Below are 72,089 nucleotides of genomic sequence, written 5' to 3' on the forward strand. Positions count from 1 at the left end.
TACATCATCCAGCAACAGAGTTATAATGATGCATTGCTTATTCTATATACCCTGAGTAGATACAAGTGATAGTAACATGTACAGAATTCTAAAACACTGAAGTCCTTAATACTTGAAGAAAACAAACATTTATTAAAAAAAGAAAAACAAACCACAAAACAAACACCTGCACACCACTTCTAGCAAACAGATGAAGTCAGATAAAAAATATTTTTACACTTGTATTATTTTTCTAGTTAGAGAGGAACATGTATTTTTGTTTATTTGTTTGAATGAACAAATTTAGAACCACCACCTTGATCCAAGAGCTGGTATTTGTTTTCCCTTAGAACAATGCTGCCATTGCAATATTGTTATTTTCTTCTAACTTTCTTTGAAAAATATAATGCAAATTAAATAGGATTTTTCTACTTTTTGAAAGCTTCCTGGTTTTCTTTCCTGAACTGGTCAGCTACAGAAGAATCCTCATTTGTTTGGTTTCCTACATAAAACAGGTAGAAATTATCTTACCTCAGCTCTTTCTAATCTCTGAGAAAGCACAATAGACTTCACAAATTGAGAAGCAGAAAAAGTAACTTTTCTCTGTACACTTGCAGCACAAGATAGCAGCTGAAAATTACCTTCTTAAGTATTGTGCAAGCAAGTACTTAAAAATGCCTGATTATGTCCGATAAAGAAATATCATTTAAATTTTTTTTGTGAATACATTTACATCTTAAGGTTCTCTTAACCTGTTCAGCAAATTCCAAGATCTTTATCCTTTGAAGGAATCTACTGAGGATATACTGTGAGTTCGGAGTCCCTTTGAAGGTGACTGGAGGTTTGACGACTTAATGTAATCACGCAGTTGCTGTCACAGGAGATTAGGTCCTTTCATCCTGACTGTAAATATCCATATGTTGAACTTACTCATACAAAATGAACTTTCAGAATATGTATTTAAATTCTGAGTTTTCAAACTGATGTTATTTGCAAGTCTTCTGTATGTGGCCTTTAATGGCCAACTAGATGGATCTCTCGAAAGCCTATTTCAGAAGTGCAAACAAAAATTATCAGAAGAAAACCCCTTACTCAGCACCTGGCCTGAAGAAGCACAGTAATGCAGATGTATCTGAAACCCAAGAAAAGACTAAGAGGCAATCTCTAGGGTTCTGTGCTTATGAAATGTTGGAAGGTTTTTGTTACTGTTATATGAACTTCTGTGTATCTGCTCTATGCAAATAGACTGAGGTTGGTGGATGTTTGTCATGGTTTAACCCACCCAGCTGCTCACTTGCTTCCCCCCGGTGGGATGGGGGAGAGAATCAGAAAAGTAAAAGTGAGAAAACTCATGGGTTGAGATAAAAACAATTTAATAATTGAAATAAAATAAAGTAAAATAATAATAGTAGTAGTAATAATAATATACAAAGCAAGTGATGCACGATGCATTTGCTCACCACCTGCCAACCTATGCCCAGCCAGTCCCTGAGCAGCAGCCCCTGTCCCCCTGTCAGTTCCTCCCAGCTTATATACTGAGCATGATGTCATAGGATACGGACTAGCCCTTTGGCCAGTCTGGGTCAGCTGTCCTGCCTGTGCCCCCTCCCAGCTTCTTGTGCACCTGGAAGAGCATTGGAAGCTAAGTCCTTGACCAGTGTAAGCACTACTTAACAACAACTGAAACATCAGTATGTTGTCAACATTATTCTCATCCTAAATCCAAAACACTGCACTATGCCAGCTACTAGGAAGAAAATTAACTCTATCCCATTCGAAACCAGGACAATGTTCTTAAATGCTGCTACTTATACCACAATTTCATTTGCAGTATTGGTGATTGAGCAGTATTGATTATTGTGATGGTATGACTAACTTAGGTAAAAATTACTTCACAGACCTGGATACAGAACTTCACAAGTAAAAACCGTCTCAATTTACATACTTCACAAATGGAGGCAGGAATTCTGAAACAACCTATTATTTCAACTGTTATTTTTGTTAACTGCCTTTACTTCCTTCTCATTTAATAATTGAGATGTATGAACTTAAGGTGCAACATATATTCATTTGATATATGACTAGTAATGCTTTATCTGACACAGGAAGTATACTAGAAGACAGACAGTAATAAGTCATTGTTTTAATATAATACATCCTAATTTTGCCGTCAGAATCCAAATACAATTATTTGAAATAAGAGGTAATGGTAGCTGTCTCTTAAATGCTTTCTACTCCTACCATCACTTCATGAGTGTTACGATATAAAATTAAGCACAAAGGAACTAATGAAAAATCTTCAATAGTGAGTGAAATATTAATGCTAGCATTATTCTTTGTACTCTAAAGTTGCATGTTTTAATTCACAATAGAGAGAAAGAGTTGATACTCCATTAATGACTTTTTTTTTCAAGGAATTTGATACAATGCTTCTATGGAAATTTCCCAAACAAAAATCATAGGAAGGAAGTTTTATCTAAAGAAGTACAGAGCTACAGTGTTCCTTTGATAGACTTAAAATGTCAAAGAAGTATTTTTGTGCATTTTGAAGTTTTTCCAGTACCAGTGTTGATTAGCTGTAATGACTGTGTCTTGGGAAGAACCGAATGCTTTCACATTCAGATTCACTAGATTTATAAATAATGTTTGGTATTACCAAAGCAGTTCTTACCATAAAAATGCATATAAGAAATCAGGACATATTAGTTTAAACAGAATTTAAGAATTAGTTATACTGAAAAGAAACAGGGCCTGTAGACCTATTTTATGCAAATATGGATGAATATATTTATTTATATTGTCCTGGTTTCAGCTGGGATAGAGTTAATGTTCTTCCTAATAGCTGGTATGGTGCTGTGGTTTGGATTTAGGATGAGAATAATGTTGATAAAAAACTGATGTTTTGGTTGTTGCGAAGTAGTGCTTACACTGGTCAAGGCCTTTTCAGCTGCCCATGCTCTGCCAGGTGCACAAGAAGCTGGGAGGGGGCACAGGCAGGACAGCTGACCCAGACTGGCCAAAGGGCTAGTCCATATCCTATGACGTCATGCTCAGTATATAAGCTGGGAGGAACTGACTGGGGGACAGGGGCTGCTGCTCAGGGACTGGCTGGGCATCGGTCAGTGGGTGGTGACCAATTACATTGTTCATTGCTTGCTTTCTATATTATTATTATTGCTACTACTACTACTTTATTTCCATTATTAAATTGTCTTTATCTCAACCCACAAGTTTTCTCACTTTTACTTTTTCAATTCTCTCCCCCATCCCGCTAGGCGGGAGTGAGCGAGTGGCTGTGTGGTGCTTAATTGCTTGCTGGGGTTAAACCACAACATATGCTCAGGTTAATAACTCAAGTTAAGTGGACTTCAAACTTCTTCAACAGTTTACAGAACTGAAGTCTGAATGTTTTGATCAATATGACTAAGAAATAGCAAAAGCAATTAAAATAATTTGAAGCATGGTGACAGCAAAAGAGGGGGTTTGCTGCTTCAATTTGAAAGCAATTCCAATTTCTCCACTTGGAGGAAAAAGAAAAGGAATGTGCAGTGAATATCCGATCTGTGCAAAACAGATTTTACATACAGAGAAGCAAAGGGGAAGGAGCGATGTCTTCAGAGATCAATTTTTATTTGTCTTGTGAATACTGAAATGAAAGTTTACTTATTTGGGTCGAATGTTTTGTTTACAAACATCTAGTCCCCACGTAGCACAAACTAATCTGTTTCAAATAAACTTTAGAACTTTGTCTGATTCTTTCCCCAGTCACCATTTAGGAAACCTCATTTTATAAGAAAAGAGTAAAAGACAGTAACTGCGTAAAGTGGTTACTGAGCACTATCTAAATTTAGTTCCCTTATCAATTATGCCCTCCAAGAAATAAGCACAAAATTGTTACTTTCAAATCATACTCTGTTCTTGGCCTGTTATCTTCATTGCCATCCTAAAAAGATGAGTTCCCTTGCTGTAGTCTCATTTCAGAATGAAAAAGTAGGTAGGACTTCTGGCTAAAGTGACAGAATTGAATTAGGTTGATATTTAGAACATGTAAAAAGGAAAACTATTTTCTCCTCTTTTGGTGATACTACAGAAAGTGGTCTTCAAAATGCTGAGGTGATCTGGCTGATAATGTTAAACATCCTATTAAACGAGACTAATTATTTCTTGCTTAGACAAAAGAAGACCAATAAAATGGGGTGCCGCTTCTGTCAGTTTGCTTACTCCCAAACACTGTGTGTTTTCCTTTTGTGAATAGGCAGAGTATATTAGTAGAGTATATTTAGTTGATGATCTGTTCTTTTACTTGTTGAGATATGACAGGCAGAATTTAAGTATCTCAGGAACAACCTGAAATCTTAGCAGTGCAGTGGTAAACTTAGTTTTTTACCTCAATACAGAGATCAAACTGGAGTACCTCTTCCTTCTAAACATGAAGGAGAGACCTGGGTGGGCTAAGCTGTCTGACTGATGTGTTGGGGATCTGGGGAGTGCAGCAGCAGAGACCAGCAGCCACCTCCACTGCCATCAGTAACCACCCAGCATGACACATCCTGCACATTGCGGGATAACTGGGGGATCAGGCTTAGCCAGCATGGGTTCATGAAAGGGAGATCCTGTTTCACTAACCTGATCTCCTTCTATGATGAGGTGACCCGCTTAGTGGATGAGAGGAAGGCTGTGGATGTTGTCTACTTGGACTTTAGTAAGGCCTTTGACATCATTTCCCCCACAGTATTCTGGAGAAACTGGCTGCTCATGGCTTGGATGGGTGTACTCTTTGCTGGGTTAAAAAGTGGCTGGACGGCCGAGCCCAGAGAGTGGGGGTGAATGGAGTCAAATCCAGTTGGCAGCCGGTCACGAGTGGTGTTCCCTAGGGCTCAGTATTGGAGCCGGTCCTGTTCAATATCCTCATTGATGATCTGGATGAGGGGATCGAGTGTGCCCTCAGTAAGTTTGCAGATGACACCAAGTTGGGTGGAAGTGTTGATCTGCTGGAGGGTAGGAAGGCCCTACAGAGGGATCTGGACAGGCTGGGTTGCTGGGCTGAGGCCAACTGTATGAGGTTCAACAAGGCTCAGTGCCGGGTCCTGCATTTGGGTCGCAAGAACCCCATGCAACGCTACAGGCTTGGGGAAGAGTGGCTGGAGTGCTGGGGGTGTTGTTTGACAGCTGGCTGAACATGAGCCAGCAGTGTGCTCAGGTGGCCAAGAGGGCCAGTGGCATCTTGGTTTGTATCAGGAATAGAGTGGCCAGCAGGACCAGGGCGGTGATAGTGCCCCTGTACTCAGCACTGGTGAGGCCGCACCTCGACTACTGTGTTCAGTTTTGGGCCCCTCACTACAAGAAAGATATTGAGGTGCTGGAGAGTGTCCAAAGAAAGGCAAGGAAGCTGGTGAAGGGTCTAGAGAACAAGTCCTATGAGGAGCAGCTGAGGGAGCTGGGGTTGTTTAGTGTGGAGAAGAGGAGGCTGAGGGGAGACCTTACTGCTCTCTCCAGCTACCTGAAAGGAGGTTTTAGCGAGGTGGGTGTTGGTCTCTTCTCCCTAGTAACAAGCGATAGGATGGGAGGAAACAGCGTCAAGCTACGCCAGGGGAGGTTTAGGTTAGATATTAGGAAAAACGTCTTCACCAAGAGGGTAGTCAGGCATTGGACCAGGCTGCCCAGAGAAGTGGTTGAGTCTCCATCCCTGGAGGTATTTAAAAGACGGGTAGACGTGGTGTTTGAGGACATGGTTTAGTGGTGGACTTGGCAGTGCTAGTTTAACAGTTGGACTCGGTGATCTTAAGGGTCTTTTCCAACCTTATTCATTCTATGATTTCTTACAGGCACTTGGAAGGGTGTTTTTTTGCCTGAAGTGAACCAAGTGCTCTTAAAACTCTTATCTGGGGAAAAAAAAAAAAGACTAACCTTGGTTGGTGGGAGGCAAAGGAAGGTCTGGGAACAGCTGTTTCTGAAAAGGGCTATTATTTTGTGACCTACTTTTCCATCTACTTTTGTCCAGTGCTCTTTTATCTTGTATTCTTTTATCATAGAAAAGATCATCCAAATGTTGTAGTAAGTAGTCTAATCAGACTGAAAATATTATTACTCAAAATTCAAGACATACCTGGTGAGAAACCTCCAGGCTATGTGTGTCTGACTGGCCAAAATCTTTGGATTGTTTTACACATATATAAACGTATGTATGTATGCACATATAAAAACAACAACAACAAAAAGGTACCAGCAGCATCGTAAACAAAGACAAAGAAAAAGCCCTGGTAGCAAAAAGGTGAGGTGAGATTTCATAAGCTTTCTTCTGTCAGACAAGTGAAGTCTGGTTTAATCCAAGCTCTAGGATTAAGCTATTCTTGCCTCAAATGCTAGAGTGTGATTGTACTTGGGTTGGGTGAGAGAATTTTGACGTTCTTGTAATTCTTTGACATATGACATAGTCTAGTAAAACTGGTCATCATGCCAAAGATGATTATGTCCTACAGCATGAACACCAGAATGAGTTTATTAACATTGTCAGAAAGACAAAGATGCTGACTTAAGAACATTTAACTGTTCAGAAGGTAGTGTTTTTCAGCAGCTGAGGGAAATATATATTTGAACACTTGCAGCTAGTGTGGTGATAGCAGAGGGCTTGCTACTTGTGAATACTTAAGGATTCATTTAGACCACCAGCCTTGCATGGCACATTTCAACCCCAAGCAATTTGTACTTGCAATGAGAGCCTTCATGCTGCACAAAAGAAATCCAGTCGCAAATATGATAAAGCAGATGGACTGTTTGTTTTTGTTTTTTTTTTTTTCCTTGATACAACTTAAGTGCTGTACTTAAATTCCCTGTTTATTGAAGATTAATTATGTTTGATAGCTACTAAAATGAAACAGTGTAAGCATTAATCAAAAACTTGTAATTAAAAAATGTTAACTTCCTTGATTCCTATATGTAATTGTCGCATAATTAATTGTCTGAAGTACTGGAGGACAAGTTGTTTTAATTTCTAAGTTTAAAAGAGGGGCAGTGGCATGGATTTCTTAGATTTGGAGCACAAGAAACCAATAACTTTGCTCAATACTCTGTATGTATTGGTCATGTGGATGGTGTGATAGTGGTCATGCAATTGTACAGTCTCAGCCTCTCTTTGTCCTCTTCTTCCTTCAGTTGTGGAGGAATTTTCATCAAAACAAGATCTCTTATTTGGTTCAATGACCTTCTTTCAAAGCTATAAAACACCCTAAACCCATGGTGTCCATCAGAAGTCTATTTAGCAATGGTAAATAGGTGCAACATTTATAGGTAATGACTGAGTTGAACTCAACTATTCCTGAATGTTTGGTGTCACAGTTCAATTGAGCCATTCCTTGATTTTCTGTTGACTTGAAAGAAGAAGTAGAAGTAAGCGTTTAATCCTCCAAACCTTCTCGAGAAGGGAATTTTACCTTAGTTTTGATCCAGGTAACTTCTTGGGCCAGAGGACATTCTGGGCTGGCTGTTGGTGTGAATGCAGTTGCCTCAAGACAGCTATCTCTAGTCTAAGAGATCTCTAGTCTGTTGCCTCGACACTTCCTGCTAAAGAGGGAGTTTTTGTAGACAATGTCCACGACTCCGTATTTGCCTTTATCAAGTGCAGCATTTTGGACTGTAAGCTCCCAAGGTAAAAAAAGATTAATGTATTTGTGTATGCTTATATATATATATATTTATATATGAGTATTTACACATAATTCAATGTATATACATATACATTTATGCATATATATGCATATATGTGTATATATACACACATTATACATATATATACATATGTAGCCTAATAAAATATACATACATATATTCTTACGTATATGATGGTATATCAATGTATATATACATATGTATGATTAGTTATACAAATGTTTTGGTAACAAATCAGATCCATCTGGGAGAGGAATAGTTATATATTCTATTTATGAACTAGAGTTGTGGGAGAGCTATGTGAAAATATAAATACAAAACATGAATAGCAACCGATGGTTTCCAAACAAATATATAGCACAGTTACAAGGGTTGGGGCTTTTTTTAATACAAAAGGACTTTAATGGCAAAGTAACTTTTTCCATCCAGGTGCACTGACTGCAAAAGTGAAACTACATTCTAGGGCAGCTCAGGTTAGGACTGTTGCTGAAATATCTTCAAGATATTTGTCTCATCCTTTCAGAAAGATCTCAATAATTGTCATGTTAACATGACATGTACTCACTTGACTGATGATTCTTATATTACTCTTCAAAGCTTGACTGACTAATATGCTGCCCTAGATTTTTGCCATTGCTTGGGGCAGGCATCAGGCTGTGACAGGTCCCAGGGCTGTCTGGGCTCCCCTTGGCCTGAGCAGGGCTGAGCTGGGTTTACCAGGCACCCCATGGCCAAGTGCCCATTGCCCGGCCTGTCTGAGCTCCAGCTCTGTGAGTGCTGCTGGGGAAGGGGCTGACAGCCCCAGGCAGTCCCTGCTGGACAAACAGCCCCTGGAGGTACAGGGGGGTTGTGGGGCAGCTTTCAACCCTTCCTTGGGAGTCCAGGGGGAAGGGAGCAGGCTGGAATATATGAAATGAAAAGAAACTGCATGAAAAGAAAGTCAAAGCAATTCCAGGGCTGAGGAGTATATCCCCACTAAGACTTGGGGACACCAACACCATGACACCCTCCCCACTACACTCTTCCTTACGAAGACTAAAATGTCAGCCTTAGGACCCAGATGGATATTAGGAGGGTGAGCGTAACACCAGAGAAAAGGGTATTAGTAAGTTTTCTACTGTAATAATATTAAAGATTACTTCATTAGTTAAGGTTTTCTGGTTTGGATGGTATTATTGTAACTGACATAATGATAATTGCCTTTTTTATTTTAAATAGGGTATTAAGATTTTAAAGAGGCTACCAAGATATTTATGGTTTCAAAAGTAAAGTTGTTTTTCTTTTTCCCATAACAGGATCTTGATGTAACTGGGGGGTAAGATCAATTCATGGAAGGTAAGATGTTGCCTTGTTAAAATCCTGAGCTGGACATGAACCCATCTTCCCTAACTTGTTGCTGGACTCTGGTGGTGAGATGTCACAGACTTCTTCCATCTGCACCTATATTCTGCTTAAATCTCTTAAGCTTTTCTCTGAAAAAGAACTTGCATGGAGATGGGAGGGTGTCTCTCTTTGTTTGCCCATGCACTGTAAACACGTGACTTGATTTAGAAAAAATTGCTTTAGCAACATCTGCAGAGGCTATACATGTGTAACTCCTGCCACTGACAACAGTGAGAAGAAGTTTTTATTAATGCTAGTTTAGGGTGAGAGGCTGTGATAAAATGAAAAGGAATCCTTTGGCTCAGGGTCCTATCTCATTGCACTTGGGAGCTGATTTTCAATTGGGAGATAGCTGTCTAAGCAGCTATGTGTGCAATTAATTGGTTGCTGAACCCTGAGATGCTTTCTTCCTGTGCTGTTGTGTTTCCACACACTTTAGTTTTTAGAGGGGAGGGCAAGGGAAGAGGAAGTAAGGGTGTATGCCTGTACACTGAAATGTGGTGGAAAAGCAGAGAATCGGGGCTTCTGTTTTCATCTAAGTGTTTTCATTAGAGTTGCAGTAACAAGAAGAGGATGTTGTGGTAGTGAGAATCCCAGCTGTTCGGTGCATTTTCCTTAAACCGCATCTTTGAATCACTTTGTATCTTTTTCTTGCACATCCAAGCTAGTATAATAACCTTCTTTTTTTTTTTTTTTTTTTCCCCTTATAAATACCTAGTCTCTTAAGCAATGATTTTAGTAAATATCACTTCTAAAGGAATTTATTCAAGGTAACTGGCCAAACTCCTTTAAGAAGTAAAATTCATAGCTATATTAAGTTGATCCTTTTGTAATGCTTTTGAAAATAATCCGATTTAAGATAACTTTACAGTGTTTTATTTTTAAATTATTAAAAAAATAAGATTTTTTTGAAAAGCCACATTTTTGCATGTAAAATTTGCAATTCAAAACCGTTAAGTGAGCTAATTCAGAAGGTCTAACCGATCATATTTTGATTTCCCAAGATTATATTTTATAAAACAGTAATTGGTAGGCACAATGAAGTATAATATTGGCCACATGATATGTGCAGTAAAGTAGTCAGTACACAGAGGTTGGTGATCTTTGATTTAACTGCTTTTTTCTTTCTCCTCTCATCCCACTTCAGGGAGGTAACTTACAGAAGTGTCATGGAAAAAAGATAATCTTTTTCATTGCAAGTTGTTGGGAACTAGAAATTAGATATAAATACACCACACATGAAAGGAAATCCTCTGGAAATACGAGGTTTCGATTTTTCTTGAATTTTTTGAACCCAACAAAAATTATTTACTTTACATTCAAACTGTAATGGATATGGAGCATTATAGTTTGTGTGAAAGGTTTTGCCAAAATGTTCTTTGGAATTATAAAATGAAATTATTTTTATTAATTTTGGTAGTTATTTTGGCAGTGCATCAGACTTTCCAGTTGGTAATTTCCTGATTGGGGGCTACAGATTTTTATGGACAGAAAATTGTCACTTTTTAAGGAAAGATTGAAGCTTGAATATAGTTTTTCATTTTTTGTGTCATTCATCTAAGGAAGGTTGGATAGTAGAGTGTGTGTGTGGATGTTCAAACACAAAAAGAATGCCTAATCTGGAAACTTCAGAATGGCAACATGTTGAGAGGAGGACTTCATTGTGAAATTAGTGCTTTATTCAATTTCACAAAGACTGTAATGTTTCACTTAACTTGACATTTATTAACACACAGCCACGACAAATGCACTGTGATGATGGATACATGGTTTTTAGGAAGGACAAGCAAGAAAGGTCAGGAAGGAAGCTGCACTGTGTGTGAGAGAACAGCAGGAATGCATGGAGCTCTCCCAGGGATGGATAATGAGCCAACAGAGAGCAGATGGGTCAGTAGGCTTGGTATGCCTCATATGCTGACTTTTTTCTTCTGTAAGGCAGAAAACATCAACTTTGCAATAATCACTACTGGATAGCTGTAAAAACCTAGCTTGAAATAGCATGATTTTTCACAAAATATTTATTTTCCTCCTGAAACATCCCAAATTCAGCTTTTTTTTTTTACTGTGACCTTGATTCTTTGGATGTTAAAGCAGTGTCTGGATTTGTATTGTGGGTTTATGAATGCCCAAATAATTATGACTTATTTGCCTGAAAAGGTATTTCGGGTGCACCTTGCATGCAAATCTCAGCATATGTGAATTTTGCCCTTTCGAACAGAAGCAGCATGCAACATATTCAACAACAAAATGACCCTTAATCATTGTTTACCACTCCAGAAGATAGATGTTTTTCGGTCAGCAAGCATGAAATAAGTAATACTGTCTCTCAGTCATACTGCTTTCGATACAGACAGTTGAGTATAAAGACAAGGATTTTAAAGCGTAGTACATTAGGAGGTGGTTGATACATCCCTTGAAAAACCATAAGATGCCTGAACTTGATCTTCATCTTATTGTTGTTCTTGACCCTAGATGGTTTTGTTAAACAGTAAAACCTGATCTGTACTGTCTTCATGATTGCTGAGATTGACTGGCAATAATATTTTTCTTTAAGTGTGTTCACTGGACAAGAAGGGTTTATTGGATTAAATGGCTATTGCAGATGTACACTGATTAATAGCTTGAGCACCTTCCATGCTGTTGCAGATTTTCAAAATAGGATAATAGCAGCAAAACTCTACTTGCTAGTTTCTCATCTTAGATGCAAGAAAACATTAAAAAATAATCTGTTGTCTTTTTAGGTATTTGAAAATACTTTTTTTTTTTTTTTAATCAAGTTTAAGAAAATAGTCTTGACAGTCATAGGAAGAAATCTGCTCTGTCTCTAAAATGCAATCTTTGGTAAAATTTAGAATATTTTAAATATATTGCATTTAAATGTTCAAATAATATTACAATGATTTATGTGTACATATGTTCTCCCCAAGTATTATAGACTATTTTTTATCTTTCTGAAGAATCAAATATTGTTGTTTCTTTCTGATGCAACTTTTAACATTTATTTACTTACTCAGCTTTGTTCCGATGCTTCAGATTATTATGTAAAGTCTGGTTAAAGCAATCCAAATATGATAGTCTAATTACAAAGCTAATTACTGCATAAACTTTCTTTATCAAAATAGAATATGATGAAGATTATTCTTAATGTAAGTGGATTTTTCTGCATTTTATATCTTCATTTTTGTCTTTAGGGCTGGAAAGTATATTAATTCCCTTTGTAAATTCAAAACAATATTTACCAAGAGAAATACTCTCATGCAATAGAAAAGAAAACAAATTAGGCATATCTTTCAGTTTATTATATGTGGGGATTTGGGTAAGCTACTCCTGTTATTTCTATTTAAAAAAAAATTATTATTTGCATATATAGCACATTGAAAAGCCATTTAGATTTTGGTGCTGTACTGTGCTGTGAATGTGCTACTATCATCTTGTGAATTCTGAGAGAGAATGAAATAGTCTTTTTGCAGTGTCTTTTCCTTATTGTATTATTGCCTTAGTGCCAGTGGCAAATGACCATGATACAAAATCTTTACTAGAAATTTACTATGATACTTAACCTCTGCAGATAAATAGATGCACTCCACCTTCTTTCCTGAAAGTGTGAACATGTCCTCTGCCATTTCAAGGCTTCGTTTTCTAGACTTCCTCCCTCTTTAATGTCTGCTATGCCTGGAAGATTTGGTCTCACCTTTTTCGGCTTCTTGAATTACTGAGGTTATTCCTGTGGTTCAGGTCCTGGTTTGTACTGTCCGTTGCTAATGTTACAGTTACACAGTCACTGCATGTATGGGCTTTCCTAGGCTAAGATTTTCTTAGCACCCTGTATGACAGGTCTTCAGACTTCCCCTTAGCACTTAGTTTTTTATTTTGATTTTTGATTGTGTTCTTTGCAGTACTTTGGACATTAAAAACAGTATCAAATCCACCTTTTTTTCTCACACTTCTCATTCCTGTCTAGCCTGTCCACTGCTCTGATTGGATTTCTCTTCTGGTCACTCATCCATTTTTCTTGTTCACACCAAAAAAGTTTCCCTGTTGGTCCTGGCAACAACTGACCAAACATCTGTTTTTTCGTCATGTCCTAAAATGCCTGGAAAAGACGTGCTACACTTTCTTAAGGTGTGGGATCTTGCATTAAGAGAGTTTAACAGCTCCAGTTATGCACGGTGTAGGAATCCTATTTTGAAGTGGATCTTAGGAGGAAATGCTGCACTCTTAATGGGGATTTTGAAACCATCGAGCAAAGCACTTGATTCTTTCTTCTTTACTGTTGTCATGCACGTGACCTTAGATGTTACTTCAAATGTCACTTTATTTTATGGGGTGCTAACAGCAGGAGAGTTATAGAATAAAGACCTCTGTACTCTGAAGTGAGTGACTGTTCCTTTTTGTTAGGGAGAAAATGGATGAGGTGAGGTGTTTTCTGTTTTTTTCCTTTACTTAACTCCACTTTCCTCCTAAATGAAGTATCTGAGATGAATATTTAAGAACTACAGCTCAGTGTAAAATGGGTATATTAAAGTCCTAGTGAGGAGAGAGAAAAAAGCAATATGTGATACTTAAAGAAATTAGAGTATCAGAGTTTTTTCTGAAATGACTGCAAACGATAGAAGTGATCTTCGATTTCTGAAGTGTTGGAAAAAATTGAATCATATACTGGAAGGAGCTGGGATCTGCTTAGCGCTTTTTGGCAGCAAAGGAAAAATACAGCTGGGGAGCCAGCTCATTCCTACTGAAACTGCAGTTCCTGGTCGGTTGTGATAGAGTTGCTGTGGGTGCTTGGGCACTTCTCGACAGAAGTCAGTGTGACCAAGAAGTTGTATCTTTCTTCTGTATAATGTGTTTCTTCTGGGAGAGCTTAAAGGAGGAGTTATTGACTATTCTAAATAGGCAGTTACTCCTCATGCCCCCTTTTCAAGTGTGAAATGGTATTTTAAAAATAAGCAAATTATGGTATAACATAATTCACAATTTCAGGTGTTGATTGCCTTGAGATAAAAGGAACAATTACTTCTGTCCTCTGTAAAGGTTTACTTTATTATCTAATAGGAAATCTAAATGGGAAAGCGTACAGAAAAGGGAGAGGGCAAAATGTGTTAAGTGATTACATGAAAACCTGTCATATCCTTCATAATAGTAACATATGAAACTTAGCATGAATAAACAACTTTCCCCTTGTTCAGTGCCATATGCTGCTTTTTCGTTGTTAAAACACTTTGCATGTTTTATCAAAAGCGTAGGGGAATTATTTAACTAAAATATCTTCCATTTCTCCTGCATCAGAATGCTGTTCCACCTGGTATTTTCATGGGTTGGATCATTTCCACAGAGGAAACAATAAATGCATCAAAACATAAAGGAAGATGATGGCACTGCAATTAAAGCTTAAATATCTAACAGTGGAGTTAGCATCTCAGAGACAGATTTTATGCAAACATACTATACGGTGAGAAAACTTGTTTTCAAGTCTTAACACTTTTATGCTTGTCCTGTGTGTAAGATATTGCTAGTATTACTTCTTATACTTGTAACAGACTACATGAAAGCAAATAAAATGACAACAAAATCAGTAGTATTTTCTGCATTATGTATGCTGCCACTTTGCACTGCTTCTCAACTGGAGATCTGAAGTCCTTATGTATTACCTAGACTTGATTCTCCTAAAGCACTGGGAATTTTATTGCTTCAGGACACACCTTGCTTCAGGATTATAAATAACAACGCTGATGGAAATGTAATTTTTGATCACTAGTGAAGTTGTAACTGATGGTAAATTTTCTGATGCAATGGAAGTTGAAATGACTCTGAATTTCATTGTTTGGAGGCTGCTTATCTTCAGTCGTTTAATGTGTTTTTATTGATTTGTAACATAAGGAAAACAGTCAAAAGTATTAGCATGAGGTATAATATACACCACTCTTTTCCAATGGTCAGTTCCAGTACTGTAGCTGAAAACATGAATGTGGCTCTGTGCTTAAATGTAAGACAAATGCAACAGGCTGTATTCTTTTTCATCCTGAAGGGACAAATAAGGGTAAGTTTATGGACTAGGTAATACTGGAAGGGAAAATCCCCACTCCTGACATTTGACCTCAAAGCTTGCAGGACTCTAAACTGAAAGCAAAGCATTGCTCAGTGACATCCTAAATGATGGGTTCCCTTTAACTGCAGTAGTATTTAACAGCAGCATTGTTGGTAAAGAAATGGAAAGTAAACATACAATGTCCAAAATCTGTAGTGATTAAAAGAAGATAGAGTATGAAATTACTTCAGGAGGAATAAATAGAAGATGTTGAACAGCAAATCCCACCTGAAAAAGGATTCCCTCTCTGCTGTTAGGCGATTCTCAGTAAGTCTTTGGAAGTAAAGGCAGAGCATATGAGCTCTCTAGTCACAAACTGTGCAATCTTTTGCCTTTTTAAACAATGAGCATAGTTGTAGTAAAATTAAGTTTTGCCTAGTATGGAAGAAAGAACTTGCATTTGTTGACCATGTCAAATTCTTTCAGCCAAAAAAAGTGGGGAGTAAAAGTGTGAAATCTGAAACATATTGAGGTTTCCAAGTAAGAATGAAGATGGTCTAATTTTTTTGTGTTTCTGAAAACACACATTTTTAAATCCTCCTGGTTCATAATAGGCCAACTAAAACTTATCCTTTAGGATGTACACACTTTGCTTTCTATTAATAATGTAACAAGCCTTCATACCCAGTTTTTGAAATTAAGTATTTGAATATTTCTTAAGCTACAATTCATGCACTGAGTTTTATTTTGATATGCTGTTGCTTGCTTTAAAGTTAGTCTGCTTTAACAAAAATTGTCAGAAAATTCAAAAATATATGTTTTTGAGGGAGGGGAAAAAAAAATAGGAGTAATCTAGCTGAATGTTAGTTCCCAGAGAGGCTGTGGAGTCTTCTTCCTTGGAGAGACGTAAAACCTGACTCGACATGGCCCTTAGCAGCCTGCTCTGGCTGACCCTGCTCTGAGCAGGGCGGTGGAGTAGGTGACCTCTTGGGGTGGCACCTTCCTGCCTCAGCTGTTGGGTGGTTCTGTTTCACTGGACCTCTTCGGAGGCTTATGGACTGATGTATATAATTTTTTTATCTGGCCCGTAATCTTTGACATACGTACTTTAGAAAGGTCTCATGGGTGGTTAAATGCTGTGTTTCATGTCCTGCCTTTGGTTCCCACTGTGTTCTCGGGGTTAAGCTGCATACTGACAGTGGCTGCAGCTTGAAGTGCTAGAGATGTGGAACTAACAAATTTTAAATTGAACAGGCTTTTATAGCCACATTATATCTATTAATGCCAAAGTTAGAAGTTACAGTATATTAATGCAGTTTTGTTCAAAGTAGTGCTTTAAGTATTTAAGTACACTCTGTGCCCCATGAATCCTAAAATAGGCTTTTCAAACTCCTGTTTAGTTAAAGAATATTATAATCCTAAAAATACTTTTTTTTTTTTTTTTTATTAATCCACTGGTGAGGATTTTCCCCTTTTCTATTAAAAAAATGGCATTTCTTAGCTTCAGTGGCTTTATTCTGAACTTTACTTAAATCCCTGAGACATCTGTATCGTGTAGGTGCTACTTGTGAAGAAATCGTACCTGGTGCATGGATACATTTTATTGAGTTTAAGGCTTGACTCGTCCAGCTCTGGTTCTGTCTTTTGAGGAAGAAGGGGTGAAATCTTTCTCTGTAGGTCTTAGCTTAATGCGTCCAGTAATTTAATGGCAGTTAATTTACTAAATGGATATAACTTGAAACGTGAAAGCTGAAGATGAAAAGTAGTGGGTAGATAAATCTTAGTATTGAGAGATGACTTCATGAAAATACTTGAGACTTTCAAGCATTGCAAAATAATAGTGTAGTAGAGCTTGATAATTTACATTTTTCTTTAACTGCTTGTTTTTCTGTTTGTCCACTAGTGTTACAAATGATTAAGACCATGTGGCCTGTGGTGGGTTGGTATGATCAACCACCTCAGATCCAAGTGACACATTACCAGTTCTGTTTAGAGTTTGTCTTGTAGTTATTTCAGTAGATTGAGGGGCACTATTAAAAAAAGATAAATCTGTATGCCATCAGTTAAGATGGCTTTGTATGCTATGTATTTTGTCTTCAGAAGTGAAAGTACAGATGTAAGCTCCATCTTCCTTTCTGCCTGTAGTAGAGCACCAAACTTGTTCAAATAATAGTGAAAAGACCTCTTTCCACTCTTTTCATGGAATAGGAGAGCACATGAATTTACTTATCTCTTTTGAAATGATGGGAGTAATAATGTGAATCTAAAATTGAAATGTTGAGCACCTGCATGACTTTTACAGGCGAACCATTTCTGGGTAGATTTTCCTGTGCTGACACAAACTGTGCCTCTTTTGAATGCTCAAGTTCTGAGTGGTGCCTTCCCATTTCGCCACCTTACATATAGTCTTATGAATGATTATTTTTATATTTTTTTTGAATATCAGATAAGCATTCAGATTTTACAGGAAAGAGGGAGACTAAATATGGTTTTCTTGATGCATATGCTATTGTAGTGGGTTGTGACAGATTCAATTCTCTATTGCATCGGGCTCTAGAGTGATTACAGTTAATTACTTTCTGGAAGTTGCTTTTTGGAATACCTTTCTGAAAGGGCTGCTGAGCCATTTATGACTACCTCTTACAGACAGTTGATGGTTATCATATATAAGCATGACACAATTAAGCAAATACACCTTCCGTATCACTTTCTTTTTAATTAAAGTCTTTATCTTTCTCTGTGAGAAGAAAATAATTTACGTACTTCACAATGGACTACAGGCTCTCAAGAATGCTTTTCATTACTTAGAATTAGGATTATCAACTAACATCGATTTTTTTACATATTTTATCTGATAACCTTTCCAATTCAATGTCTACCTAAAAGGAAGAACAATTTTTCATGTATATTCCTTGCTAGTAGGGAAGAGGTGTTTTAAACATTTTTAAAATTATTTCTGTACTCTTAAAATGTTAATTTTACAGTGATACGATATGGTTATACTTCAAAAAGCATTTATAATAACTTGAATATGGAGACTGGAGAAAATGCATTTAGCAAGCGTAATGTACTCATTAACTAATTTCTACTCTGTTAATCTCATGCCAAATTAAAAAAAAATCCAAATATATTTGCTTATTTCAATACAAGTTATCAGCATGTTATGGTCTTAAATTAATATCTATTGATACTACATCTGAATCACCTTTTAAGAATGCCGTACAGCATTGGAAAAGCTGGGCAATTATTCTTAATCACCCGACATCCACATATCTTGTAACTCCTAACAAATTGCAGAGGAAAAAAGTGATTAGCAGTAATAGTACAGTTCTTCCAGAGAGTTCCATAAAACTTTGAGTACTAACGCAGCCTATTGAAATGTAAATTCAGAATAGCAGGTATATACAGTTAAAATGGTTGCTGTTTGCTGTTTTCATAAAACAGTATTTATTTTCTAGGAAACAACTGGAGCAAGTCATCTTCCAGGACAGACTCAGAAACATAGCCCATCTTCTGTTTTTTTTTTTTTTCTTTCTCTTAAGCTACCCACCCAGCTCCTTTGTGCAATAATTTGCAAAACAAAGTCTCTGCTTCTAAAAATTAAATGTGTAAAAAAAAAAAAAAAAAAAAGCATATAAAACTGCATGAAGGGATGTTTTCTGTCTAAGTAGGCATCTCAAAATGAAGTAAACTACGTAGGCTAGAATGGAGTTTGTAGAATGGTCCTACTGTATATTACTAGCTGTGGATCTTTTCAAGGCTTTTGTGTGTGATACAGTTTTTTCTGTTTATTTTACATTCATATGTCATGTATTTGTGGAAAGGATTATCAAAAGTATATCTGTAGGTGGACAATAAAGGTTGAGATCCCAGAAGCTGGATTTGGAGGCGTGCATGTGTGTGTAACACATACACCTTTCTCTAGCAAAAATTCCGAACTTCAGGACATCTCACTGTGTAAGTCTTGATTATTCAGTGTTTCAGGACCAATGCTTTTGTTTGGTTTTGGGGGTTTTTGGGGGTTCTTGTTTTGTTTTTTGAAGTAAGGAAATGCCTCAGAGTCTGTGCTGCATGGCATTCTTAACTTCTTTATTTAAGACTAATAGTCAGGTTAAGGAATTAGAAGTCTTGCGTAGCCTTGCATTTCATCCATAAAGAGCACTAACAACTAGAAAAACAAATAGGTTTTGAAATAGTGGTTAGTGTTTAAATAAAATGCAGTGATGTTTTTTCTTTCTAAGATCTATCCTTGAGAAGTACATGTATAGATGCTTTCTTAAGGGGTAGTCCATTCAGATTCCAGAAAATCCCCAAATGTTTTGAAGCACTCCGGCTCCTGTTATTGCTATGTGATATGCATCTGTAATACATTACTGTACATTTTACTGGCTTAGCAGATAGCAGAATGCTTTTCTGAAACTGCTTTCTTAAATAGCAATATAAAATAATTGAGTTATCAACCTGTTTTGACCAAAGGGACAAAAATTTTGTTGAAAAAAGAATAAAAAAATAAATCAGCTGTCTAAAGCAAACCTTAGCAATCTTGCTCCAGGTTTCTTTGACTAAACACAGAGAAGTAGTGTCTTTCATAGTATATCCATTCTAGATGTCAAATATTTAACTGATAGTCCAAAACTAGTATTCTTTCCAGTTTAGAGCTCTCTGTACATAATTTCTGCTCACTCAAAACTATGGAGGTCTCATTAAGCTTCCAGTGTGATACAGTCTTCAGATACGAAATCTGCGGTCGTTGCCGTCTGGTTTTACCTGCCTAAAATTCTGGGGTTTTTGGTGGCAGCCAAACAGAATGGATGTGTACAAAACTGAGATTTGCCAAGTGCAAGTACTGGCAAAAGCATAAGCATATCTAATTAAAAAAATAGGTATTTAAAAATATGCATAATACTGTAACTGACACGTGGTAGGAAGAAATGAACAGGGCAACAAGAAAGCAGCCCTGCCCTCCTGTAAATCACCGGAGGGTGGTTCTGGAGGTGCAGTGTGGTCCGCAGAGCACAGAGGCTGTTTCGCAAAGTCTTGGTTTAAAAAGCCAATGGCAAGGAAGACAGAACTGTTCTGGTGAACATTACGAGAAACCAAGGCCTTTGCTGCAAGGCAGTGATCTACAAAAGATTGATTTGTGAAATTTTGACATTTATTTTTCAGTTTCTATGGATTCCAGGGCACTTTGTAACACCGTTACATGCATATGTGAAGAAAACCAAGTTTTAGGGAACAAAATGATTGTCTAGAAAACGTGTTTTAAAGGACACGAGATACTGGCACAGGAACTCCATCTGTTCTTGAGCTGGTGTTATGGTTGAATATACAGGTGCTCTAATGAGTATGTTAATCAACTGGGCAGAAAACGTGATGTTGCATAGTTTCATAGGTACTTAGAGGTATTGCATACACTGATAGTCCTATGCTTCGTGTAAACATATTGTACCACATGGAGATGGATGGGGGCAGGCTCATAGCTGTTTGTTCTCTTGAAGAGAAGATACTCACAAGGGAACAGCCAGCCGAGAGTGAAAGGCTGTGAGGGAGGTACATGCATGTGTGTAAACAATACAGTTTTATTGTAGCATGAACACTTGTCTATATGCAGCTATTTTTTTTTTTTTTTTGTTTACCCCAGGTTCAGTTTGCAACAGCATATGTAGCTTTTCCCTCTAGATAAAAATAACGTATAGAAAAAGGGTACAAAACACAGTCACTCAGACCCATTCCAAGAACATTAACATGGGTAGTGGTATTAAACAGAGTAGTTCAGCCTTCAAAAATGGCTCAGTCTGTGTGCCAAATTGTGGTGCTCATCTGCATAAGAAAGATCTTTGTTCATAAAATATAGCAGGGAGTGTGCTTAGGATATCAGTTACGTAGATGTGCAAGGCTTTTAAGTGTTTCTGGAGTTGAAATACAGAACTGGAAAATGATTGACTGCACTGCAGGTTTTCTGTCTGAAAGTGCTCTTAACTGTCTTGGAGACTTTCTTTCTCTTTTGATCAGTACAAAGAAGTTGCCTGCTGTCAAATTTTGGATGTTCTAGTATTTCTTAGTCTCCAGGCTAAACTGTGCTGACAATAAAATGTGAGTTAAAGGTAATTCAGGGTCAACACTAGTCATTCAAATACTGTCATCTCACCTCTTTTTCCAGTGGGTTTCTGCCAGAGTCCTTCCATTTGTTAAACCTGTGAACAGCTTAGATTGGTGTGTTGTAAACATTTAGTTAGTTTGTGTCAGTTTACTACAGTTTCTCAAAGGCAAATAAATTGTATAGACATGTTAACATAATCTTTCCAACTAAAATTCAGTTTTGTTTTGTTTTTTTTTAACTAGCAATATCCAGTGCTTTGTCATTTAAACACTTACTGGTGTTGCTTAATTTTACCAAATACAAATTCTCATTTGATTTCAAATTATTAAATGTACTCTTGACAGCCAAATAAGGTAAGGAAGAAATAAATTGAAATCAAATTCTGCTGGATATACAAAACCAGTGTGATGTTCAACAGAAATTTGAGGTTTGACATTCCTGAAATCAACTCTTTCTTAAGATAACACATATTCCTTCACTTGCAGTTCAACTTAACCTTTTTGAGATAGATGCACCTCGCAAAACTGGAAACAGCTGAGAAGAATTAGAAGCCATTTTTAATGGCACTCTTCTTTTCCAGAGCTTAAAATATAACTAAACTACACCAACCCTCTGTCCCCTCCTGACAACTATCTTAAAATGAGTGGACTGACTGTAATGTAAGGGTGTAGGTTCTCACGTATACTAGAAAATTTGTTTGATGACCTAACCATCCTAAAATGTTTCTGTCCCTCAGTAGTGCTGACATATACTTGCAGACACATACTCGTCTGTAAGGCTGCAGGATAAGCTGAGGTAGTGAAATGCATTTTTTTCTTTTTTGTTTTATTTTGAACTGGAAGCGTTTCTGCAGGCACTCCTGTAGGAGCAGGGGATTTCCAACAGGGACGAGGACAAGTGGTGGATGTAGGTGTGTCAGGCTGTTTCTGTAGCTGAAGAAAACATATGTTGATTTTGTAGGCCATCAGTGCTGTAGGTTGAAGAGATCACCCTTTGAAATTTACTTCAGCAGTGTTGATGAGGACAGTATTCGGATCTCAGCACAGTTAGTTTATCTCATCCTGAAAGGTGTTACTTTTGTGATATAAATTCAATAGTACTTCTCATAAAACAGTGTGAGATGCAAAACTTTCTCACCAAGGTGGAAGCAAGCCTTGAATGTTTTAAACCTCATAGGAGAGAATCAACCTCAAGAAACCCAGAGAAACCAGCTAGCATGTGTGATCATTTAAGTTTTGGATCATTTTAAAAATTTACTATAAAATTAATCTTATTTCTGCTGGTGTACAGTAATTTATAAGGATAACTTCTCCTCTAGGCATGATCTGTTGAAACGGGGCAGGGTAGTAGCAGTGATTTAAAATAGTGCGTTGGAGAAAAAAAGCTGCTAACAAGCCTTGGTGGATGGAAAGCAGTGACCAAAAGCAGCGAGACCAAATGAACATTGCCAGTGTTCCCTCGTGCTGTGAGGCAAATATTGTCTTCAGACTAAGCTGAGCTGTGAATTTCTTTCCTAGTGTGGAGATTATTTTTTATCTGTTGTGTTTTCAAGTGTGTGAAAGGGAAGGTAAGAGATTTTCACATTGTGTCACCACCTTTCTTTTTGCACCCCTTCTGGCTAAAGAACCAGCCCTGAGCAGGCTGTATATAAGCTCCCCTTCAGTCTTCAGCCATGAGGCACCCACTGTGTTTGGCCCATATGCTGGAAGTAAAAAGTGGTAGAAAACTCATGTGTATCCAGATGCCCTTCTGGCAAAGTCAAGTAAAGTTTTGGCTTAGAAAAGAAAGTCTGGAAAATCAATTGGCAAATCAGTTTAGTTTGTAAGTATGTGGCGGTTTTTATATCTTGTGTCCCCCCATTACAGTAGAACTGCATCATTTCTACCTAACTTGTTTCTGTGGAGATCTGGGAATTCAGAGCAGTTACAAACTATTTCTAACAGTTGAAATACAACATGCTGAAAACTTTAACCTACACAGCATGGCAATGCAACCTAAATAAGTTATTAAAATACACACACACACACACATCTCTGCATATATACATAAAATCTGCATGCCTATATATATAGACATGCAGATAAAAAAATAATAAAAGTACAATGCCAAAATAGAATCATAAAGCTAGTTCACAACGATCTCTAAATATAATTAAATCAGTGGTTTGTAAAAGGGCTTTTTATTTTATACACTTACATTTTATTACTTTAACTGCAAGATAAACTGCCTTTTAAATTACAATGAAAAAGCTGTTATTAAGTAGAATAATAACATCAATGCAATTTTTAAAACCTCAGCCTCCAAATATTTATTCCCATGGTTAATAGCATTCTCTGTGTGCTGAGTTCAGCATTAAAATTATTTAATCTAAACAAACTAAGAAGCTATAAGTATGCAATACCAAGTACAAGAAATTAATTTTAAAAAAAACCTAACTACTATGTGTTTTAGTGTATCTAAGCTATTATAATTTGTCCTTATGGAAAATAAAATGAAAGTATGCAGTACAGTCTATTACACAATCTTTTCCATTTTAGATGCACTTAAAAGGAAAAAGCACTAAATACTAATGGCTGAATTGTAAGCACATGAAAACACATTGCTCTAAGCCTTAGGATTGTATTTCTACACTATTTTTTAAAGATCAACATTGTTCATTATTTTGGATTTTGTCTTTTTTGTAAAATATAAATTGGACAGCACAGAGGTGCAAATTAGCAATGTGAAGTTGGCTTATGACAAATCTGCAAACGCTGAATATGCAAACTTTGTCTCTGTCTTTGTGTCATGCTCATAACCAAAAAGATGTGCTACTATTGTGGCATCCTAGTTTTACGGTGGTGGAGTGGTTTAAAGTAGAAATACATAATTAAACCTGTGTACAGTCCATTTTGTTGCTGAATTAAGGCAAATTAGGGGTAGGAGATACTCTGGCTGGTTTAGTCTCTACTTAAGAAGTATATTCAGCAGTGTAAAAACACTGGATAGTGCAAAGCAGTAATGATATCCCTCTGGCTGCCAAGGCAGAGGGTATAGTTGTGGAAGAGGGCAAGCATAAGTCATAACTACGTGCAAGCCAGCGATATTCGACTGCCATGTCACTGTTGACCTAGTTACAGTGGCGTCCTATCAAGGTTTAAGGTACCTGGCTCTCTGTTGTGTAGGATTTACTGACCTGTAGGAAAGGAGACAGACTGGGAAAAGTATCTACGCAAGAGCTACTCCAACCACTATGAGTAGAAACATGTTTCTTGTGGCCAGTAAACTCTGATGTTAGGATGAGAATTGAGGGCACTTGTGTGCTGTGGCAGGGGAAGTAGTAACCACCTTGGATGGAGTACCTAGGCAAGTGGTAGCTGTAATATGTTACATGACTGCTTAAATGGTTAAAGATAGGTTAAATCAATTAGAACCTGTCTGTCAAAGCTCCTGGAGCATCATGAGATGGTCCTTGCGTAATTGAGCTTGGTCTTTTTTTCTGCTTGCCTCTTACCAGAGCTGTATTTTTCCTCAGTAAGGGTTACAGTTCCAGGAAAAATCAAACTGCCAGTGCAATAATAAGCTCAGTAGTTTCCTAAAAGGAATGTTGATCAATTTATTGTTTGTAGGTGCTGGTCATCTAGCAATCTCAACAAAATTTATGAATCCCATTCCATTAGAAGGACACATAATGCTTTTAGAGATTAATTATTAGAACTATGCTACATAAAATAGCATGCATACCATGCTGGGTAGTTGTTGCATTATTAAATACAATAATTAGGGAAAATCAACAATCTCCAATAGTAATAAACTTCTAATAGGTTTTTCTCTTCTTATGCCAATAAGTATTTAGAGTAGAGTCAAAGTGCAATTGCTACCATCTTCCTTAAATGTTTTGTGTGAAGAGTCCCTTTTTATCATGCTTGTAAATGAAAATAGTATGCTTCTTGAACATTCATACAAAAGAATGGTAGAGCAATGCTATTCAGTTTGTATTTATTTATTTATTCTTTGGCTAACAAATATGTAATTATGGTATTCAAGTCACCTAGGCCTATTTATCTGTCAGTCTGTCAGAACCGGTTGTGAACAGAAGGATATGCATCTTTAATAAGATTATTCACGTGAGTAAGGTTATACCAAACTTGAAGTGCTGGACTGACATCTTCATTGTTTCATCCTGATTTTCCACTGTTTTCCCACTTTCCAATTGTTTTTCTTAGTGAAATTCTGTACTGCAAGGACTACTACCCCATATGCCATGATTCAGTGTGGGATACGATCATCCAACTTTTCATTCATTAGGATGTATGTTCCAATGCTCCTTCTACCCCACCCTCTGCCTGTCTTTTCTCCTTTTTTAAATATGCTTGGAAGATAACTGGATTTTTTTCCCCTTCCCAGGGAAGATTATGTTTCAAAAATACAGTCTGCTGGGTGCATTTGTATTTTGCAGAGAAACTGAGTACAGAACATTGTTTTTCAGCATGTGAGATGAACATAAAAAACCAATTACCTGTGGGGGGAGGGGGAAGCAAAAGGATGCAATCGATTAGCCTTGTGAGCACAAACAAAAGCATAGTCGGTCCATATCTGGCTTCAGTGCCACCTTCCCTCCCCCTACCTCCCCCCCCCCAAAAAAAAAACCCGAAAACAACAAACCCAAACTTTTCAGCAATAAATCTCTTTAATGATACATGAAAGAATGCTTCCGCGCTTAGATCTGATAGTAGGATGTGTCAGCTTCTTGTTGCGCAATTATACTTTGTGTGAACTCCAGCAGCGCAACAAGGTGAGCTGAACTGATGCTGTGCTGTTTTATAGAGCTGGGGTTTTTTGTTTGGTTTAAGAATCTAAAAAGAGAAGTTGTTCTAAAGATGCTACCTACATATACATGTATATATACACATATATATGTATATGTTTACACATCTTTTCAACAAACTACTAGAGAATTTTCTGTAGGAACATTGTAGGGAGAAACATCGGAAAGCTTGGGTCACACAGGGTGTTTTCAAGACCCTTTTGAAGACATGCATATGTTAAGCTCTCTTATTGAATGGAGAAAATATTTAGCCAACAGCATATGAAAAAGGCAAAAGACAAGGGAATGATCCAGTTCTACAGAAACAAAAGGACATAGGGACTCAGTGAAATACTGTGCAAAGACACCATCGTTGGTCTTTGTTCCTATGAGTGTTATTAAGTGAGAGATCTCTTCTCCTTAGCACATACCTTAAAGGCAAGGCAAGTGGTGTTGGGAAGAAAAAGTGGGGGACATTTTGTGTACTCAGAGCAGGTAGTCATGGTATCATGATGTGGTGATGGGGAAGGAAGAAGATGGAAAAATGTATTATGCAAAGACAGTACTATAAAAAGTGACATGAAGGTGTGGGGTACAAAGAATTGCTAAGAAGGAGAACTACATCAAGGCTTTCTGAGTACTTGTCCTACTGTGCCTCTGTTTTTAACAAGCTGTGCATTATTTTGAATATTCTCTTTCCTTTTGCTTACTTTCCCTTCTGCACCATCTTTGCTGTAAAAGTATTTCTGTTATTCCTCTTGCATAACTTTATGAAGAACCTCAGTAGCTTATGATATTATCCTAAATTGTGATAGTATATCATGCATATAGACTCTTACATTCATGTGCATGGACTCATGCATATGCCATGTATAAGGAATTCACTCCTCTTAGGATGCATATAGGAGCAGACTACTCTGTCCCTGAATAATTGGCATGTCTCCTAGCCACCAGGGTATTCTGTGATGTGACCATAAGCATGTTTCTAGTTTAACTTTCAAAAGTTAAGTGATATAGGAGTCTAATTTAAAAAAACTTTCTTTTCAATTAGGCATAGTATAGTAGAAAATTAGCTGAAGTGCTGCGTAAGCTCTCATGTTTTCTAGCACTCTTTAGGCTGTAGCTGAGATTTAAACAGCTTCAGGATATTGTGAGTCTTTTCTCATGAGCAGTTTCTTGGCTTGCTCAGAGGAATGCCTCAAACTCAGTAAAGCCCTCCCCTTCTCGGCACTAGTGCTGTCTGCCACCCTCATTAGAAAGTCACATGCAGGAACAATTCTGTTTTTCTCTGCTAGTGAAATGAAAAGGCTGCCCTCAACACCACCTTTGGTTCAAGTGGTGTGTATGTCTTGTTACATACAATTTCTTCTGTATCGTTTTCTGTTTAAACAGACCTAGCTACTTAGACCTTTCATCGTATAGATCTGAATATCAGAGCAATTTGTAAAGCTCATTTGTGTCCATGGATAATTCACAAACGGATGGAGAATCGTCTTTAGTTTTCATCTGTGATAACACTGACACAGAGAGTTCACCAGTCTCAGTCTAGAACTTAAAATGTAAATCAGCTCAAATCAATTACCTGCTGAATATTGCAACGCGAATAAAAGGTTTTTGAGCTAGGTATGGGAAATTGAATGCTATGATTTTATACAGGATCCATGCCAAGGTCTCTGCTGTGATGGGATGAGTTTTCTGGCAGCCAGTTAGGAAAAGGAGGAAAAGCTGATTGTTTTTATTGAATTTTACTTTTGCATTCATGTGGTTGAGAAGGCTCTTCTACTCCTCCCTTTGCTATAGCACTGTGGTGTTAGATGTTCGCTCACATACAGGTTTTGGTTTAAAATAAACAGAGATGGTTTTGTTAATTATATACTGATCACTTTATAAATGTCCTAAAAGTGTTTTCATATCCCATGTCAATTTGATTAAAAAACACTTGAGTTTATACAGAGAGTTTCAGGAAAGCCAAACCTGTTACAAAATGGACTTTTCCAAAATGAGCCTGAGTAGTTAAAAGAAGTTGTTTACAGCAAATATTTTGTTTGTTAACAGTAGTTAAAAGAGGTTGTTTACAATATTTGATCTCTTACACAAGAACGAGTCTGAGAGTTTACTGGCCCGTGGTGAAACGGGGGTTGCTGTTGGACATCTAGGGAAAGGCCATGAATTCCAGCTGGTTCAAAGACTTGTGTTTTCCACTCGTGTGAAGCGAAGTCTGCAAAGATACAATTTAGCTAATAATAAGAAGAAACTTGGATCTGATGTACGTAAAGCTAGCAAGGAGAGAATGTCTTGTTCTTGAGCATATCTGAGTTTAGCATCATTGGACACTTTTGTTGAAGTCAGCTGCAGCTGGCTTATGGTATGATTTGTGCAGATGGACCAGCAATAGGAAACCCACTGCTGTGTGTAGTTGGCACAGTAATTTAGAGATCTGTTCTTGATGGCTAGCCAGGGTTTGGCAACAGGTAACTCACAGATGTTGGCGTATGGGAGAGAGTACACTGACAGTGACCACTGATAGGTGTGTTATATTGCTTTATTGTAATAAGTTTATTGTTGGTGTAGAGGCCAAAGCAATACACTTGCTTTCTGCTCAAGTCCACTTCCCTTCTTCACCTCACCTTTCCCCCACCCCACCCAAATTATGGCTAAGACTGCCATAATTTCCAGCTCATGTGGGTGAAATCTTTGACCAGGATAGCGCTAATGCTTGATTCTACTCTTGTGTAAAGCATTAAGCTATAGCCGAAATAGACTTCAATAGATTTTTGTCCAGACCCTGGCTTACGCCGTTTTTTGCTTTATTTATTTATTTTTTGTTCCCTCCTCTTTTCCTCCTTGGGCCTTTGCTGGCAGGGAGAGGGGAGTAGTTCCTGTGAAGCTGGCACGTGAAAGGCTAAAACTGAGCTGTTCTCACATTTGGGGTATTTAGATCTTGAATTCTAATTGCAGCCAACAGAAAACATAGACATAAAGGTATCAAAGATGGCATCTTTGTTTTGAGAATACTTATGTCGCATCATGTTATTCTTTGCACATCATTCCCTTTTCATATAAAATATTTCAGTTGACACTCTTTACTATGAAGGAATCTAATAATCTATATTTATTTCATGATGAATTCCATTTAAAGCCATGGTGTAAAATCAATTTAGATTTTCATATTCTCATTGGAGAGATCCACCAAAAGCTCTCAGCATCCATGGGAATTCTTCAGATTTGGGAGGCTGGGTATTATAAGAATTATCCAGAGTAGAAGCCTACACTCCTACACTCTGGCTGTTCTTCAGTGTGCACTCAGACGGAAGTGCTTCATGGTATTCAGTAAAAGAGAAGGAAATGAAAGTGAGGAGAGGAACTATACAGGAGAGAATTAAAAAGAAAAAAAAAAGGGGGGGGGAAGTGGGGGAGAGATGAGCTGTACTTTTTTAATAACAATTTTGTATTGTAAGGGAAAAAGTCTGTAGAGAACTTGGGCATTGTTGTGTGTCTGCCTTCAACTGACTTGGTTCTTTGACAGCTGAATTTTTTTAAGTATTTGGAAGAAGGGAGGATGGGAAGCAAAATTTTTTTTTTTTTTTTTTTTTACTACAACAAAAACTTCAGTCTGACTTGAAATCATGTCTTTGCAGTAGAATTAAATTTAAGATGAGCAGACACCGAGACAATAAATAACTGGACTTGCAGTTATTTGAATGATGATGCCGAAAAGGATGGTCATGTTGCTCATGTAGTCAGAGGGAGCCATTTCCAGGGGAGAATCAGAGTAAATGTTCCAGGACCATCAAGAGTGCAGAAAAACAGGAATCTGTCAGTACAAGGATGAATGGCAGAGAGGGACCTGTCCTGGCCACAGGGAAAGGAGGGGAGGAGGAGTGGCTCACGGGAAGGTTGGTGGGCTGAGAGAAGAGCCTAAAGTCATGCTGCCACCACAGCAGAGGAATGGGACAGGCCAAGCTAGTGATCAGCAGGTCTTCTGATGCTTCACTTGCCACTGGACTCTTTTGGGACACTAGTAGTTTATTGTTCATCATTGTTGACAAGGTCTTATGGTAATATTAAACCTTCTGAATATGGGGACAGGGGAATTTCAAACAACTGTTCCATTTTGATGGCTATTTTATACTTCAGGCAAGAGCATTTCACTGTGCAGTTTACAGTCCTGGTCTAGTGGTGCATGCCCTGGCTGTATTGCCCAATAAAGACTTGAGCTAACACTGTTCTTTTGTGGCCTATGGTTTGCTTTGAAAGAAACGTAGGAGCATGGTTGTGAAAGGAAGCCTGATAGGAGATCACTGAGGTGGGATGACTAGGGTATATAGCACCAGTGTGCTTTGTTCACAATGCCAGTGCAACCATTGAAAGACCAGAACTGGGGCACTGAATGTATTTGCTTCTCCCCAAGATAAATGCGCATCTCTGATGACAGCTGTTGTACTCTGCATTAACAAGGAAGCTTCTCAGTAGTGAGAGAATGAATTGTTTGCTTAGCCTGGTTATGAACTCTAGGACTCAGGTCTCCAGCTTGATCAATATAAACAGATAACTGTGCTGCAGTAGGATTTGACTGATATGTATGAGGTTGGAAATTTCTGGATACTCAGGACCACTTAGAGTTATGAGCTTGCTTTGTTCTAAACATCGAGAGCTACAGGGGAGTGAAATTTCAGCATGTAGGTGAGATGGGCTACAACCTGCCTCCAAGGCATAAACCCCACTGTTTCATAAAAAAGAAAAATCCATTTTGATTTTTTTCACTGCAGTTTTCTTTCTAACTGGCAGAATGAAAACTCTTCATTCTAAGAAACATGAAAAATTGGTAGTGAGGCAATACAGCAAAATCTGGTCATTACGTCGCCCGAACACAACTTACTTTATTTTTTTCCTGTTTGTATTAGAGCTTTCATGGCTGTTTGACAAGGTTACTACTTTGTGCTGGAACATGTCGCGAGCATTGACGATACTTCTAAGATGTTGAAGAATCTTTGTCTTATGCTTCTGAGCAAGCCCTCCAGTTAGGACAAATGATCAAGCCAAGGTACATTTGCAAAACGGTGCAATTCCGTCAGCACAAAAAAACCCAGATCTGGCAGACACTAGCTTTTATGGCTAGATAAGAATTTTGAGGTTTAGCAATCCATGTTAAGCATTTGGAGTTGAGCAAGTAGAAAGGAATGCAATCTCTGAGAACAATAAAATCTTAGAGGAATATTACAATAATAATTTGTCAATGAAATCAAAATAGTGGTGGGATAGTTGTGGGAGTAGTATGATATACCTCAGAAAACAAAGTCTTTGCTAGTTGTTTAGTATGATAATAAAGATATGGAATACGTTAAAGTTGTGAATTGGACTGTGTGTGGGTTGCGTGATCAGGTATATTTAATCTATTTTATAGACACTGATCAGGTTGAGCTTTTCAGATGACAGGAATTTTGATAAGGTAGTTCTGAGACAGCTCAATGTAGAAGTGAGGTAGGTTAATGCTTGTTTCAGTAAGATGTCTTACAGTGTAGCTACGTAAATTGTATGAATGAGAAAAAGACATATCTGAAGAATGTTTTGGGAAAACTTTATCCAAGATGATATCCCACACCATTTGTTAGTCAACTTGTTTTATCAAGCCAAGGATACTCTGAAAAAGGGCATCACAAAATTTTTCTCTGCGGAAATGTATTTTTGCCTCTAGTAAAGAATTAAATTTGCCTTTTAATTTCTTCTTAAGCAAATTTGAAATTTTCTGGGACAGATTAAATTCTGCCCAGCCATATAAGCTTCCAAAAAGTAACAGTAATTAATTGAATCTTATCTAACTCCAGTCTAACCTAATGGTCAGTGTGGGAAATGTATTTTTATTGATCATAGTAATGACAGAGAATAGCCTTTTAATGTATCTTAATAGTAAGGCAGATACACATTATGATATCCTCCGATTTTTTTTTTTCCCCTTCCAGGACAGCGTCTAAAGCTCTATTATTATCAATTTAAACTCGGTAAGTTGTTTTCTAGGCATATACCATTGGTTTTAGATAGCATGCTGTCTCCATTTCTGTGTTTCTCATTCATGTGTGCTTGTTATAATTCATATCATGATTAAATATAAAAGGGAAATGCTTCATCTGCTCTACCAATAATTCTCTACTAAAAGAATAGTCTTCTGGAAGATGCCACAGCAGGAATTTCCTCTTTCTAGTTACGCAACACCAAAAGGTAAACCTCTTACTGGTTAATTTATGTGTAAAAACTACTTCAGTTTATGTGCTAAGTGATGCTTTAGCACTTAAGGCTAAATTAATAATCATGTTTGTGTAACTATTGACAATTGTTTTGACCTCTGGCTTAGTCTTTAAAAAGACGGGTATGTTTAATATTCAGCAGTAGATTTTAGTTATCCATAATTAACATTAAGAATCAATTCCAAACCAATGGGGAGAAATAGCCAGGAGACCAGAGTTAATGACACTTGCCCTTCCCAGTGGATGGAATGAGAAGAATAAGGGTTAACTCTAGGTGGTGGCCTGGCTACATTTTCAGAGGAATTTCTTAATTTGTCAAAAATGGGAAAAAATAAAGAAGCTAAAATTTGTGTCTCATCCAAAGCAATCAGAGAAAACCGTAGTGATTTGGGTAACAAAAATAGTTACCTCATATAAGTCTGTATTAATTTATCCTGAAGCAAGGCTCAGTTTTGGTATATCTTTTCCAGGTGACCATGGGGAAGTTATCTAGGTTCATACTGGTGAGAGGGAAGAGCCATTTCATGATTATAGCAAAAAATCAATAAGCAGGATGAAATTTGTCATGACAGTGGTTGCTCTTGCGATCTCTATCTACATCTGTGAAATTCATACGAAAATTCAGTAAATTTGAGGTAAACCTTGCTTGGAGGAACAATATGACTATTTTCTCTGAGAAGATTATGATTACAGTTTACTGGTGACTTTTTCCCTCAAGAAGAAATTTTACAATTTGTTCTAAGTTCTTTCCTCTCCCTCCTCCCCACCAAGTAACATTTCTAGTAAAAATAGACTTCTTCATATTACATACCTCACATTCAAATATAATATATATGTCTTGGGAATATATTGAACAGTATATAAGATACACAGGCTTGGAGGTAAAGCAGAATGGCTGTGACTAATCTTCTGCCATCCACACCCCAAACCCCGGCTTTGCCCCATACTGAGGACAGGAAAATCTCAATCTAGGAGGACCTAGTCTGTCATCGCTCTCTCCAACAACCTGAAAGGAGGTTGTAGCGAGGTGGGTGTTGGTCTCTTCTCCCAGATAGCAAGCAACAGGACAAGAGGAAATGGACTCAAGTTGTGCCAGGGGAGATTTAGATTAGATATTGGGAAAAATTTCTTCACGGAGAGAGTGGTTAGGTATTGGAACAAACTGTCCAAGGAAGTGATGCAATCACAGTTCCTGAAGTGTTCAAAAAACGTGTGGATGTGGTGCTTAGGGACATGGTTTCGAGGTTGACCTGGCAGTTAGGTTAACGGTTGGACTCAATGATCTCGGAGGTCTTTTCCAACCTTAATGATTCTATGATCACCTTTGAAAGAAAGGAAGCTTTTGCTTACAATTGCCTACAATTACCCTGAGGAATAATTCTCATTCCAGGTGTGGTGGAACTTTGAGTTTTTACTAGCCACTTGACCAGGTTTCCTGATCAATTCAGGTGTTTTCCTCAGGAAGTGTATGTAAGCATTTCTATCCCTATTATCCAGTAATACAGACACTAGTTATTAAGAAAATAGGTCTAACTCAGTACCACCAAATATCTCTAAATCATTAAATGTATGAAAATTTAATGGCCGTAACATCACAACCTTCATACATTTCGAAAGAGAGTTTTTCTTAAAGCATCACTATTGTTCTAACAATTTCTTGTAAAGTCATTGATTTTATGTTGCTTCAGGGAAGGTGCAATTTATTACTGTTAACAATGTTTCCGTGATTACATGAAAGGTTCCTTGTTGCCACCAATTAATTAACCTATTAGAAAGTATCCTTTCTTTTAGAATAGATGATGAGATCTATCTGACATCTCTGGTTGTCATGTGAAGCAAGCTTTGTGATGGGAAAATTCTGGAAAACATCTTTGGTTTCATTTTCCTGTAAATGTCATGTTCAAGTTAGTCTCAGCACAATCAGGTGTTTGGCAAATTATTTACTTGATCAGTCTTTTCAGTGTCTGCTTCTGCAGTGGGATCTTAGCCCATGGTTGGATTTGTGTTATTGTACTTGGTTATCCGCTGAATCAGTGAACTTATTGTCTTAGTGCACTTTGTGATGGGTCACTGGAAAAATCAAAGGTTTATAAGCTTAAGTAGCCAGTTGGTGAAGACTTTTTTCTACATATATAAATAAGTACCTCATACACATAGCACTGGGGAAAGGAGGGCTGCCTGTAATGTTATCATCACAGCAATAGCCAAACATTGGGACGATATTATTTAGGAGGAGGCTCACTGTTGGAGATGGTCATGTATAGCAGTTGTGAAGTTCAGTGGTGCCACTACAAGAAATTGTCTCAGTGGTGGATAGTCTAAGCACGAGCGTGTCAGGTTTGTTTTCTGTTAACTCCATGCTAGTCGCTGCAGAGATGGCTCTGAGCAGCAGCTGTGGGGGAGCACAGGAGCAGTGAGGGAAACAAAACCTTCAGTGCTAATCTGTTTCTGTTGATATCTTCAAGATCTCAGCTGGAAATGCGGGCTCATCTTGTGTATGCATGGTTAGTATCGCAGCATTCCTTGTCTTTCTAAATACTCGGGATAATTTTTTCCTGCCATTCTCCCTGTGTTCTCGTTTCTCGTCTCACCTGCCTCATTGCTTGGTTGTCTGAAACTGCTCTGTGCCTTTTATGTTGACTCATTTCATTTGTGTCATGCTACTGTTAGGTTATGTGATAAAGCACATCTGCACACCCACAAAGGAGCTCAGAAAGACAGTGGCAGGAGGGGGAGCCCAAATAATACCCTGCTGGGCTACTCCCAGGCCATCACAGGGGCTATCAGCCCATCCAGGGTCCATCTGCACAAGCCCAGAAGAGCACGGGAATGCAGAATGACAGGTGGGAACCTGAATCGAGGACTCCTGAGGAACCACCACCTTGTCTCGGCTTCTCCCAGGGCTGTCCCAGCTAAGCCGTCAACCCCAGTGACCAGACATTAAATCCATCATGATGAGTCATCGGGAGCATCTCTACAAATCACCTTTCACACTAAGAGGAGTTGCCACCTGGGGTAGGACACATTGTGGGGGGTGGGGGAAAAGCAGTTTGGGATCACACAGGATTTATAGTGTGTTTAGGGCAGGAATCAATGATAGGAAAAGGGAGGGGTTTAGGTGATTTTGGGAGGAACAAGAGTAGGAAAAGAGGGAGGGAAAAGGGATTAAAAGGGGCCATCGTATTTAAATAGTTTGCTCAATACGCTGGTCGATACGCTCGATACGCTGCACATGATCACCACAGCCTGTCCTACTTGTTAAATTCCTTTCCAACTCTCCCTTGGGTGGGGGAGTGCTCTTCTGGGTGCACATGGGGGTCTGCGTGCAGCAAGTGGGGTCAGACCCCACAGGCTGGAGGGCCCACCTGTCTGTGGTGCTAACAACTGGAGCAAGTGTGGGTCTTGAAGCGTGTGTGTAAGCACTAGTGAAGATCAAGCCAGATGAGCTGGCAAGTAGAAGTGACCTGGGAGCAAGATGGTGAGCCAGTCTCTAGAGCTGACTCTGGGTGTGAGAGCACCTGGATGTCTCTAGGGATGAGAGAGCACAGCAGAGGGTGGCTTTTGGGACCTGGACAGTCCTGCCCAGCTCTGTGTATGTGTGATGGTCTGTCCCAGCAACTGGAGTAGGGATGTAGCTTCTGGGTCTCTTATGTCCAGGTGCTAGCAACTGGGGAGCCTGGGCTCCAGGGGCCAGCTGCTGGGCACACTGTGTGTCTGAGCCCAGCTGCTGGAGGGATCCACCTTCTACATGTATGTAGGACTCAATCATCTTAAAGGTCTTTTCCAACCTAAATGACTATGATTCTATGATTATATATATATGTGTGTGTGTGTTTTCTCGCTAGTAGACCTCCGTCCTGTCCAGCTGGTGCTGTATATCTGCATGAGTGCTCTGTGTGTCTGTGATCTGTGTGGCCAGCTGTGTGTATGTGTGTTCTTCTGTCTGTGTGCCTGCTGGGAATGTGTCTTCAGCCTTGCTGCTGGCTGGAGATGGGGACATGGAGCAGCAGCAGTCTCACCTCTCTCAGGCTGTTGGATCCAGCACGAATGACAGATTTCTCCTGACAGCTTCCACTGTTCCACTGTAGATGAAGCCGTTCCTGTCATCAGGATTTTTTGTAGGCATCTGGAAATGTACCTCTTGCAACTCAGTCCCTAATATTTGGGTTTTTTTTCCCTCCCAAATCAAATAATAACCCATTATATTTTTCAAGAATGTATCAAGCTGTTTACCCTGGTCAAATGGGTATTTTTTTGGACAGGAAAGTTGATTTGCTGTAGAGCTAGTAATACCATTACATACTACCACTGAAATGTAGTCATGGTGATCATGTGATTCTGCAGTAGCTAGTATCAGGATACATGTTTTTTTAGGTAATCCGGTTAAAGGCTAATCACAATAAACCTAAAGACCCAGTAGTGATCAGAGGAACAATGACAGGCTGGGATACCCTAGTATAATCAGTGAAAACTGAAAGGAGCACACTGAATTTGTATCTCAATAAAACTATCAAAGGCAAATGATTTAGACCATTGTAGTTGATGAGAAATGCACAGAGATGAGTCAAGGAGGAAAATCTCTGAAAGGCTATGAAAAACAAAAGGTTATTGCCTCTCGGGAGCATAGGGAAGAGAATTTGAGGATTGTGTAAAACATGTAATGTTTTAAAGGGATTGTGGTGGGGTGTGAAAGTTTACTGTGGGACTGAATGTGGGGAGGGATCAAGGTGGACCAATAGGTCCATCTTGAACAAGTGTGGGGAAAATAGAGAGATGAGTGGGGTAAAAGAGGCTGGTTGAGTGCATACAGGTTGCTGGTTAATACACTTGTCTGACTGAGCTTGACTACTACAGTCTATTCTATGTTCTTAAACCCTGTTTCTAACCATCCTCCATGAGGATGGTGTAATCTCTGTTCTGCGTGTGGATGTATGCCAGCAAACTGCAGGTCAGCCTAGTCCTCAAGTAGGGTCAGTGGTCTAAGCACCATCAACTGCAGTGAGCACAAACCTCAGGGACTCGAGGTATCAGCTGCTGGAGGAGCCCCGGGGTCTGGGAGCCAGCTATTGACCAGACCAAGTGTCCACAACCAGCTAACGGAGAGGCAGGCAACGTACGTATGTCTGTCTGTTCCAGTGGTGGACTTGGTTCTGATCAGCCAGGGAGAAGGATCAGGCCATCTGTACTATTCCTGCTTGTGAGCGCCTTGTGCCTTTTATGGATACCAGTAAAGGCACTATTCTCTCTATACTGATCTTGTGTGGCTGGCTGTGTGTGTACATAAATATATGTGTATATGTATATACTTATAGTGTGTGGCTGGCTGGCTGGGAACACAAGGGCAGCCTTGCTGCTGGCTCCATATGGGGACTTGGAACCACTGCAGCCTTGCATCAACCCAGCTGCAGTAAGAGGAATCCTCCCGGGTCCTGAAGCCCACCAGATTTGGCAACCTCTAATACTATGTCTTTCTGAAAGAAAACTAAGTAAATACATTCAAAACGTGATCATTACAACCAGTAACTCCATTTTAATTTTAAATGTCTAGTGCCGTATGTGCATGTACTACCTATTCATTTTGTTAAACTGAAACATGATTTAGAATAAACACCAAAGTTTGGTACAGAGCAACAAGTAATAATGAATTTTAACTTGCCTTACTGTGCAAATGGGCTCTGATTACCTTCCTATGCTGATTGCTAAAAGGAGACTTTCTGAATAGAAAAGTCATGTAGACTTAATTCAGGAAAACAGTAATGCAAAAATTGAGCTTTGCTCACTGGAAAGTATAAAATGAGGATTCCTAGAGAGACAACATATTACCTGAGAATAATTTGGCTAATCAGTGAGCCATTGAAAGTGGTGCTCTATACTTGAGTATTCTTGCAGCTTTTGTGCATGTTTATGTGTTTTAATTGGAAAAAATACAGATTTTTGCCACCTGGTGTTTTTGCATGCTGCTTAGCTGTGGGATATGAATAGATTGCAATATATGGACTAATAATCTGAATAATAACATAGCTATTAATTCAGTATTATTGTGAAAAGGAACAACACAACTTGAGTGTACTAAGTGTATTCCTGCCTGCCTTTCTCACAGCGTTGTTAATCTACATATAAAAAATATATCAAATTACTTCTTGCAAAGGCGGAATTGACTGTGTAGGGGATGATGCTATTACTTGATAATAGCAGTCTCTTGAGTCTGCCAAGCAAAGACATAACAAGATCCAACAGCTGGAACTTTAAGTCAGTAAAGTCCAAACTGGAAAGACGGTGAAAACTGCTGGCAGTGAGGGCAAGCACCCATTGGAACAGATTACTAAGAGGCATGGTAATTTTTTTCATTTTCTTGTTTCCTGCCCAGCTGTTTTTCTTGGGATTATCATCTGATTTGTCTGGTACTGAAATTATATGAAGGTGTTTTATATTCTATTTAATGCTTAAGGTCGAGCTAGTTCAAGAGAAGAAAATATCAACTGTAGTGATGTCTATCTTTGTCTAAAATGTCTGAACGACTACAAAGATACACAAAAGGCAGCTCTCAAAAAGTTCAGTGGGCTACTAGGTCACAATACAACAGTACTTAGCTTAAGTAACTTCTTATAGCCCATATTGTGGTGGAGAGGCATATTTTGGTGGCAGAATTTAACTAGGAAGAGTATGTGACTGGTATATTTATCCCTCACTACTGTTGGTTCCTGCCAGAGTGATGAGTTCCATGTCATGGCCTAGATGGTGAAAGGCCTGCTGCTGCTCACAAAGTGGTTTTGGTCTTGCTTGCTCTGGGAAAAAGATTACTCCCTTGCATCAGTTACAGGATCACAGATGTTGCTCAGATAATCTAGGATGAAACAATACGGTGACATTTGTTGAACTGCAATAATGTGCTGGAAACCTGCTTTTATGACATCTAATCAACTTTCTGAGTGATAAGTGGAGGAGGAGGACAAACTACTGTCAGTATGTTCTGCTGTTGGTCTTTTCTTGGGTCATGGCCAAATGGCCATGTGCAAAAACATCCATCAACAAGGAATGTAATTCCTTTCAGGAAGAAAGAGTGTTTCTTTTCTGTTTGTGTCTTTAGGATATCTTGGCCAAGTTAAAGGTTTGTTCGGTTCCAGGATGATTTAGAAGGTACCTGGGTATTGGTAAAAAATATACAGGCCCTTGGAGTAGAGCAGTTGGTTCTATTAGAAATGGTATAGCTTGCTTTTCAGGAGGATGATGTGATGGATTCTTTGCTAACCAGACATCACACATGAAATATAGAACTGTAGAACCTTAGTGTAAAATTACAAGTTTATACTATGTTTGGATCTGACCAGTGCCAGCATACTAGTTTGTTACTTTTGTAAATGTTTAATATGTTTCTTGAGCAATAGTTTGCATTTTTTCAAAACAAAACAAGAAAAACCTATGGTGATTAAGTTCCTTTTACTACAGTTAATAGCAATGACTAATATAAAATGAGCACAGAGTATTTTTTTTTTTTGATAAAATGAAGCACAAAGAATAGGGAATAAAAGCAAGTGCAGCGCTTGTCAGAAATGGATGACAGAGGAACTGTAATAGGAGGAAAGAATTCAGTTAAATTACATGCTTGAAAACACATGGCTAATAGATGGGGGAGAGATACATCAGTTACATTAATGCAGATCAATAATTGATCTTTGCAAGGAGGGATAAGAGACAAGCACGTGCCATTAATGAGAAGGAATTAAATACAGTCGAGAAGTCAAAAGCATGCATCATAAAATATGAATAGTGAGACTCAGTGATGAAACAAATCAGACTTCTATTCAATGTGAAGTTTTGTGGTTTTGCTAATAGCGACTCCTTAGCTTTGTCGGGAAAGAGGAATAACCTTTCTGAAGAAATGAATGTGCTCTCATTTGAAAGTAGAAAATTAATAGCTCTTTAAAATTCAAAAGAAATTCTTGTCTCTGAACCTGAAAAGTTATTTGTTATCAAATGCCTAAATGTGTAAAGATGATGAATATAGAATGTAGTTAGTAAAGAATTTTGGACAACTATTAACTCATGAAGCAAAATGCAAATTTTTTTTTTTTTTTTTTAAAGAAATGAAAGAGAAAAGGTAAACTGGGAGATTTCAGATTGACAGATGAGAAAGTCCAGTGCAGGTATTGAAAACGATGACATCTTTATTTCACTAGAGTTCCTCAGTTATTGCACCAAATGAAGACTGAAATGGTATAGAACCAAAGAAAGTCATACCTGCATCCTTTGTGAATAATGAAGAATTGAAAACTTGAGACAAAACTCAATGTCTACAATAGCGAGGATTTTTGAGTTGATATCTCTGTAGAGGAACAGAGGGGAACAATAAAAAAAAAAGGCAATTTTTATACACATCAATAAATTAAGCAAGGAAAAGTTATTGACAGAAAAGCTGAAAGGAAAAGTTGTTACAGTATAATGAGGAATAGAAATCATTATCTCATTTCCATGAGTAGCAGTTCCATTTTTTTTAAACTGTAAAACATGGTATACATTTAAAATTTTACAACAGGCATAATAGTGTGTGAATTGGAGGGTCAAGCTCTTAGCAAGATGCAGTCTAATTTCTGTGGATTCTCTACTGGAATTTGTCAGATTCAACCACTTGCTTTTACTCCTGCCAGACCTCTGCCTCTGCCCCACATGTCCTGACCATTACTGTATTAGTGATTCTGCGATGCAGCCCTCTGCTATGAAAACTTTGGAGTGTCTTGGTTCCTGCCTGATTCCCCTCTGGAAGGAAAACATCCAAGAGGTCTGAAAGAGCTCCTGGTTTGCTTTCGGCAGGGAATTCCCGTTGTGTACGGTTCCTGCACAGTCCTGTGCTACTGGAGCTCACAGTTGTTTTTTCTTCTGCTATTGAGGATGAAAAAAATAGAGGGCAAGAGCTTTGCTGAGGTAAGGTTTTACACTGATGATAAAGATAACGCTTACAACCAATTAGTAACTGAATAAGGTAAGTTTGCAGGACCAGTGTCCATAACATAGCCTTTTCCTATCTTCCTATGCTTTTTGCAATGAAAATTTTTAGATGGAGGGGGAGGGGGATCAGGATTTCGTCCAAAGCTGACTGTAATTGATGAATCATCAATAAGTTCTGGATTAAACATTTAGCTTGCCTTTTTTGCTGTTGGGATTTTTTTTTTTCTTTAAAGTTATTGCTTCTATGATCTGGGAAATTCTTCCAAATGTCTTCACTCTAGTAGCCCATTTAAAATTTTATAAATTAATCTTTGAAGGATATGCTCTCTGGATAATTAGTGTAACCTCCCTAGAATGCTGATGTGCTTTTTTGCTCCATCTGTACAGCAATAGCCATTTTATGGACAAGGAGGGATGTCAACAGCCACTGTTATATCTTGAACAATGCATTATTTTCTCTTTGAATGGAGCTTTGAATGGAGGCACGTGTTCAAGGATTTGTCTTGTAATAGACTCAGTTTCTTTCCCTTTTTTCTTTCTTTTTTTTTTTTTTATTATTTGAAGTTTATCAAATCACTAGCGCTCTCATCTTTACCTGTTTGCATTTGCCTTTTGTCAGGTACTGACTGCAAAAAGTTTAGTGCTGAAAAGTGGATGGTGTTGCAGGGGGAGGATGAGGGATGGGAACACTGGCCTGCCTCTATACACCTGGCACAAGCTCTTGAATGTTCTTGCTCGCTCTTCTTTTGGATAAGAGTACTTTCCCTACTCCAAAATATGAAGGTCAAAGTCCATTTATTGTGCTGTTCTTGTCTTTATAGCCTCAAGCTATAAGAAAATGTAATAGGTTTTCAAATAGTCAAGATGGCTATGGATTATTTTTTTAAGTTCAAGTGTTATTGAAAATTCCTACATCAATACCTGAAGTTGTTTTTTTCTTCTCTGTCTTCCCCTCTCTGCTTTTTCCAGTTGGTGCTATGAAGATTTATTATTAAAATTCATCAGCTGAGTACAGCACAAGCGTCACTTGAGAACGCTTCCTACTGTGCATCATCAATGGGTATAAACACTTCTGAGTACATCAGTAATTGGTTGCATTTATAATAGTAGCTTTTATGATGTGGACACCTGTCCACTAGATGCTGGATTGACAGCAGCAACTTTTTTTTGTGTCTGGATCACAAAACGAAAGCTTGTAATGATTCAAATTGACTTCTGAGCTGGATTTGAGTCAGTGACTGACAAATGATGGTCCAAATCCCATGATTAGTAGGAAGATTTATTTAAACAAGGCTTTAATGAAGTTTTCCTTCTGTGTCTGCATTATCATGGTTGATCCTTATTTTAATTTTCGGAGACCATATCTGAATAGGAGATGCAATGTGGATGCAGAAATTGAGCAAAAAGTAGCACTCAGAGGTAGTACTAAAAATATTTTTTCATTTTGTGCTAAAGCTATATATCCATGCATAATACACATACTGTTTTTAGGATGAACTTGAAATTAAAATTTTAAATATCTACTGTGTGTTTTAGAAGCAGTATCACCTTTGGTAGGGAGAGGGACAGGGTAAGTGAGAATGGAAGAAGGAAGGAATTCCTGAGAACATGTGATTCTGTGGCATCACCAATAGTGGGTTTTTTTAATTATTATTTTTCCCCCCCTCTTACTGATAAGTATTTTCATTGGAAAAAGTCTGTTCTACTCAGATGGATACCCTTTTGATTTAGTTGGAAAGTAACTTTTGGCTAGTGTCAATATAAATGAAATAAAATACTGTCTGCAGGATTTCAGCAAAATGAGAGTTTTATGGTGATGCAAGATCAATACATAAACCCTTTTCTAAAGATGCAAGAAGTAAATAGCAGAAAATTGAGATAGTAGTAAATAATACTGAAATTCAAATATAAGATTTTAATAATAACAATCATAAAATTCTACAGGTTTTTGTAAAAGAAAAAAACCCAAAACAACCAATAAACCCTGAAACCTTTAAGTAGTTTCAGAATATATCTGGGTGTAATAATCAGTGTCATATTTTGCTGGAGTTCACACTTTGTAGTAGGTTAACTGGGCATTTTTTTATGGGCATACACCAGATAAATGGGCACATTTAATCTTTGAACTGTATCAGCTTACAACAGTGGTAACAGTTAAGGAACAGGAAAAAATAAGAAGACAGAAAGGGAAGATAAATAACCTTCTAACCTTCTATGCTGATTTAATCTTAGAAATATGCCCCAAATTTAAATGTCACCCGCAGGCAGCATGTATCTAAATGTGCTCTCAGGTCACCCAAGGCAGCAAAAGTCCTGTTTGGAAAAAAATGCATGTATATACACATTCATATATATATATATATATATATTTATATATATATATAAATAAAATCAGATGAGGGACATTTCGTAGAGCTGGCTAGGAGCAGAAAGCTGACATTTGCTATGAAAGTAACGTTGCATGAAGAAAAGTGCTTCTGAATCATGAGCTTAGAGAAAAACTTCTAATGAGCATGCAAGGTCATATTGCACATGAGTGCACGACTGGCTTTTCTGTGTGATGAAAAGTATGACAGAGGTGAGCAGCACATAACCAATATAAAACACATTTGGTACAATATCCAACACAATATTTCTCTAAGCAAATTATAGTTTCATGAAAAAATTTAAATTCCTCATCGTGAGAGTTAGAGCCTGACACAATTGAAGATACACTTAAAAATCCAGGGTAATATAAATTGAAAAACCCCCAAAGGATGTTTTGTTTAAGCTTTAATTTTCAAATTTGACCTAATGTGTTGGTCGAGATAAAAAAAAAATCTTAACATAAAGCATTTGTCTTTAGGTAGACAATATTCACATTACTGATTATAGCATTGTAGAAATACATTAAAACATATGCTGGATATCGTACCAAATGTGTTTTATATTGGTTAATAACCATTGTAGTTTCTACTAGTTTAAAGGAATACTGAGGCAATACTTCTTGCCTTTTATATGTAATTTGTTTTCTGACTACAAATCTCTGAGGACTCTGGCAGTCAAAGTTAGACTAAAGAAATGTGCATGGGAATGAATAAATTTTATTCTGACAAGTAGTTTCTCTGCTGAAAAATGCAAGTTACAACTGTGAGAATTTACAGTTTTTATGCTGAATAAGCCATTTGGGTTTTGCACCACTGACAGAGCAATACCGGAGGATTTTCCCAAGTTGTCTGTGGTTACTGCTTACCCCTGGGCACATTTTGTTCTTTTCCCCTACTTAAAAGGTTTTGATTTTGGGAGCTATAGTGGACAGGAATCTCTGCTTCTCTAAAGAGATGGCTTTAATTGATGTAAAATACTTAACTAGGTATTCACTGTGCCTGAGAAAATGTGAGCATGACAACATACAGCTGGACTACATCACATACTACGATAACTATATTTTGCCCTGCATTAGGAAGTTATTTAGGGAGGCCAACCAATCAATCAACTGTTTTTCAAAATGGATTAAAGTGACATCTTGAGAATTTCTACTGATGTCTGCTATTAGTCAGTAACAATGAACTTGTATTATTTTATTTTGGCAATTACTACGCTGGAAAACTAACTTTGCTACATGAAGTGAGTTTTATTTCCCATAGCATTGTACATGTTCCTAGGAGATGAGAAGGACTGAGTAGGAGTCTCTGCTGCAGTTACTGTTGTATTTTATACTTAGGCTGAACAGGGTAATGACTTAACCAGGCTTATGCTGAAATCTCCTGTAGCCTTATGGTTTGGGAATCCTCCAAAAACATGAAAGATATGGAACCATATTTCCTCCAAAAGTGGACATAACTGAATCTGAACTTCTAAAATCAGGTGAAGACCAGAAGCCCCAAGTTACTGAATAAAAACTCTGCCTCCCCAGTTGATGCCCAAGTAGCACCTTGTTCACTTTTCATTTATTATATTTTCTCTAAACTGAAATGTCTAAATGAAAAAAAAAAGAAATCAAACAAAAACAGACAAACAAACAACAAACAAAAAACACCCTCAAAGTAACTATTTTTTGTTTAAAAGAAAAATGTGTGGAACAGGTAAATCAAAGCTGATTATTTTTGTTTTCGTCTCTCAATTTGATAGTTGAACTGGTAAAAGGAAAAGTCATTTTCTTGTGCAGTGATAGAAGTGATACTTCCCTTGACCTTTAAAGTATATATCCCCTTTCTATCTAGAATAACTAATGTTTTGTCATTTTCTTCTATAGAATTGACAACAGCAATTGGAAAGGTTATAAAGTTGTAGCAGCAGCAGCAATCATTCTTTCCCTGTGAAAAGGTAACAGGAGGAGGGGAAGGCTTGTAGTACTTACTCTGTCCATAGCTACTCTGCAATGGGTGAGCTGGTAAGCAAGCTGAGTTTGCTCCACACTGTCCCTTCTCCCACTCCTTACTGGCACTGTGGAAGTGTCCCAAGGGCTCAATTCAGTGATACTCTGCAAAGAGCAGGATCTGTATCAGGTCTGGTTCCTCCCCAAGGTACTGAATTGCGAAGGAAACAAGACAATGCTAGAAATTAAGTCATTTCAGCAAGGATGAAACACGTCTGTTTGTAGAAAATCTCAGTGGTATTTTGTTGCCTTTTTCATCTATTCTGGAAAAAGAATACATGGTAAGGTCTTAAGGACCTGATGTTACTTGTTACTGCTGCAGGAAAAGAGGATGGAGAATATGTAGCAGAATTTTGTGGGCTTTTGTTGTTAGCTTCAATTTTATTGAATCCTGAAAAGACTGTGGCTTAGGATTATAGAATCATTTAGGTTGGAAAAGACCCTTAAGATCATCAAGTCCAACTGCAAACCTAACACTGCCAAGTCCACCACTAAACCATGTCCCTAAGCACCACATCTGCCCATCTTCTAAGTCCCTCCAGGGATAGGGACTCAACGACTTCCCTGGGCAGCCTGTTCCAATGCTTGACAACCCTTTGAGTGAAGAAATTTTTCCCAATATCCAGTCTAAACCTCCCCTGGAGCAACTTGAGGCCATTTCCTCTTGTCCTATAGCTTGTTACTTGGGAGAAGAGACTAACCCCCACCTCGCTACGACCTCCTTTCAGGTAGTTGTAGAGACTGATAAGGTCTCCCCTCAGCCTCCTCTTCTCCACACTAAACAACCTCAGCTTCCTCAGCTGTTCCTCATAGGACTTGTTTTCTTGACTCTTCACAGGTATGTTGCCCTTCTTTGGACACGCTCGAGCACCTCAGTGTCTTGTAGTGAGGGGCCCAAAACTGAACACGGTATTGGATGTGCAGCCTCACCAGTGCTGCGTACAGGGGCACTATCACCTCCCTGGTCCTGCTGGCCACACTGTTCCTGATACAAGCCAGGATGCTATTGGCCTTCTTGGCCACCTGGGCTGTCAACCAGCACCTCCAGGTTGTTTTCTGCTGGTTCCAACTTAGCTGATTTCAGCAGATAAGTGGAATGGAAATGTCACTGTCACAGTGAAGGCGTTCATGCTATACATTGGCCTGTTTTAAAAATTATTTGGTGAAGCCAGCGGGTCCTACCAACAGTGTTCTGTGTTGGAGTAAAGTTTGCTATTTCTGGAACTTCTGCAGGTGTCCCCCCTACAGCTTCCTTATGTCGTGCTATTCCAGGGGCTTTTGTACCAACAAACTGACTTTGTGAAATGAAGCAAGATTTATCTCTCTTTGACCTTTTTGGTGCATGTGTTGTTTGCCATTTTAAGTTATTTGAAATTTCTTTTTGTTATGGAAATCTGAAGGTGATAGTTCACATGCTTTCATAAAAATGAAGTTAGTTAACATGTTTAAAGCCTTTTGAGGTACTCTTCATTCCCCTGTTCATCCTAAGGTTCTTTTCCATTTTAACCTATCCTTGTAACTAATGTTTTCTGCTACTTAGAGAGATCTTAGTTTTGTTTTGGATTCTGGTCTGATTTGATTTACTTGCAAATTTGTGAAGAAAATATCAGCCTTCGTTTATCCTGTGCTAAACTTCTGTAGAAATTTAGCTGATTTCTTAAAGCTTTTTCAATATCTTTTTACATAATTAATCTTGATCTTCACGAAGAGCATAGTATATTTAGTTACATTTACTGTTCTGTCAACTGCAGAATCATATGGTTAGAAATTATTCAGGTGAAAGACAGTTTCTGATGTCTGCATTGGTTTAAGCTCAGATCAGATCTCTTTCACATAACATAGCACAGGATTTATTGCAAACTGAATGGAAAAAGGACGCGGACACTGGAAATCTGTTTTATTGGGTCAATTATCTATAGCAGCTTTATTTTAAATAGGTGACGGGTTGTGTTCTTCCTTTCAGGTCTTTACTTGTGCATTGTTCTTCATACACATGTGAAGGAAGACAGCTACCTTCAGGGTACCTGAACCACTGCCAATTTCGCTGGCATAACCCACTCCCATAACCTCTGCTTTCCTAGCTGGGAGTGGTGGTGTCTCAGTCAACCACTTTTGGAAGATGTTTAAAAGTATTGAGAGAGTAAACTCTTTCTCTGCTCAAACATGTCTTACTTCAGTGGGTTTTTTCAGTATTGCCAAGAAGATACCTTACTCTCTCACTTGCTTCAGCTGCTGCTTTGTGGTTTGTGCCTGCAGTTTTTAGGCCTCCAAAATTTATCAGGTAATATTGTTTAAACAAGTTGGTGCTGTGATTATTCTTTGACTTGTACCAATTTGGATTCTAAATATAAAAATAGGTAGAGAAATGCCTTTTTCCTTTGTTCATTTCTCAATATATTCCTTTTGTCCAGAGTTATGCTTAAGTGTGCACATTGGAGAGCAAGTGCACCAGTAGCTACTGGTGATAGAGAGCTACCAAGAATTCTGTTCAGAAAAGGTCTTGGTCAGGAGCGGTGGTGTGAATCAAAGGGGACTTCCACATGTATCAGTGGGAATTCAGCTGAAGTGGTGAACTCCGTTACCAGTGTTAACTGTTTGAAAATGGAAGTTGCAAAGGGATCATCAGCCTCCTTAGGCATAGATTTCAAGTGAGGTGACAAATTCACTGAGCTATATTATCCATCCAAATAGAACAATTTCTTCAGTTATATCATGACATGATGGATGAGCCAGTAAAATTACTTTTATGGCACATGGGTGCTAAGCAATCTGCAAAAAGTACTCTGCATTAATGCCAGTACTACCTTTCTAATGTCAAATAAAGCAAAAAAAAAAAAAAAAATCTATTTTTAAACAGGGGAAATATTTGTCTCATGGTCTGTTCATTACCTTTACATAGCCTTCCTGAAGGGTGAACCTTAAGGTCCATGTGAATTATAGAAAATGAATATCAAAGGCTTTTTTTAAAAGGTTTATAATGCTGTGTTTTCTAAAGCACATAGAAAAATGTCATTCCTGTTCTGAAATTCAATGAGTCAAAATACTGATATTAAGTATATAACTGTATCAAAAGCTACTGAAAATAGCTTTTAAGACATGGATGTTTTCGCTCTACCATGTTCACCTAGAAAAACTGTGCACACTTTTTTGGTGGACTAATATTTAAAGTACATATTAAAAAAAAGAATAAAAAAGTTCAGTATCAGCAAGGACATTGGAAGTAGACAATTTCTCCTATTTCAGTCAGCCATCTGAATAAATTCTGACTTTAAACCATCTTATTCTCTGTATTCTATTTCTAGAGCAATCACCATATTTATTCCTTACCATTACCCTGTATCTTTCTGCAACAAAAATAGAGAACCATTCCACTTGAGGGTTATAGACCCACCATCCCCCTAAAAGATGGAAATTTCCATCTGATGTGTGTTTCTTTTCTTTGTCTTTTACATATCTATAATAGTTTTCGCTGAAGTGGGGTTTTGTTCAAGATCAGTGGCCATGGGATCTGTTGGGAATAACCTTGCTTGACTCCTAACCATTTGACTCAAAATAGGTTTAGAAAAACAATATTTCATAAGAAAGCTCATTGAATTCAGAAGGTGATATATAGACAATAATGTGTATAAGAATTCTAAAATAGGGATTAAACTGCAAAATATGTGAAATTTGACTGGTTTTCTTTTGATATTGGAGACAGAAGATACAGAGCCTAGACTACAGGAGAGCCTGTGGGAAGAATGACTGGAAAGTGTATGCAAGTTTTATTTTATTCACTTACAGTAGAAAGGGGCTAAAGCTGGTTTTTTTTGGTTTCTCCGTGCTGTTTATTTTTCTGTTTCAGTGCTGTATACTGGCTTTTAATCTGAGACACTGAGCATCTTCTCTATCTCTTAAACACACATCTGCAAATATGTGAGTACACAGGCAAATTGGTGAATATGTACCTGTCAACCTAACTGAATATTAAAGCTTGATAAATGCTTGTTCAGAAAATAACTTAGGGTTATTTACTTATTTTTTAAGACAGCAAATTTCCATAAAACATTTAAAATTTATAGATGTAGAAATGAGAAATTCCTTTGAAATAAGGGTTGGTATATGCAAAAATATTTTTCTGATACTGATTTGAAAGTTTTCCATTGCAAACTTCAATTTTCTTTTAATCTTAAAAGGATTATTGTTACAGTGAATTATCTTCAAGTGAGAATGAGAGAAAAATCATCAGTACTCAAGAAAACTCATCTAGTAGGAGTTAAATGCTTTTCATTACATTACAGCTGCTCTGAACTTCCCTGCAGTGAGGAACACATCTACTCAGCCTCTGTTTTTTCATTTTATTATTTTTAAGTATATGACTAAAAGTATTTAAAATTTTTAATATTAAGAATCTCAAGATACCTTTTATGTTCTGGAAGACATAACTCTTGAGAGCACTAGTAATTAGTCCCTATTTCATGAAGCTTCTAAAATGGGCAAAACTCACTAACTTGTTTGTTCCTCTCATGGAACATCTCAGGCAATAGCTTGCTCTTCTGTTTTGAAGGCACTAGGGATGAAAACAGGATATGCATATGGGAAAGAGAAAGAAACTTCCCTTCACCTACAGAATGTGTATACCTTTGGGACGTTTCACCTCACCCTTCAGGTATAAAATGAAAATATTGTTCCCATCATAAAACTTGAGGGGAAAAATATTTATTTCAGAACACGGTATTGTCCTGTATTATTACTACAGATAAAGTTAATGAAATGTTAGTTTGCTAACATGCATAACCCAGGTGACCAAAATGCGTCACGGGTGTCAAGGAATGCAGAATTTATCTAGTCCTAGCAATAAAGGCTGATTTTTTTTTTTTTTTAAATACTGTATTATGTTTTCTGTCATTGCTGTCAAGAACTGAGACATTGTCTTTTCTTACTTGTAAGCAACTATAGGATTTTATTATGTCTAGTTTTTAAAGCTGGCTGAGCAATTGATTACCTGAAATTCCATGAAAGAGAAGAAATTCAATATTGTTAAAAAGCTATCTCTAAAAATAGGAGTGCTTACCAATTCTAGCTTGCATAAAAATACAAAGTAATTAGGAGAATGAGTGGGATGGGAAAGGGAGGAAGGAAGTTATTCTAATACATTCTTAATGATTTTTTCCTTTCCTTTTTAATACTTTCTTGAAAATGGAGAAAGCGGGGAGGGGCGTCATTTACCTACTTAAGTGGCCTGCTAATTACCAATTAGGGTTTGATTTGGCCATTCAGCCATCAAATGAGCACCACTCGACAGTAATTTCACTGTTAACAAAGCCTCATTGTTTCATGACAATTAGTAAGAAGATGCATGGCCTTAAGATACTTGTTATTTCCCCATATCATTTACCAGGTCTTACTTTCTCTGACATTGAGACGCATATCTAATGCATATGCTAAGATACCATTGTAATTAAAAGTTGAAAGTGTAATACCTTAGGTAAGCTGGTCAAGAAAAATACATCATTAATTTAATAGTGTAGATTGCTAGAATTAGGACTAGCATAGCCCTAACACATAGAGTATGCAGTTTCCTCCTCAGCTTGGAGTTAGAAATTTGACTGGTAAGTTTTAGTTCACTGAATGTTTTGTAAATGTCAGTGACAACTCCAAATGTGTCTGGTTAAATGGGAAAAATGTATTAAATGAACTTTTGACTTTTACTTAGTTACAACAGAAATTCATTTTATCCTTTAACTTACTCTCTATATGTTCAGATCGAACTTTAGCAGGAGAGATTACCTCCGTCTAAACAGGAACAAATATTACAGGTAGCATGAAAAGGAGAACTAATTGTACGTCCTTGCTGTTATGCCTTTGTGTGTTTTATGAATGCTACTTTCTAGGCTGTATGAAAGTCTTGCTTGAAAACCCCATGCTTGTCTTGGACTGAAACAGATCGATTTTGGTATTAAGTACATCTCTAATATGAGCAATACCCTATTTGTGCAGCCTGGGCTTTCAGTTCCGTTGATATCCTTGACCAAGCATGGGGAAAAGTAGTTATTTAAAGTGGTGGTTGTTAAGTACCAGAATGTACCTGTTTGTTTTTGTTGTTGTTTTTTGTGTATGTGTGTGTTTGATATGAATTCAACTTAAAATAGGTAAACTTTAATGAAGGAATACTTTGAAGCCTAGTTTGTCTATGCCTTCAAAGGGTTTACTGTCTTCATAAAGACTAGCCATAGTACTAAATACATGGCAAGTGTTTTGGTTTTCTTCCTGTATGTATGTGTGCATATACAAAGCAACCACGGACTTAATGGACTCACACAGACGTATCCTGGGATATGCGTATTTTTTTTAAAAGGAAAACAAACTGCATTTTTTAATGTGGTACTATTTACTTCCAGCCCTGGTGATAGGCTATCCTCTGTTATAACATTTAAACTGACTTCAGCGTTTATCTTCATAAGGTAAGAATAATAACTGTGCAGTAGTTCATGTGATTAAAACAGTGTTTATTGATGAAGAATGCAAACCGCATCAAGGACAAATGTAGGCCTGGTAAAAGGTAATAAAATTAGTCTAGCTTACTCGTACTTACATCAGACCAGAATCAGGCTGGAAGAACATAAGGCTTGAGATCTTCAAAGCAATTCAGGACATATAACCTTACTTTGAGCTCTGTCATATGTTTTATGTGTAATTGTAAGCAAGATGCTACTTTTAAAAGCTTAAAAAGAGAATTGTATGAAACTAAAAAAAAAACGTGAAAGAGATACCTATGAGTTATGCGCTGCCTTGGCCAAGTGGTTGCTTGAAGGGTAGCCAGCAAAGCTATGACAGAGGGGAATAGCAGCTGGAAACTTGCTCACTAGACTCCGCGTGTAAATTTTGGTGTGTGACAGCGTGCCTGTCTTCCAAAACTAAGCCCAAGCATACCAAAATACTGTAGTAGGTTTTGTGATTAAGATTAAAAGAAAAAAATCCTGTTCCCGCAGTTCATTCTAGCTGTCAGGCAAGGCTGAAAAAAAACAAAGGAAAAATAATGTTATATAATTATCACTCTACTTTTTAACCTTTGTGTAATACCCAGTCTTTATTTTCAGCACTCTTACTTTTATAGTTCTACAAGCTGCATTTTCTGGTATCCTGTAATTATAGGTCAGGTTGGTTTTCAATTGGTGTTAAGAGTATCTACATACATTTTTTAATATAGTTGGGGGTTCTTCCAGTTCTTTCTTTGTATCGTTTAATTACATATACAGCTATTACATTTCTGTATTTGACTGTCTTTCTCCAAACTTTTTTTACTACTTTTTTCTCCCAGTCATCATGTTTCAGGAAGGTGCTGCTCTGCTCTTTTTCTGCTTATGTTAGATAACACATTTTTAGGCAAAATGTTTTTGTCCCTTGTTCCTTGTACTGTTCCATGCCATCTCTCAGTACTGAGTCAGAAGAATCACCTTTGGGCATCTGGAAAAAAAAAAAAAGTATATATATATACACATACATATATCTATTTATATATTTGTTATTATTTTATTCTGTTAAAAATCTCTGTGATTTCTTAAATTAGCTAAAAAGCTTTAATCCCTCCTGCTGATATGACTCTCTTCCTGAAAAAAGGCTTTACAAGTATGTTGTTTTCTGCTGTGGGCAAGATCGCTTAGACTAGATGACAAGTAAAGTCAGTTTCAGTGTAAGGTTAAAAAAAGAAGATATGTCAAAAGACTTTCAAGATTAGGAGATAGTATGACAGTATGATATAATTCCTTTCTTACTTCCATGGTGCTCAGGCTTATTCACATTTTTGTTCTTAAACAGGGAAAATTAACAGAGTGCTATGTTGTGATGTAGTGGATGGTGAGTAGTTTACATGTTAGGGTAAATTCAAATCATCTTCCTTTACATGAATTTGCAGATGTATTTCATTTATTATCTTAGTTAATGCATTTGGAAATTCTTGGAGGCAACTGAGAAACAGTTCAGGACAACAAGATGTGATGTACTATTTATTGCCATTAAAATTTGCTAACTGTTCTTTGGGCTCTAATAAGTATGCCTCTAACCAAACAGGGTGAAATTCTGTCTCCTTTAGAAGCAACAGCTCTTATTTTGCCAAATATTTCACTGTTCCTAAAGTTTTGCTTAGTGTCTTGAATGTAAGTTTTAAAAGGAGGTGATATATAACCCAGAACTACTGTATCTTGTGGTTAACATGTGTCCCTGATTTGACATGACATGCTGTGATGAAATTTGACCAGGAAATGATTTCACTATGAAAACGATTTATGAAGGAAAGAAAGCAAATAACTAGAAAAGAAAGTAACAGGAGTGTATGCACAAGATAGACAGGGAAAATATTTCTGACAATACTGATGAGCCATTATTTTTTTTTTTTTTTCCCTGTATTGCTTGAGAATATTGATACTTTAAAGCCAGATGCTGATTGACTGGTCTGAACACTTGATTGTATGTATGCACGTGATGATGCATCACAAGGACTAGAGATGAAAAGAAAAAAGGCATTTCATTTTCCAGGAAGACTGTGATAAGTTTGATGTATTTTTGTACCAATTTGAACGACTATCTTCCCATCTTAACTCCATGATTTTTTTGAGTTATCAGCGACAAGCCAAAAACGTTTGCTTCAGGCAGGCCTATGGGATAGGCTGTCCTGGAGCTGTGCAATCTGGAAGTTTCAGTGCCTTTGGCCACCAAAGACCTTCAAGGCATCCAGAGGTAATAAGCCATTTATCAGGTTCACAGGTACTGTTCAGCATGGCAGACAAAATGATGAGGAGCTCAGAACAACTTGGGGTTTCAGCAGGTCACAGCTGGATTAGTAGGAGAAAAAAAAAAATGGGAGTGACTGAAATTTTCTTAGGTTTCACTAAATTTGACTGAAACCAGATTGTCTTAGAGGAAGCTCTTTTCTTTGGTGAATCAACAGGTTTCAGTAGGTAGAGTGAGATGCATGATATTTTTTTGGCTAGCTCTGGAGCTAAAAGGAAAATAATGTGCTCCCTGTAGCTGGAATACTCACTGAAAAACACTTTTCTGATGGTGGAATGGTTTAAGGAATCCACCTACAATTGGTTAATGATTCCGCCCCCCCCCCCCCCCCCCCCTTCTTGGACTTCTTGAAAATCTGTCTCAGCTCACTTTACACTCCCTGTTGCTGTGAAAGTCAAAGGGATGGTAATTCCAAACTAATAAAGAAAATCTGCTCAAGACTGGTATAAAAGGAATCATCCTGGACAAAAAAGATCAGAAAGAGAATTTTTTAAGTAAGAAAAAAGTCCTCTGTTTCAGGAACCACAAAGTAATAAGCAATTCCACTAAGGCTTTCAGTATCAAGAAAATAAAAAAAATTTTGATGTCCTTTAAATCATGCAATGCGAGCCCTCATTTCCTCCCAGGGAAACAGCCATATTTTATGCTTGAGACATTGCTTTTCATCATAAAGTGGAAATCTTTGTTCTGAGAATTGAGTCCTCGGGCTTAGTCCCATCTCTTACATCCATGCATCTCAGCAGGCGGGGTCAGCTGTCTTTTAGCTTCTTAGAGTCCTCTGTGCTCTACCAAAGGTGCATCGTACAAGCTTTTTTCCAAGGATGGTACTCCCTGATGATGGAAAGGTTATCTTATGCTATGATGATGAATATTAAATGAATCTGCCACTGTCCATTCAGTTAGTAAGATGAATAAGATGTCTGATGCATAACTTTATCTGTTGCTGTTAGGCAAAATAAGCTATGCTTTGAGCAAAAGCTGCTACTCAGCTTCATCCACAGTTTGCATTACATTTTACTCAGTAAAACAATCAATTTACTGTACCAAGGAACAAAATTAACATTAAAGATAGGCAAAATTTACAAAAAACAACTTAAAGAATTGAAGTAAATGATGCTATTCAGATTCTGCAGTTGGTTTTCAATATTGTGTATTCAGGCAAAACACAGGTGGTGGATATTGTAGAAACGCAAGGGAAACTCTGTAGGTGAACTCTGTAATTGCCACTCTAATCAAAGTAGCTCACAGTATATTTATTTGCTTTACAATCTTTTTCTTTTTTTTGGTAATTAAATTCTCATTGGCTAGTAGAAAAAACAAAATATCACTTTGTTAGCAGGCAAATGCAGCAACTCTCTATTCCAAAACCTGGGACAGATTATAATCTTTCTTGGTTTGAATAGGTTTTTTTAAAAAGTTTTGGGGCTAATGATTAGTGTAAGACATTGTAGAATTACCATTTGTTGTCAAATGATTTTCAGTTTTGTAATCTGATTTGTAAACCAATACATTAGTAAGTACTTTCCCAAAAGGTTAAAATAATTCAGTGGTTTTATTAGTGTAGTTTAATTAGAGTCCTTTCATATCTGTTACAGTGGAGTACAATATATATTGCCCTCTGTTCGGCATTCAAAATATTGAAAACTTTTTGCCCTGATAAGTATTGATCATCTAAATACTGTACTTTATATGAGCATTCATAACTGTTTATTTTTACAAATCATTTGTTGTGAAATTATTCCATAGTGGTTTTGAAAATGAAGTATTTGCTGCGAGTATAGTTTTTCTTTTAAGCTTGGAATTGCCATAGTGAGGGAGATTACTGTCCGTCTCGCCCAATGACTTGTCCCCAGCAATACCCAGTTGCAAACGCTAGGCAAAGCATGTGACACCAGAGCAAATCAGAGAGGCCTTCCCTCTTCAGTTTCCAGCAATGAGCAGATTGATGACTTTATTAGCCAGAGGCTACATCAAACCACTGTGTTTAGTGGCTGTGAATTGGTATCACTTCCATGAACTTATCTCATCCTCTTATGAATTCATTTATACTTTTGGTCTCTTGTGAGTTTCACTATTTAATCACATTTTGTGTGGAGAATGTAATTCCTTCTGATGATTTTGAATTGCGTGGTAGGATCACGAGTTCCTTCTTCTGTGCTATGAAAAATAAGGAATAATTGTTCACTGTTTATCTTTCTCTATATCATCCGTGATGTTCTAGGCATCTGTTCAATCCTTCCACAGTTGCTTTCTTTTTTTCCCTCCAAAGCTGAAGAATTGTAATTTGTTGAATCATATCTAAATACAGCAGCTGTTCTGTATCTGTCCATTCTGTTGCCCTTCCCCACTTTTTTTCTTCATTTTCTACTTGGCCTGTTTTGGGAGGGAATAACCAGAACTATGTGCAGTATTGATGACAGGGGATGTTGTGCTCCATGGATTTTGATATTAGCACAGTCAGGATTTTTATTTTTTTCCTTTGCCCTCAGTTACTGATAGCTCCTCGCATCCTACTGGCCTTCTCAAGCTCAGCTGAACACTTGCTGCACTGAGCAGGATGAGAAACTTTATTTTTCCTTTTTTGTTTAAAAGATAAATTGCTTCTGATACCGTCAACTTTGATGAAATTCTGTTAACTTTCACAGAAAAGCCTCATGTCAGGGCAATACAAAGTTTAAAGGCTTCTCAGCAAGTAGTACTGCATCTCTTATTCCAAAGAGAGAGAAAAGTGAGTATAAATTAAAAACCAACAAAATTCTGCAGTCAGGTAGAATTTGCCCTTGACTGCAGTTTAACATTCAGTGATACGGGGCTAGGAGCGAGACCTGCTGAAAAAATGAAAAATTTACTGAGATCCTTCACAATTTTGGGCAGGGATATGAGGGAACAGGCTAGACAAAAATTAATACCTGGTGTATAAATCACTGTTATGTACAGCAGTGTGTATGGGAGAGTAGTGTTTTGTTTCCTTTGGCCACTGGAGACCATTGGGATTTTGACACTAGCATGCTTGCATGCTTCCACATAATTAATGGAAGTGGGCTCATTACCACTGTAACGGGACAAAATACTAGTTCTCCCCCACTGAATGTTATATTTGAATCATATGGCTGACTGGTTCAACTCCATGAGAAGAATTGACTTCTGTTTTCAAAAGGAAAGGAGAATAGATGGGAAAGAAAGGGAAAAGGAAAAAGATGAGAAGTAAAGGTAAAAAAGAGAACAATTCTATTGTCTCATTCTCCTCTCTTAGTAAGCCTAATGGGGGTTAGCACTCCAAAGGACCTTGAAAGTGATTGTTAGATTTTAATGAAAATCAGAGAAATAAGGTAACTTCTGAAATCTGGTGAGTGCAATAGGTTTAAAATAAGTGGATTAATAAGAAAATTGTCCTGGATATTTTACTGTGCTTACTCTCAAACCAGCACTTTCCACAGCTGTTACAACTGTAAATTAATTCCATAAAATTTTCTAAGAATTTGTCCATTTTTCGTAGTGACTGGGGCTTTTCTGCATGCCTGCTGCCTGTACTTCTGAGGCACCTCCTGGTCTCTGTGTGTGCTGCAGGCTCTTTGCTCACAGTCCATTTTCCTGCCTTCCACTTTCTTAAAGGAGCTTCTTGGTCTAAGAATACTCAGAGGCACCCTCCTGACTTCAGGTTTAAGCCTTTTATGTGTAGGAGATGTAATACCTTTCTAGGAAACAGCATACACAGTGCATAGTGGGGGCACAAGTAAATTATATATTCTAATAATTAGTAGGTTTGCATAAATATCCAAATGGTAATTTTGAACTTCTTGTTACTGCAGCTTGCATACATATACATGTCCTGTCCTTAAAGTAATCTAGAAAACGTAAGGATCAGAGAAATAGTCTGCCATCTCCAGAATGATTACTGTTGAATAAGTGTAAAACCCCCTCTGGTTTCATTTCATTTTTTCTTGTTGGTTTACTACTGTATTTTTCCTTTTTTATACTAAGAAAGAAAGAAAAGTAAGTAGAAATACTAGATAGAATTTGATATCAGGGTTAAGAGTGAGAAATACAAGAAAGTTATAAATACATATACAGAAGCACAAATCTTTTTCATGTCCTTTCTCTTGTCTTTGTGTATCAATCCTTGATTTGAGCCTTCAAGTGCAACTGATGTTTAAAAATAAGGTCCTTTTCAAGGTCTTCCTATATTTCCCTTCAGTTTTTATTTAGAGAATCATAGGATACCTATTTTCTTAATGAAAATAGCTTCAGTTAGGATGTTTCAGATCTTACCATTATTAGTAAATAAGAAGAATGGGTTTTTTACACCTGAGTGGAACACTGTTTGAGAGAAGAGGGGCTCTTTTGTGGTTGGGGATTTAACTTCAGATAGGTATGAGAAAAGTCAATTCAAGAACATAACTAGCTTGGTTACAATCTTGAAAGATTTCATATGAACGACAGTGCATCCTGGAAGTATCAGAAAATTTGCCCAGATTAAAAGAACAGAATGTGTGAAACTTTATAAATATACACAATTCGGAAACAGGAGGAGGGGAAAGGAAGAAGGAGTCTTCATTTCTGGTAAATCAGTTGCAGGGAAGAAAGTCGGATGTACCCTGTTCTCTTAAGCTAGCATCAGAATTCAAAGTTGCACCGTGTTTGAACAGAAACTAAGTGTTGTCGAATGGCTACGTAATTATTTTCCTTTCTCAAATCTGAAGTGCTGTTATGCAGTGCATCATGAAATTAATTACTATTACTAAATTATTAGGGTATATAAGTATGAAAATGTGTATATATAGTCAGCAGCCTGTAAGACTGCTAGGAAAAATCTTTTTTTAATACCTCAGTAGAGCACCACAAAGAAGCATCATCAGATGATAAGCATGTGACTAGGAAGGAAATGAAACAGAGTAATTAATCTCTTTTAAATAAAGCTAGGAGAAAGACTTGATGTCTGATAAATTTGGTTCTCTCTGCAAGTAAAGCTGTTGAATGTCTTAATTCTTCATTTTAAAAGAAAGCGTCTGTAGTAAATTAATAAAGTCTTGATATACAAGTATAATGACCCGTTTTTTTTCCTGCTCCTTTCTGCAACATAGCTTCACTTTCATCTCTTCTGGAAAACAACTTACAATTTAATTATTACAGAAAGTCAAGAGGATTACTTAATGGAAGAAGTAAATCAGCAATGTTATTAGAGCATGAAATCAAGTATATTGAAGGTAAAACAGAACCCCTATATTATGTTTAGCTCACATGAGTAGGCTTATTCAAGTCAATGGAAAGATGTGCATATATAATACTTTTCAGAATTAAGCCCTTGAATAACTGTTTGTAGTATCTGGACATAATAGCCATACAGAAAATTCAGTCGCATAATAGTAATGTTCACTGCTCCCTTGTTATTTTCTTGATGTTTAACTTCGTTTATTTGAGCTGGTTAAATCTTCCCGTATGATCTTATTCAGAAAATTCCCTAAGTGCTTCCTTAAGTTTGTCTTTATTGATAAACTCAAGAACTGCTGGGTTTACCTGTGCCAGATAGACATTTTTGGATGTGTTCTTACTTATGCATCCCAGTAAAGACTGTGGAGTATAGGCAAAGAAACAGTAGTCAGTCCGATATGTCCTGAATAAAGTAACATATATATGAAGAATGGGAGAAAGGCACACATTATGTATGTGTAGCTAGATTTATGGGGAAATTCACCAATTCTGTTAAGTGTGTCTCCAATGAAGCAACTATGTACAAAGAGGAAAGTTGATTTGTTAAAATTTTACAAGCTGATTACATAGGAAATTATATAAAACAAAAAAGGGAAAAAGGTTGGCTAACAAATTTTTTGTCCTAAGTAGCTGCAAGTTATTTAATAAAATCTGCGTGCTCTGATACTTTGCACTGCTAGCTACAGCTACTTACTCCGCATAGTCTTTTGTAAGTCAATACACATATGTAAGTAGAACTGTGCTGTTCACCATGAAAAACAATTCTAGCAATAGCATGAGAATGGAATAATTGATAATTTTTGCTTTACTCTATTTTGATTCCTTTCCTACAAAATTCTACTATTTCCTCTATGCAATAAATCACTTCATAGTAGAGATATTTCATGTGGAACACGGTAACATATACTATAAGCCAGAAAGAAATTTTCAGATATGTTGCGTTATTGACTTCCCGCTGACTGGGTTTAGATCTCCATATCTTCGTTGAAAGGATCTGGAAAGAGATACTTGACTGTCTGTCTTGGTTAAAAATAAGGTATAAACAAATGGGGGACGGAGTAGAAAGCCCTTTGTCTTAACTTTCTCATATTTGCACCACAACTTTCCTTGATATATTTTATCTGTTTAGTATATTATTCATTATTCATAAGGTTCAGTTTCCTGTTTGCAATCTTATTATTACTTTAGCATTTTTAGTATATTTGAGTAAATTTTTGTTTTAAAGCATCAGTATTTTAAAGTTGTTAGAGATTGAAACTGTTATAGATTAGAAGGTGGTGCTTAACAATTAGAGTTTAGCAGATTCTTATTATTTCTCAATGTTTTAACAGTATTTTTTTTTTTTCCATTGCTGCATTTCTGGTAGAAATGGACATAAATTCTACAGCTTTTAAGGAACAGAAAGACTGAGATTTGCAGTTAGTACATGGGATAAAAATTTCTGTGTAAACTTAAAGACTCTACTGAAGTAAAGACCTTTTTTTCTGCAGCACACTTTGCTGTGTTCTGGTGTATGAGTTGGGTAGTTAGTTGGAAGAAAACCTACAACTTGTTCTTGTTTTCCATAATTTGTAGTAATTATATCTAAATGCAAACACAAATGTTATTCTTTGCAAATAATAAGCTGGCAAAGTTCAAACATTTGATTGTGGTACCATTTTTGTATTTTCAGGTGGCTTTGATGCAATATTATTGCTTCACTTTTGGTTGTGTAACAGTGGACGCATACATCCCATACATTTCTATGGCTTTTGTTAAGAGTGATCAGACATTTGATCTTTTTTTTTTTTTTTTTCTCCTGATGTATGTCATCAGTGAAAAGACTATATCATGCAAGTTATCATAGGCTATTTTTATAGTCAGTGAAGAAAAATAGAGCATGATTCATCTGACCTGTTTCAGCCATTTATTTAGAGTTAGCTAAATTGTGCCCAGAGGTTACATTTTTCCTTTTTGTAAAGTGAACTTAGGTGACTAGCTTAAATGGAGATGTCTGTACTGTTAAAAATCTGAAATTCAGTGTAGTGAAACCTGCCTAGGATTTCTTCATGCTGAATGATATGATGTAAGCAAGAGTTACTGTATCGTTACAAACCAGCACTGTGCACTACAAAGTTTCCCCCTCTGCTTGGTTATCCACCCTTTTTCATATATAAACAAGGGGACAAATCAGAGAAGTAAGGAATGGTGTTTTTAGGAAAATAGATTGTTGGCCCCCATATGGGTGACTTGAAAGGATTTAGCCCACATAGATGAGACTCATTTGTTCTCTAGACTTTTCAGAGGAAGCGGTCTTCATTTAGAAAATGTGCAGAATAGCTTTACTGTTTCCAAAATGCTAGTCCTATGGAGAACTGTTTCCAGTGTGCCTTACAGTATTAAATTTTCATATAGAATACCTGCAGTGACTGTGTTGACAAAGATTATCATTGCACTTGCATGTGGCAGACAGAAGTATAAAAATGTGGTTTAGGGAATAGGGATGAAGGAGACAATCTGTCTGTGTAAGCACGTACTCTCCTCTATGCCCTCCGCTTACCTTCAAAGTGGTTATGTTGCCTTTATCCATTAAGGCTGAAGAAGAATTTAGGTTCAGTCCAGTTAAGAGCTTGGACATGCACCAGAGAAATCTCAAGAATAGTAATGAAACAGTATGGATCTAGCTTTGGAGAGTAGGTAAGTGACACAGGACATTCCTTCCTGAAAGTAAATTCCTGTATATATTTACACTTACTCTACTTTATTCTGCTTAGGAAATGGCTGTCTGTTAGTTTTGTGTCAGAATTGCCATAGACTGTCTGAAGATGTGTGTGTCATTTCTGTGTTTTGTGTTAGGAAAAAAATAAAAGCATAATCTCAACAAATATGCTGCACTATAAGGGGTGTGTGAGGTAAGTACAACCAGAAATATATGAATATTGAGGAAAGAGTTTGTTCATATCCCCTTCCAAGTATTTATTGCATAAACACTAATAAAATGAATTAATCAGAAGAATGAGCCACAAACCTATAAAGTATATGCCGAGAAGAAGGGAATTATTTACTTATGCTAATATAATTTATTTTTGAGGTCAGTGAGTAGAACTGAGCATAGTTAATTGGAAGCAAGTTTGTTTGCATTACAAGTTCCAAAGTAATTTCCAAGGATGTGTGGAAAGAAAAGGCCATAGTTGAGTGCAGATCCTCTTGTAACAGTCCATCATGAACTGGTACTTTCAATACTTGTAATACCTCGTGGTTTCCCCAAAATATCCTAAGCATTTACAAAGCATGAAATACTGTCAACTTGAATACAGTTGAGTCCAAAAGAGAGGAATAAAATTATTAGTATAAAACATGAGCTTGGCATTTAAAGTGTGGTTTCAGATAGCCAGGTGTGGCAAGGAGGAAATTGGATAGACTCAGTGGTGATGCTGTGGTGGTGCAGCTAACTGCAGCGCAAAGCACACATGCTTAACTAGAAAAGGGTCAAATTTGCAAAAAAGCTTAAATGACTGCATTTGAGTCCTGAAATGCAGAAGTAGTGAGCAAATTAGGTAGCCGAGCTCAGATTAGTTGAGATAAACTGTCTTTGAGATGCTCTATGGCAGCTGTGGCAAATGTATCTTGAAATGAAAACAAGCTGATCAGAAACATCCAAATTTGGAAAGTAACATTGGCTGATTATAGAGTATAGGGACTGAATGCATGGCATCAATAATGGCTGGAGCTTAAGTGAAAGCAAATAAAATTGCTGTGGTAGAAGGTGATGTACAAAAAGAGACTGTCTTGACAACATGTAACAAACAGTTGGATGCCCATTAAGTAAGACCACACTTCTGATTTTCAGAACTGAGCTGCCAGTGTCTCAACAAAGAAGTTTGCTTGTTGAACAATGGGAAAGGAAGGAAAGATGAGACTAAATATTGTGAATGCCTAAAGTAAATCTATGCAAAAAGGGCAGTTTAGTCATTAATTCACTATATTGAGTTCCTATAAAAATTGAGGAAAATCTTGATTTTAATGTTTTGACAATGTACCACGTTCAGTTGAATATTGTACTATAATTTTGTAGTAGAAAATCCCATTCTCGTACATGTGTGCGATTACTATTGCCTTCTGTGTAGGCCAGCATGTCTATAGAAGGAGGCAGTGCCATCACTGTGGTATAATATTGATATTTCATGATGCACAGGAGTGTATATTCCCAAATGCAAGGATCTGAAGGCTGAAGTTGGTGAATTCCTGGAATCATAGGGTCCAACAGAGATGACCAAAGCAGAATTTGGGCTTTTTGAACTACTTTTGGGTTGGCTCCCAGGCAAGTGAATATTTTTTTTATTTATTTATTTATTTTTCCCCTTGAAGGTAATGAAACTGTTGTTTTGGGACTCTAGAATATGGGAGAAGATGATTTGCTGCTGATATCACTACTTATGAAAGCTCTAGGAGCACATATTTTTCCTGGTCAAACATTTAGTGTGTGTGTGTGTTAGTACACTGGCACACTTTTAGATGTAAAAACCTGATCCTATTGAAGTTAACAAATTTTTTATGTACTTTTCAAAGAAAGTTGTTTGTTTTTTTTAATCTTGGCATATTTAAACTTTCTTGGACAATAAAACTACTGATGCCGCATCTTGCTGTTCCTCACAATCTGTATTTCCTTGACATGGTATGACTTCACTAGGTGTGTCTTCCTACCATACGTTGCAAATGAAACAGAGACACCTGATTGAAAAATAACTATGGGAATTACATAAACTTAGACTGAAAGCAGCAAATTGTTCTGAGAAGAGAATGATAGATGTTTTTAATTATTTAATTTCAGTATTTATCACTTTTGTTTAAAAATAGGCCAACAAAAATATGAAAATAGTTCTGTTATATATGATACCAATAATGGTATCATTTCTGGCAGTCTCCAGAAATTTCAGCAAAAATGCATTTTTCTTAGACTAACCTTTACTGGTATACTTCATATGAAGTCATTGAAGATGTATTACAGAACTCAAAAATACTCGCTACACACTTGGGGATATTGTTCCTAGTATAATGTACAGCAGTCTCTCTTAAGAGTGTTGTACTTCAGAGAGGGAACCAGAGATGACATCTATTGATCTCAGGACTTGGAAATCCTAGATGTAGCCTAAAGTCACATTTTCATCCACTCTTCCCATGCTCATTTCCCACAAGTCTGGGAACTGGCTTCAGTATATAATGGTCATGTAGCTGCTAAAACAAATTATCAGCTGAAGAAGTAGATTAAACTGATGCTTCAAAAATCCCCTACATTGTATTTTTAACAATATTAAGACCTCTTTAATTGTAGCTATACTGAAGCAAAGAAGGATCTAAGATCTGAGGAGAAAACAGAAGGAACTGACAGAACGAAAAGGGAAACTTACACCTGAGGTTTGTCTGCAGGTTAATGCAATTGTTCAAAAGATATTAAATTAAAGGACAGGTCCATCCATGCGTCAGTACTTTGAATTCAGTTTCCAGAGTCACTCAAGCATGCACCCATGTCCAACATGTTGGAATCTGCTGCCTCCAAGTCCTCTGTCATTCCCGTTTCCTCTTCTCTCAGCCTTTGCACTTGGCTCTGATGCAGGAAAAAATGCAGGTATTTATTGCCCTTTATCTGCCACTTGCTTTTTCACAGAGGAGTAGGTTATCAAACCAAAAAGCTAGGGGTTCTGTGTTATGATATTTTGGGGAACTTAACTGCAGAGTCATACAGGCTGGTATAAATGAACACCAGCTCAGGTTCACACTCAATCTCAAATGAGTTGGGAGTCTCAGAACAGGAGTTTTATGAGCTAAGACGTACTTACTTTCTCTAAGCACCAATATCACCAGGTTCAATACTTGGAAGAGGAAACTTCCCCGTGGACATAGGCCAGTGGATGAGCTTCCTGGAGGAGACAATCTCTGAGTTAAATCCCCATGGAATCCCAGCGATCAGCAAGAGGTGAGGACTTGTGTAGGGAGTAGCTGCTCTTTCAGGAGCCTCTTAGGCTGAGGTCTAAGTTCAGCTGAGTGAGAGAGGCAGCAAATTTTGAATTCACGTCTCCAGGTTATCCTGCATAGTAAGGCAGTGAAGAAAAACACTAAAAAAATGCATGTTCAGAAAACTGTATTTTTGACTTTGGATATACTTTTCAGGAGCATGTTGAAAAGCAATTTAAATTCTTCATTAAAAATGCTTCACAAAACAGGAAAAATTTTTAATTGAAAATTAAAGTTTTATTCCAAAATACAAGTATTTCAGGCTTTGATCAGAATATTTGTGTTTTATTGGGCTACTGAGAACCTTGTGAAAATTGAGCTTCAAGTATCACTTGTCTCTGTTTTTCTTTGCTCTCCAGCTACACTTCATCTCCTGTGCTGTGTTATTGCTCCTCATAAAAGTTCAAAGCCAACAAGGACTATCGCATTCCCTTGAGACATCATAGCAGAAACAGAAATGTTAGATTTTTTTGTTTTGTTTTGTTTTCCTTTTATAATAGAAATTTCCATCCTTATATGTGAAGTATGGCTTACCCCTTTCTCTTTAAGCCTTTAAACTTTTCCCTGATTTGGTCTGCAGAGCTGTGCAGAGGCCTTGCTGATGTGATGGATGGGGGGCTAGGACTGAGTACCTGCTCCTCAGAACAGGGTGTGAGAAAGCAACTTGCGCTACCTCCTCCCTTCAGGAAACACAGTAAGATAAGGGGCAACTCATTATGGTGCTCAGCCCGTACTATGAAAGCTGCCTTGCAATATAATCAGTTTTTGAACCAATGATAAATCTAGCAGTGGTGATCGGAGCACACTGCTTTTATTTCTCTTGCAGGCTGGGCATACATAACTCGTCTGCACAGCTTCAGAGAAAAGGTTTCCTTCCTGAAGAATACTTGGCAGGAAGCCTAGCTCTTTGGTAGGAGAAGCAAATGGACTCATGATTTTCCTCAGGTGACCTTGAAGTAGAAGCATATGGAATGTACAATACTCCGCATTCACCTTGAAAAGTTGTTTTCTTTTCATTCTCTGTATTCAGACATTTAAGACCACTGTCCGGTTTATTTTTACTTAAGGAAGGATCAGCTAGTTTTTCTTTAGTGAAATATCTACTTCCCCTGAGTATGATGATGTTGGAAGAAAATTAAAATTAATACTATATTCAGCACAGGTGTGTGCAAATAAGCTGGAAAAAATAGATGTCTACCAGTTTCCTTCAAATGTGTTAGCCTGACTCTGTTATTTTTCAGCATTCATAAATATCTGTTTATCCACAGTAATAGATGATCCAGACTTTTTCACTGGGTTGGCTCTCTACGTATATGCTACAGATGATGGCTAGGAATTTCTATGTTGGGAATTATTTCATTGCCAGTGATCAGCCTGACAGTCCTCATGCTCCTCAAACAACAGAGGAGTGTTAGGAATTTGGTCTTAATAATTACTGTGAGAAATTTGGCTAAAATTGTCAAAATGTGGCTGGTAACTCTGGTTCCTTGCCCATTAGAGTGCCTTGTCCTTCCTCTGTAGTACTTCTGTTGCAGTCCTCCCTTGCTAGGGTACCTTTGGTACAATAGGCTGGTTTTTGTTCTCATCCTTATCTTTTCTCCTTGCCCTTCTTCATCTTCAGCTTGTCTGCAGCCATATTTGAAGCACTGAACAATTTTCTCGATGATTTTAAGATGTTATCTAAATGTATTCCCATATTAAAAGAACACATTTGGGATTAAATGAATGCATTAAATAATGCAATAATTTTTGCATCAAAATTTTGAATGACTTTTTATTTCTATAGTCTGCCATTGATACTGTTACTTAATGGTGAAATTAGGGTGTTTATATTTTTATTTTGCTATTTTATGCTAGGAGGTGTGACTGATAGATGAAAAACTGCAGCCTTTGGTCTCATTGAAGAAGGCTGCGTGACCAGTAAAACAGTCTTTAAGCTAGAAATGCCTTGCTTGGCTTGTTCTTGATGAACGTGTCCAGGAAAACCAGCCAACCACACTAAAAAGACCCAGAAGCGCCAGAACTTGGAACTGCTTATTGAGACAGATTAAACAAAAGATTTAAATACACATCCCAGTTCCTAGTGTAGTAGGTCTCTTCTTTCAGTCTTCTTTTGGTCTTCTTTCTACTTCAGCAAATGTCAGTATCTTTCTGGAGCAGATGGTTCCACGTGGTCTTGTCTTCATGTCCGGGAAAGTTTTTCTTTCCCTCACTTCCAAGGTGTGCCAGTTGGCTTGGCTTCTGTAACAAGAAAGCCCTTTGCTCATCTTGCAAGTTAAGTTTGATTTGCAGGTTGTAGTTACAGAATGTTGCTGCATCTGGAATGCCGGCTACCTTGAGGTCAGCAATAGCAATGCATGAACATCCATAGGGGTAATACACAGGTTAAGCAAATTCCTGTGAGGGTTTGGTTTTATGTTCAGTGTGTCAGTGAAGAAGGACATGAATGAATCACTTATTCTATGAGGGGTGTTCTTAAAAGAACAATGCTGTTAACTTCTTACTGTTTAAGAGTTGGAGATTCAGGGTCTCCAAGCATTTCCTGAGCCATAATACAAAAAACGTCAATGTTTAGTGATGCGTGATGCCAGTTGCTGTTGTCAAGGTGTCCAGATAAGCTAAATAGGTTGGAACACCAATATCATAAGAATAATTCATGAATCAAGATTATCTCAGTTCACAAAATACTTAATTGCTTATTTGACTCGAGGTCGTGAAGTAAGGCCATCCTGTTTTTAAAAGATCAGCAACAAAGAAGAAATAGTATTTAGAAATGTGTTTAAGAATATATGAATGAGTAATTATGGATTTCAGATATACTTCTTCCTATATTTTTGTATATGAATTCATAGTTTAACACAAAATATGTTAATTTATGATACATATTGTTTTGAGTCTCCTGCTAAAATAAAAAGACAAGGTAACCAGCCATTTTTTTTTCCTCTCCATGAAGTTACTTTTAAAAGTCAGTATCAGATTAAACTTCCTGCTATTCAGATCACTATTACTTAAACTAAGTCTTCTGAGGAGGGCAATATTCTGCAATCTCTCCCTGCCTTCTCTTTAGCGTGGATGTTAGTTTCAAGATACTGCAGGCAGTACAATGAATATTCAATGAGAAGTTTGCCTGTGACACCTGCCTCTTCTTTAGAGCTTAAAGACTGGCTTTAAAAGCTGACAGAGAAATGGTATTATGTGCCTGTAAAAGCAATGAGTTTCACTTAAGGAGATATATATTAAAGCTGTTGTGGGTGGCCTGATTAATGTAGCACCTCAGTGAATTTATTATTTCCCAAGAAGCAGCACCAAGAAATATTTTATGTCAAAAACATGTATCAGGATTGATCCTCCTGTTAAAACCTCAGTTTTATGGCTAATCTTCTGACTCCGTCAGCAAAATGGATGTTATTTCTTAGTTGGATTTTTTTTAACTTAAAAAAATATATGTTTGAAGTTACGTATATATTTGTATTTATGACAGAATTGCACTGTAACTAAGAGAAGTACATTGTGACTTTTATCAGGAATTAGCGAAGTTTAGATTTCAACTGCGAAGATGAAAGTAGACAAACTGCATGTGTTGAATTTGTTTAATCATTAGGATTCTTTAGAGACAAATATGTCTGATATCTATCACATACACAGGTATTACTAATCAACTGCAGTGCTGTACCAAAGAAGAACAGTGCAGCGTAAGAAAGCAATACATTATATGCCATTTAGTAAATGCTTGATTAAGCATGCAGTACCTGGAACTCCCTGTACAGCAGCCAGAGCTTCTTGTGATATGTCGAGATGTCCATATACACATACACACACACACATGCAAACACCTTTTTATATATTTATATTCTTTTTCTTCTTCCTAGATGAAAGATCAGATGCACAATGCTCACATAGACACTAACAGCTTGGTAAGTGAGGAAAAGATTCGTGAGGCAAATCATTTCATCTGCTCAGGAGAGTTAGCTAAATTGTTTAAACAAAGAGTTGTCACAAGCAGAAAAGAATCTGAGAACTGCCGGTAGCTAAAGTATTTCCTTCCTTGGATCCAATTTATAAGATCTAATAGACGGGGCACTTGCAGTCTCATGCAACGGCACCCTAAATACAGAAAGAGTAGGTGTTTCATGAAACCTGGTTATTTACAATGTTAACTGGGTTATTAAAGATGAGAGCTCCGTGTCTTCAGTGAAAGTCAGTGGGTTGCCAAACACATGCTGTAGCTTGTTGAGTTTTATTAGGTGAAAAACTTAGAGCTATAGCAAATTATCCTTTCTCTCAGATTCTCGTTTGCTGCTTTGGTAAACTGTCGGCGTTACTCTGCCAACTGTAGTAGTAGAGAAACACTCCACCTCCCTTGGAAAGCAGAAGCAGCTTAATTGTGGCAGGATGGAGTGGGATAGTTTCTGTCCAGGAAGGCGGGTTAGATACCCTGTGCTGGGGTCCCTGCCAGTGTGGTTCCCTTCCTTCCGGGGCATGATCCAGAGCCATCTGCTCCTCTGGTCAGGGAGGGGTGGAGCAGGGAAAATGCACATGGTTTTTAAAACTCCTCTTCTTGAGTATGGTGGTTAAGAAGGTGAGGGGGGATTTCTTTTGGTTTGTTCAGAAGCTTCAAATCTACAAGTGCGTTCATATTTCTTTTTTTATTGCTATGATAAAGCATCAGAATATGACTTATTAGAGTGGAACTGCTGGTGTAACCTTAGCTATACCTATAAATATAGACATGTGTGTATGTTCAGGGAGTATGTGCCACTTTCAGTATGCCCTCAGTAGCAATTCAGTGAAATTAAAATTATTTGTTCATTGTACCTTTGAGAGTATGATGAACTGTTGGTGTGCTACGGAGCAAAAAGGCTTTCTATTTTCTGTCATTGCCCTGTACATGTGTATGGCTAGTGGTTAGCTACTGCCAAAACCTCATGTTCCAGACTGAAAAATGACAGGCTGATATTTCATTTAAAATGTGAATGCATTTGGGTCATTGAAGGAGAAGGGGCTGAGTGGTTTTGGGTTATGTTGTTATTTGGTTTTTTGTTGGTTTTTTTTTAACATTCTTGGCATAATTTGATAAGTAGTAGCTGTGAATACAGTTCTGCTTATTTTTATGGCCTTAAACCAAATACTGCATGCCACTTTTTAATATACAATATCCGTAGAGTAGCGCTCTCTTTTGAATTATGGAGAAATACTTATAAAAAGGAATCTTTTCATATATGTTGTGTTGCCCTTTTTTTCCTCTAGGAGAGAGATTAAAGTGACCAGATAAATTAAGACTGCTAGTGTCAAGGTGTCATCCGTGTTTTTTACAAAAGGCTTAAGGAACAAACAGAGGGACACTTAGTGCCTACTAGCTCAGGATGAGAGAGATTCTTCAGAATATTTCTTAGCTATTCTTTGGAAACATCAAGACAACTAATGTTTTCTACCAGTAGTAAACAAAAGAAAATAAATTAAAGGAAATGTGCTCGCAGGGAACAATTTTAACTCAAAAGAATCCCCCCTTATTTCTGTATTTGCAAGAAGTGAGAATAATTTAGAAACACTTTGGAATGGAAGTAGCTAGTGGGTTTTTGTTTTTCTCCAACTTAAGCTCTGCTCTTTCTGTGTTTCCTTGTTGTTTATGCAAGAAAATCCAAGAGAAAATGCAAGTGGCTTCCAAATTCTCCTCTCTCCAACTCCATCTTTCCTTTTGCATAAAGAAATTACTCATGTTTTTGTGCCTTAAAAGTACTCCTAGAACTACGGAGTCCAGAAAATTGAATATACATGTTTTGAAAATACTGCTACAGTGTACAGAATCTAACACTGAGTAAGTGTCATCACCTGAAAAAATATTCACTTCAGGATTTAAGAAGGAACATATTCTAGCCTTGAGAACAGTCAAGAATACACTTTCATTGCGTCATGAAGCAGTCTAGTTGAACTCCTTTTTTTAATGAGAAACACATTGAGTTAATTCGATGTTTTCAGAATAGAGTTTAACTGCACGGTGACCATACCTGCCTAGGTTATACCTGTGAAGAGCCCAAGAATAACGTTAACAGATTTCTTACCAAAAGATCTATCCAAAAACTTAATGATTATATAGTATAAAGCTGTGTTGTTTTTCCTTCCCCTCTTCTTCTACATTTTCATCCTGGTTTTGGCTGGGATAGTTAATTTTCTTCCTAGTAGCTGGTATAGTGCTCTGTTTTGGATTTAGGATGAGAATAATGTTGATAACACGCTGATGTTTTAGTTGTTGCTAAGTAGTGCTTACACTGGCCAAGGACTTTTCAGCTTCCCGTGCTCTGCCAGGTGCACGCAAAGCTGGGAGGGGGCACAGCCAGGACAGCTGACCCAGACTGGCCAAGGGGCTATTCCATACCATATGGCGTCATGCTCAGTACATAAACTTGGGGGGGGGGGGCTGGCTGGGGGACAGGGACCGCTGCTCAGGGACTGGCTGGGCATTGGTCAGTGGGTGGTGAGCAATTGCATTGTGCATCACTTGTTTTGTATAGTCTTTTATAATTTTTTTTCTCTCTTCCTCTGCTGTCCTATTAAACTGTCTTTATCTCAACCTGCAGGTTTTACTTTTTTTTTTTTTTTTTCCCAATTCTCTCCCCATCCCACCAGGTGGCGGGGGAGGGTGA

The 72,089-nt window shown here is 37.5% G+C and overlaps 1 long non-coding RNA gene across 1 annotated transcript; it reads left to right on the plus strand.

Annotated features, from left to right (window-relative positions):
- Window positions 1–14,331: 14,331 nt before the first annotated feature.
- Window positions 14,332–47,667, plus strand: LOC148055697 (uncharacterized). Its single transcript, XR_015704438.1, has 4 exons — window positions 14,332–14,476; window positions 30,843–30,982; window positions 31,899–31,937; window positions 47,444–47,667. It is a non-coding gene; the product is annotated as an uncharacterized LOC148055697 (long non-coding RNA).
- The last annotated feature ends 24,422 nt before the right edge of the window (window positions 47,668–72,089 follow it).

Source organism: Nipponia nippon, unplaced genomic scaffold (genome assembly GCF_047370975.1).
Source record: "Nipponia nippon isolate SJK-2023a ecotype South Korea unplaced genomic scaffold, ASM4737097v1 scaffold_2, whole genome shotgun sequence".
NCBI classification, from domain to species: Eukaryota; Metazoa; Chordata; class Aves; order Pelecaniformes; family Threskiornithidae; genus Nipponia; species Nipponia nippon.